This window comes from Hypanus sabinus, unplaced genomic scaffold (genome assembly GCF_030144855.1).
Source record: "Hypanus sabinus isolate sHypSab1 unplaced genomic scaffold, sHypSab1.hap1 scaffold_1164, whole genome shotgun sequence".
Classification (NCBI taxonomy): Eukaryota; Metazoa; Chordata; class Chondrichthyes; order Myliobatiformes; family Dasyatidae; genus Hypanus; species Hypanus sabinus.
This window is the reverse complement of record NW_026779223.1, coordinates 7,540-79,480: the sequence shown is the minus strand read 5'-3', so window position 1 is coordinate 79,480 and position 71,941 is coordinate 7,540. Positions and strand designations below refer to the sequence as shown.

At 47.3% G+C, this 71,941-nt stretch overlaps 2 protein-coding genes across 2 annotated transcripts; one reads left to right on the top strand and one right to left on the bottom strand.

Moving 5' to 3' along the window:
• The first annotated feature begins 12,569 nt into the window (after positions 1-12,569).
• LOC132386446 (C-type lectin domain family 4 member M-like) lies at positions 12,570-56,456 on the top strand. The gene is made up of 9 exons (XM_059958719.1): positions 12,570-12,620; positions 23,574-23,752; positions 27,805-27,924; positions 31,583-31,699; positions 35,376-35,705; positions 41,542-41,871; positions 43,698-43,843; positions 45,231-45,295; positions 55,178-56,456. The coding sequence occupies exons 2-9, from the start codon at positions 23,686-23,688 to the stop codon at positions 55,410-55,412; spliced, it is 1,410 nt and encodes a 469-aa protein (XP_059814702.1). The 5' UTR covers positions 12,570-12,620; positions 23,574-23,685; the 3' UTR covers positions 55,413-56,456.
• Positions 56,457-56,488: 32 nt separating this feature from the next.
• Positions 56,489-70,638, bottom strand: LOC132386447 (uncharacterized). The gene is made up of 6 exons (XM_059958720.1): positions 70,533-70,638; positions 68,176-68,295; positions 61,720-61,836; positions 60,286-60,501; positions 57,664-57,765; positions 56,489-56,511 (listed from the first exon to the last, which is right to left on the bottom strand). The coding sequence occupies exons 1-6, from the start codon at positions 70,636-70,638 to the stop codon at positions 56,489-56,491; spliced, it is 684 nt and encodes a 227-aa protein (XP_059814703.1).
• Between the last annotated feature and the right edge of the window lie 1,303 nt (positions 70,639-71,941).

Below are 71,941 nucleotides of genomic sequence, written 5' to 3'. Positions count from 1 at the left end.
ACACACTCACGGGGTCTGACACAGATTGAATCTCCCTCGACATCATCCCTTCACACACTCCCGGGTTCAGACACAGAGGGGTTATCCCTCCATGCCGTGTGGTCACGCATTCCCGGGGTCTGACACAAAGTGAAGCTCCTTTCACACCGTCCCATCACACACTCCCGGGGTCAGACAGAGAGTGAATCTCCATCCACACTGACCCACCACACACTCCCGGGGTCAGACACAAAGTGAATCTCCCTCCACACCGTCCCATCACAGATTCCTTTTGTAGTCATCCGAGAGAAGTTCCGTAAATAGGTTTCGATTCTTGACATTGATCAAATAAATTTAATTTCTCAGAGCTTTGTATCCAACTATCTTGCGGACAAGAACCTTTACTACTGGATTGGAAAATGCGAAGACGGGTAAGATTTGGACTGATATGTGGGGTGAGAGTTGAGTATTCAGATAGTTCTGATGGGATTATATGGGATTCGTTTACGGACTGAAGTAGTTTTGTAGGAAAAGGGAGGGGCATTGGGATTTGCCTGTAGACTGTACGCGGGTAGAGTGTAGAGTGATAAAGGGGGAACATTTTGGGGCCGACACTTGTCTGCCGGGGAAGAACAGGGTAGTGGGACTATTTCGGAAACTGGCAAGGGCCAGCGGGGACTGTTCAGTCCAAAGGGATTATTTTGGTATGACCCATGTCGGTGGGAGAGCGCTGTTCAGTGGGATCATTTCAGAGGTTGTCGCCGGGCTGTGTGGCGAGGGAGCAACAGCCGGATTAGTTTGGTGAATGACATAGATCTCAGGGGCGACAATACGAGATCTGCATTAGTTTGGAGACCAGTACAGGGCGATGGGCACTCAATGGGTTAATGTGATTAGTTCGGAGGTAGTCGCCGGGCTGTGAGGGGAGGGAGAAACAGTGTGATTCGTTTGCTAAATGACATAGATCTGAGGGAACAGAGCCGGGCAGGTGGATTAGACGGTGGAAGAGTGGGTGTTGTTAGCGGACTGAAACGGGATTAGTTTGGGGGATACGGGGTTGTGGGGAGACATTGGGTCAGAGCCTTAGTTGGGGACTGACACATGATTGTGCGTAGACATTGGGACCGTGGTATCTGTCTTGGTACCGGCACCGGGCCGTGGGGGAGAGCGGTTGCGTGGGATGAGTTTGTGGACTGATAGAGTCTGTTAGGAGTGAGCAAAATCATGGGATTAGCTTGGGGACGGTCTCGGCTCGAGTTCTCTGCTGGAGCTGTTTTGTCTCTGTTGAAATTGTTTATCTCTCTTGAATAGGAATGTGGGCTTCGGTCTCCTGGACAAGAGGAACGCCTCTGGAGCGCCCCCTTGCAGTCAGTGTGATCTGACTTCAGACAAAAGGATTTACCCTTGCGATATTGATCGGCCTTTCATCTGCGAGAAGTCGGCACATTTTTTCGCGCATATTCCGGAAAGCATCCAGGGAGTCTGTCAACAGCCAGTGGAGGCGACGTGAATCAAATGACTGTCCCCCGTCTCCCCTTCACTCTCACTCCCCGATCCTTCCAGATTCCCTGCCCACCCTCTCTACCCTTCCGTGCTACAGCAATACCTCCTCTTATCGCAACCTTATTATCTCCATCCAGACACCGACAAGCCTCTCTTGCTGTCCATCCCCTTCCTTCCCTCCATTTCCCCGTCCCGCTCTTTCTGCTTCATCTACCTGTCTTCTTATTACCTCGTCCTTCCCCTTCTTTCCCTCCATTCCTCCGACCCGCTCTTTTTGCTCCCTCTACCTACATTATCATTACCTCATGCTTGCTCCCCTCTATTTCCACATTCTCTCTTCGTCAACTATCACTGTTCCATCCTCACGAACTCCCTCCTCACCCTTTCTGTCCCTTCCTACTATCCCATTCTCCATCAGTGCTCGCATCCGCATTCTCCCCACGACACACCGACAAACCTCTGTCCCCATTGATCTCCGGATTTGTGGCATTTTCCAGCCCGTGCAGTTCTTCTCCACCCCCTACCGCCTCGCCCTTTCTCCGCCGGCTCTTTGTCCTCTCCCGGTGCCAACTCTTTCCCACGTTTTGCTCCCTCTCTACCCTCTTTCTACCCCTCTCTCTGCCTTCCCTCTCCGTCTCTCTGTCCTCTCAGTGTTCATAATGTCCACTTTTTCCTTTCCACTCACTCTCACGTCAATCCTGTGCGGTCTGGTGCTCCATAACCCAACCCCCGGTGAACGTTTGTGCCTATTTCCTCTGTCTGTGCCTCTCTTGGGTGTATGAAACTTTGTAAGTTTACAAATCTGATACAGTGAATAAAGTCCCAAACTCCCTCCCTCTCTGCATAACCCTCAATTTCCTGCAATATCCCGGAGAACTCCGTGTACTATTTTTTCCAGTTCAGTGGCATTTTTCCTAAAGCATAAAGCCTCACCGACGCTTTGTACCTCTGCAGCGAGATCTCCCGACTCCCGTGTTCAGTGTCCTGACCGGTGAAGGCCAGCGTGCCCAGTGTCCTGTCCTATCGAATATTTTTCACCAGAATCGCTATTTGATTTTTGACCTGAAATGTATACGGCAAGCAATTTGTTCTTAAGCTTCATCAGTACGGCAAAAATATGTAGAGCTAATGTAAATTACAAACATTAATAAACACCGCAAAAATGTCGAGTGTGTGCTTGTGCGTTCAAAGATGTGATGGCGCAGGGTGAGAAGATGTTCTTGAATCGTTGTGTGTGGGTGTTCAGGCTCCTGCGACTCCTCCCTGATGGTAGGAACGAGCAGAGAGCTTCTCCCGAGTGGGCAGAGTACTCAGCGATGGATGCCGCCTTCTCGAGGCATCGCCTATTGACAATGCCCTCGATGGTGGGGAGGGGTGTGACCGTCAGAGTGGCGGCTGAGGCTGGAACCCTCTGTAGTCCGTCACTATTCTGTGCGTTGCAGCATCCGCACCCGGCGGCGATGCGGCTAGTCAGAAAGTTCCCCACCGAACATCCGTAGAATTTTCCTCATCTTCACTGAGAGAGCACATCCCCTGAAACTCCTGAAGCTGTGATCCCTTCTGTAACGAGACAGCTCTGGATGTTGTTCAACCCAAATACAGAGTCAGGTCTGGAATTAATTCAGACTCAGACTCGAAATGAACAAGCCGGCACCAACCCAAACCAAAGACGACATCTCCAGCAGTCGTACTGGAGACGGAACTCTTACGGTTTAGCACTGGTTTTACATTCTAGTCTTCTCAAAATGACTGGGCAGAGGGAAGCTACACATAATATCTAAATCGCGAGTGTGTGATGGGACGAGGAAGAAGAAGTTTCTCGATATGCCTTTAACAAGGAGAGAGTGACGGGACACTGTTGGAAGAGGTTTAATCATGGCGATGGGACAGTGTGAAGAAAGCTACACTCCGTGTCTGAACCCGGGAGTGTGTGATGTGATGTTGTGGATGGAGCTTATCTCAGTGTAAAACTGTCGGAGTCATCGACTCACAAAATTCTGGCATTAGGACTGGTTTCAATGAGAAACAATTAGAAAGCAGTACCACGAGGTTCTTTTATTTATTTATTTGTTTGTTTGTTTGTTTGTTTGTTTGTTTGTTTGTTCGAACAGCGAGCAAGCGATGAAGCCGATTCATTTAACAAATGCAAGAAATTATGAAATTGATTGTTTTTTTTCAGTTACTCTATAGTTTGCTTCTTTATAATTGCACAGTTAGAGCAGTAGGAATGTCTGGCAAGAGAGTTGAATGTTTTCATTGCAGGGCAAGGGACGGAAGAGAGACATCCAGTCACACCGACGACGTCACCTGTGAGAAGTGCATCCAGTTGGAGTTTCTCGCACTCGGCGAACACTAGGGGGCTCCACCTTGCACAGCCATCTCATTTTCTCTACCAGCGAGTAACTTCTCAGTTTACAACTGAACTGCAGTGGACATAACACCTCAGTGGTTGGTTTGCATTAAAAAGGGGGAATGGTGCGGATTAAACTGCAGTTGCAGGGGATTGAAAACCAGACTGGCATAACAGTTAGTGGAGTGGTTGTTGGGGCAGATGTTGGTAATTCCTCTGACAAAGTCAGGAAACAAAATGTTGAGCCAGCTGGGACTCATGTTCTAGGCTGCGTACATTTCAATGCAGAAGTATTGTATGAAAGGCAGATGAGATCAGGGTTGGGGCCAGCGACTGGAATTATGATATTGCAGTCATTAGTGTGAGGTGGTTGCAGGGCGGGTAGGACAGTTAGCTCAACATTCCGGATTTTGGTTGAGGAGGAAAGAATACAAGGGAGATGGGCGGCTTTAACTGTCACATCAGATGCATTGACAAACACAGGGGAAGAGGGGTTCAAGTGGCTGTTTCGCTCTGAGTCTGACAGACGGAGTCGTTGTGACAGCGCCTCGCGTTTGTTTGAACCACAACCAGTCAGGTAAGCGGATATATCAGCAAAGACTAAAACACACGAGACAGGAGCCACTGTTGATGTATTTGTTTGCAGTTTATTTATTGTTTCCTTCAATTAGAGCAGTATGCCATGCCTGGCAGCAGAGTTGAGTGTTCCTATTGCAGGACGTGGGACTGCAGGGAGACGTTCAACCTGATGCAGCTTCTCAGAATCGGGGGTTGGAACTGGAACTGGATGAATTCGGGATCATTCGGGAAGCTGAGAGGTGATAAGGAGGTCATGTTGGGAGGAGGTTAGACCTAATGTACAGTTCTCAGGAAACTGGGTGACAGTAAGGTTGATGAAAGGGTTTAAACAGTTAGACCTAGGTTAGAGTGCCCCCTGTGGTCAACCCCTCAATAACAGGTCGACCTGTTTTACTTTGTATACTTTTGTATACAAAAGTATATTTTTGTTTTGTTTTGTTTTGTTTCTATGCAGGAAAATACTTGTATACTTTTGGATGGGGGAGGGGTCAAATGACCAAGTAGAGGGAAGTATATCTGGTCTGGTCTCTGACACTGGTTTTAGACTGTGGTTCAGAATGGAGGGGGCGGGCGAAATGAGGAGAGGTGTGATGAGAGGGGATCATTTGTTTTGGGACTGAGAAAAGACGTTCTGTGTGTGATAGAGGGATTACTGGATGGTATTTGCCTGCCGAGGTGTCGGGGACACTACCACTCTGAGCGGGTCCTCAGCAATATTAAGTGGGAGGGTGAGCAGGCGAAGTTCGGTACGTGCTGATGTGGCCAGAAATAGGAAGGCAACACCTACTAACACGGGGCTAAGGTGTCGAGGTGTGAATGAGGGCTTCTAATAGTTGGAACATTGGGTTCTCTTCTAAGGAAAGTGTGACCAGTGCATGAGGCATGTTTCAAAATAATCCTAGTTGAATTTTCATCCAATCTTACGTGAACAGGCATTAATGCAGCCAGATGAAACAGCGTTACTCCAGGACCAAGGTGCAAAAAAAAACTTTAATATATGAGGCTTAAAATAGGCCACATGGCAGCTTGATGCTCGGGGTCCACTGAATGCGACCGAAGTCTGGATTCGACACCAACAAAGGTAGTCTTCTGCCGGGTAAGCATTAGAGGGCGGCACATACACCTGCCCGGAGGCTTCGCCACAGAGCCCCCACGTGGCGCAGCACCTTCATTTTCTCCGCCACCGAGCAAATCCCACCGTTTCCACCTGGACGGGATGGAACTCATGTTCCAGCGGTAAATTCTGTCATTAAAGAGGTGGAGTGGTGGGGGTTGAATCAGAGATGTAGGGGGATGAAAAATAGAATGACAAAACAAATAGCGGAGTGTTTGTTGAGGCAGATGGGGTTAAGACCAGAGACAAAGTGAGTAAGGCGAAGATTGAGCCTGCAGTTAGTCATGTTCTGAGCTGCCCTCGTTTCTATGCAGGAAGTATTGTAGGAAAGACCAATGAGCTCAGGGCTGGGGTCAATGGCTGGAATTATGATTGTGTAGACATTAGTGAGACGACGTTTCAGGGCTGGCAGGAGCGTCCGTTCAACATTCCCGGTATCGGGTGTATTAGTCGTGATGAAGCAGGAAATATTCAAAGCCGAGGGGCGGCTTTACTGGTCGCATGAGATTCATTGACAAACTCAGGGAGAAAGGGGTTCGTGTGCCTCTTTGACAGGGACGTTAATGTGCAGGGAATGCAGGCAGATGGCTGTTGTGCAGTCAGAAGTGATTTACTCAATTGGTATATCACAGCATTGTGGGCCGAACAGTCTGATCTGTTAGGTGACTTTCGTTCACTGTTCTGCAAGGGGGCAAAAGACAGATTTCAACTCATCGATTGGGCAGACAATGGGCTGGGTTATATCACCGACTTTGACGATAGATTTTTGAACACGGAGTACTAGAACGTCACAAACAGCATAGTCAGTGAGCGAACCACTCAGCTGTCACTGTGACACCTACACACCCCTCACCATGACATGGACACAGCCCCGACCGGACGCTAAGCGACTCCAAACCGTGACACACACACACGCATCTCGCCGTGATGATCTGCGTAACAGGGTTGGAACTGGAACTGGATGAACTCGGAATTCATTCGGGAGGCTGAGAGGGTGAGAGGGAGGACATATAGAGAGGTAATTTCACCCAGGGTGTCGGATACAGGAAACTGGGTGACAGGCTGGAAGGAGAAAGGGGTTAAACAGCCAGAAGCAGTGCAGAGACCCCTTGTGGCGAACCCGCTCAATAACAGGTAACCCCCTTGGATACCTCAGGACTGGAGGAGTGATGTGCAAATGACCAAGCAGGGGAAAGTCTCACCGGTCAGATCTCTGAAACTAACTATGGTTCTGTGGCTCAGCAGCGAACAAGTGGTGAAATCTGGCGAGCTGTATCGATAGGGTTCTCTTTTTTTATGGGAACGGAAAAATGGTACTATGGACGAGAACGAGATTCCTCGATGGTATGCGGTGGTTATCTTCACCAGTGTATAGGAGGCAAAAGGGACTCTGTTCTCCAAACTCATGTGTGTGCAGTTGTGTCCAAAATTAGAAAATCAGAAACACACAGACATACAGACACACACACACACACACACACACACACACACACACACACACACACACACACACACACACACACACACACACACACACACATTGACACAGCTTGAGACACCCTGGGCATTTTTAATGACACTGCATTCGACAATTGTTCACAAAACAGATTGAACTCTGCCGAGCGAACACAGGGGGGCAGCACAGACTCCTGCCTGGAGGCCGCGACACACCGCCCTCACCTTGCTCAGCTCCTTCATTTCCTCTCTCATGAACAATTTTCTCAGTTTGCACCTGAACTGGAATCGAACTAATATCCCAGCGGCAAGTTTTGCCATTAAAATGGGAGACTGGTGGTATATATTAGAGTTGCAGGGACATGTAAACAAGAACGCCATTACAGATAGTTGAGTGGTTGTTGGGACAGATGTTGTTAAGACTTCTGAAAAAGACAAGAAGGAAAAAGTTGAGCCTGCTGGGACTCATGTTCTGAGCTGCGTACGTTTCAATGCAGGAAGAATTGTTTGAAGGGCAGATGCGCTCAGGTCAGGGGTCAACGCCTCTAAACCTAACACGACAGATATTAGTGAAACTTAATTGCCGGCGGGACAGTACCATTTGCACAAGCTATAAACGAAACACCCAACTCTCACTGTGACACGGAGATGTTTTTCATTGTGACACTGAAAGTGTTTCTGTGTCACTGCCACAACCCACATCTGGCATTAAAACGCACCTCATCGTGACACTGACCCACTGACAGGCTCTGCAGCACAGCAGGATCTCTCTACTCAACGATACCAACACAGAGTGAGGCCCTGCACTGTAACTCGAATGCTGTCCTCCCCTTATGCATAACACCCTCCCTCTCCAAAACCACTCCCCCACCCGTTATCCTACTCCTACAATATTCGCAGTCACCGTCACACAGACTGCAGTACACCACTCCCGTCTCCGTCACCCATCCCTCACCTGCAAGCAACCCCGTATTCGTGAACCACATCCTCTCCTGCACACTTCGCCATCTCCATCATCCCGTACGTACACATACGCCCCGCCCCTCCCTGATACACTCCAGCCGCTAAAAGCTCCCTATCTACGTCTCACCCCCCCCCCCCACTCTCTTCCCACTCTGTGACACAGGCAATTGTGCGGAGTATGAGGGAGAGATGATGGCTGGTGTTTCACCTCCCCCCGAACCATGGCTATCGATCGCCAGGATCTGAATCTCTCCACAACTCTGCATGCACAGGCCGGTAGCGTGTTCCACACCACTTGCATCAGTGTTTGCATTCTCACCACCCTTTCCCTGGCCTCCTCTCTCCTCCCCTTCCTTCCTCTAACGGCAGCAAACAATCCGCTCACACACACATCATCATCTCCGAAAGACACAATTCAAGACTGCTGGAAAGCCAAAAGTCTGGATATTGGTGAGCTGTGAGAACGGAGGAGGGAGAGTGTTTCGTGTTTGCTGACTCCGTTAGGGTGTGCCGCGATGGTGCGTGAGGTACTTCACATGTCTGACTCGGGGAGAGTCATGGGATAATATATAGGGAGCTTCGCGAGTTATCCGACCCAGGAACTGTGCGGTTGGACGGTATGGACTGAGCTTCACTCTTTGTGTGACCACGGAGTGTGGACTGAAACAATTTGCAGGAAGTTGCACTCTGTGTACGATCTCGGGGGGGGGGTGTGATGAATCTTTGCGGAGGGAGCGTTACACAGTGTATGTTTCCAGGAGTGTCTGCTGGGATTGTATGGAGCGATTTTCGCTCTGACTGTGATTTCAAGCCATTGGTCAGTCGATTTCGGCGTTTAACCAGACTCCAATCAGAAACAGGGAGGAAGGAAATGGTGCCTCACATGTTCTACTCCAACGGACAACTCTGAAAACCCTTTCTGTGGCCTCCACTCTCCTCCTCTTCCTTCCTCTTTTCACTGCACACAATTTCTTCTCTATGATTCTTTTTTTTATAATATATTTTACTGAAGCAACCAGCACAATATAGAAAACATAATGGATTACGTTTTCCTCCATCTTGCTTTTGTATCTTAACCCTAAACAAACCTCCCCTCACACGCCCTCCCCGAACATACAATGACAGCTAATGTATTTACAATGCAACACTTCACAAATACAAGTACGGACATTTCAGAACCATACCCCCACACTACTTCAAGACGAAGTCCCACACACATCGACAACATCTCAGACGATCCAGAATACACTCATATTACAATTCATCAACCACCCTGTGAGGTAAACCATATGCGTGTTAAAACGGAAGCAACTTCCCAGGTACAATCAAATGCCCTCAACTGTTAGGTAATTCCTTAAGACTCCCAAAATATGACAAGAAAGGAATCCATTTCGAATAGAACTTTCTCCTCAGACACCCTCAGAGTTAATTTAATCTTTTCTAATTTCAGAATAAACATTACGTCCTCTAAACAAGCAGCAGCAGATGGGGGTGTGGCAGATTTCCAGACCAGCAAGATTCTCCTACGGGCCAAAAGCAATGTAAGTGAAATGAATTCCGTCTGGTTTGCACTTAAACCAAAAACATAATCTGCCACATCAAATACAGCTATAAGCGGGCAAAGTCTGAGTGTCACCCCCAAAACCTCACTGATATTTTTAAAAAAACAGTGCCCAGTAGCTATCAAGCCGAAGAAAAGACCATAATGCATGCACTAAATCAGCTGGAGAGAAGGAACACCTGTCACGGCCAGCGTCTGCCCCAGGATATATGTCAGCACGCCTGGCTTTACTTAAATGTACTGTGTAAAACTTTAAATTGAATGAGCCCGAGTCGAGCACATAATGACGGGAAATGAATCCTATTCAGTGTTTTTGCCAAATATTCCTCAGCCAAAGGTCATCCTCCCAGCTAGTAGTAGTTTTGATTAGATCTTGAACTCCCAAAGACATCAGCTGAGAGTATAGTACAGTGATCATCCCTTTAGTATTAAAGCTAAGAGTGAGTTTGTCACATAGCAGGTGATAGATCAGGAAAAGAGGGAAATTATTCATTGACAAAGTGGAGAATCTGCAGGTATTGAAAATAAAATGTTTATACGGAAGGCCATATTTACTGCACAGGTTACCAAAGCTATTAAATATATTATCAGTGCACAAATCCTTAATGCGCATAAGAAGCTTCAAACCTCATTGTCTAAAAACTGAATCGGCTGTGGAGGGAAGAAATAGATGGTTTCTATGAATGGGACCCAAAACTGAACTGATGCGAAATTGATTAAACATTTTCAGGAGCACGACATGGTTAGGTGTAAATTGAGAGGATTTCAATGGCAATGTTCTATGACCGCTCTCCTAAAGCTTTGAAACAATGTAGTTAACTTAAGTGCAATAGAAAAAGGCTCAACTGCAATTGCAAACAGATTCCATGATTCTTAAGTGGGTGAGTGAGCAGCTCGACGTCCTGGTCCATATATGTTCCAATGAAATCGATATGTATGGGAAGGTGTTTCTGCACAGTGAGGTCAGGGTTAGCTATTAGGTTAGCTATTACATTAAAGACAGGACCACCACCTGTCCCAGTGTGCCCAGACACAGGAAGACCATGCAGTTTAGCAAGTGGCTTAAGCTACGGTGCAGGTTGAATGACAACAAAATTCATTGAATTCTTCCCAGGGAAGGTGGGATCTGTACAGAAGTGATGGAAGACGGTTTACACATAAACTGGAGAGGAACTGATATCCTAGCGGATGTTTGTCAGTACTGTGCATGAGAGATTTGGGAGTGTAGTTGAAATGGAGATGCAGGGGGTTGGGATTCAGAGTTCGTCAGCAGATAACAGAGTCGATATGGAGACAGATGTTGTTAAGACCAGAAAAAGGCAGGAATCAAAAGGTTGTGCATCATATGACTGGTGCCCTGATCTCCGTATATTTCAATGCAGGAAGCTTCTAAGATGCGCAGTTGAGCTCAGGGGATGAATCAACACAGTGAATATGATATTGTGAACATTACTGAGAATTGGGTGTAGGAGGAGCAAGCAGGACAGCACGATATTTCGGGGTTCCATCTTTTAGACGTGAGAAAGCGGAAGAATTAAGGGAGGAGGTGTGACATTACAGGGCTGAGCAAATAACACCGCAGAAGACACAAGACAACTTGTCTGAGTGTATCTTTTAGGGTGGAAATGGAGCACAATACAGGCCCTTCCAAAGTTGCGCCCAACATGTCCCTTCGTTAGAAATTACTAGGCTTTTCCATTGTCCTCTATTTTTCTAAGGTCCTTGTACCTATCCATAAGTCTCTTAAAAGAGCCTATTGTATCCGTCTCCACCAACGTTACCGGCAGCCCATTCCACACACTCACCGCTCTATGCGTAAAACACCTACCCCCGACATCTTCTGTGTACCTCGTCCCCAGCACCTTAAATCTGTGTCCTCCTATGGTAACTATTTCAGCCCTGGAAAAAAAAACTCTGACTCTTCACAAGATCAATGCTTCTCATCATCTCCTACACCTCTATCAGGTCACCTCTCACCCTCCTTCGCTCCAGGAAGAAAAGACAGAGATAACTCAACATGTTTTCATCAGAGATGCTTCCCATCCAGTCAATTTGCCTTTCTTTTCTTTTTTTTTACTTAATTTATCTTTTTATTGAAGTTCATCATCAAACAAACATTTCCATTAGATGTATTTCAGATATTTTGCATATATACATATAGTCATATATGCCAGAAATCACATAAAATTTATCTGAGGAAAACACTTATAGAAAAGAGAGGAAATAAAGAACAAGGAAAAGGAGAAAACGATGTACAAGTAGGGAGTGATCTTTTTTTACAACATATTCATTGTTTTGTGAGAATAAAATCAGGCCTATGAGGTGTTATGTAGTTAAACCATTTCCCACAGTATGAATTAAATTGTTCCAACTCATGATTAACAGATGCTGTTATCCTCACCATTTTGTAAAGGTCCATTGTAATTTCCATCCATGCATTTAAGGTTGGGCTCTCCTGTGATATGAGTATCCGAATATGAGTATCTTTACCAGCCACCAGCTGTATATTCATTAACTATTTATCTCTTTTCAACAATCCTTGAGGTACACAATGCTGAGGCGACCAGAACTGAGCACAGTACTCCAGGTGGGGTATAACCAGTGTCCGAAGTAGCTGCAACGTCAGCTCTCGGCTTCTAAATTAAATTCCACAGTTTCTGAAGGCCAATGCACCGTATGCCCTCTTAACCACGGAGGCAACCAGCGCAGCTGCTTTGAGCGTCCCGTTGACTCGAACCCCAAGATCCCTCTGATCTTCCACACTACCAAGAGTCTTGTCACTAGTAATATATTCTGCCATAATATTTGACCCAACAAAATTAACCACTCCACACTTATCTGGATAGAACTCCATCTGCTATTTCTCAGTCCAGTTTTGCATCCTATCAATGTCCCGCTGTAACTTCCGAGAACACTACACACTGTCCACAACACCTCCAAACGTTGTGTCATCAGGAAACTTACGAACCCATCGCTCCGCTTCCTCCTGCAACTCACGAAGAGTAAGGGTCCCAGAACAGATTCTTGAGGCACTTCACTGGTGACCGACCACCATGCAGAACCCGTCTACAGCCACGCTTTACGTTCTGTGGGAAAGCAAGTTCTGTATCCACAAAGTAAGTCCCCTTGGATCACATGCCTCCTTACTTTCTCAATAAGCCTTGAATGGGGTATCTTAACACATGCCTTGCTGAAATCCATATACACTACACCGATTGTTCTTTCTTCAGCTGTGGGAATGAGGAAATGCAGAATAAAAATGCATGGGAATGACATTGGAGCTGCATTATAGACCAGCGAACAGTCTGCTGGATTATGAGGAACAGATCTGCAGAGAGATCGCAGACTGTCAGAACCATAGAGCATAAGGGGTAATCATTAGGTGTAAACATTGGGAGAATTCAGGTTTAAGTTTTTTTTTACTCAGAGGGTTGTGAGTGCCTGGAATGACTTGCCAGGGATCGTGCCAGAGGCTAAAACATTAGGGGTGTTTAAGAGCCTCTTGGAAAGGCACAGGGATGAAAGAAAAATGGAGGGTGCTGGGCTAGTGTGGGTTTAGTACATTTTTAACGATTAAATCGGTCGGCACACCATGGATGGCTGAAGGGACTGTACTGTGCTTTAGTGTTCGATGGTTCTATTGTTCTATTACATTACAGAAACAGGCCTTAGGCCCTTTCTGTCTGTGCCGAAACATTTTTATGCCAAGTCTCACTGACCTGCAACTGGATAATATCCCTCCATACACCTCTCATTCACCTCTTTGTCCAAGTTTTTCTTAACTGTTAAAAGTGAGCACGAATTTACCACTTCATCTGGCAGCTCATTCTACAGTCCCACCACGCTCTGTGTGCAGAAACCTCCCCTAATGTTCCGGTTAAACGTTCCCCCCTTCACCCTTAAAGCATGTCCTCTGACTTTCTCCTCCCCTTGCCTTAGTTTAAAAAGCCTGCTTGCATTCACCCTATCTATACCCATCATAATTTTATCTACTTCTGTCAAATTTCCTCTCATTCTTTTACACTGCAGGGAATAAAGTCATAACCTATTCAACCTTTCTCTGTAACTCAGTTTTTCAAGACCCGGCAACGTCCTTGTAAAACTTATCTGCACGCTTTCAAACTTATTCAAAACTTCCTGTAAGTTGGTGACCAAAACTGCACACAATACACCAAATTCGGCCTCACCAATGCCTTGTACAACCTCCCCCTAAAGTTCTAACTCTTAAACACAATAATTTGATTTATAAAGGCCAATGTACCAAAACTCTCTTTACGGCCCTGTCTACCTGTGAAGCCACTTTTACGGTATTTTTAACATAGAACATAGAAGAGTACAGCACATTAAAAGCCCTTCGGCCAACAATGTTGTGCTCACCCACAAACCCTGCCTCCCATATAACCACCCACCTTAAATTCCTCCCTAAAACCGTCTAAACTGTCTAGAAATATCTTAAACTTCACCAGTGTAGCTGCCTCCACCATTGACTCTGGAAGTGCATTCCACGCATCAACCACTCTCTGAGTTCGAAACCTTCCTCTAATATCCCCCTTGAAATTCCCTCCCGTTACCTTAAATCCATGTCCTCTTGCACTGAGCAGTGGTGCCCTGGGGAAGAGGCGCTGGCTGTCCACTCTGTCTTTTCCTCTTAAAATTCCTCTTAATTCCTTTTATCTGTATTCCCAGATCCCTCCGTTCTTCTGCACTCCTCCGTGCCTGCGATTTACCTTGTACGTTATACCTTGGTTTGTCCTTCCAATGCGCAATACCTCATACCTGTCTTTATTGAACTCCATCTGCCATTTTCGGTCCATTTTTTTCCAGCTGGTCGAAAACCCTCTGCAACCTTTGGAAACCTTCCCCACTGTCCACTGCATCTTCAGTCTTTGTATTGTCAGCAAATTTGCTGATCCAATTTACCACATTATCATCCAGTTCATAGATATAGATGACAAGCAGCAATGGACCGAGCTCTGGTCCCTGTGCACACTACTAGTCACAGGCCTCCACTCAGAGACACAATCCTCCATTACCACTCTCTGGCTTCTCCCATTGAGCCAATGTCTAATCCAATTTAACACCTCATAAGGTAGAAGTAGTGACTGAATCTTCCAACTAATCTCCCATGTGGGACATTGTCAAAGGGCTAACTGACGTTCATATAGACAACATCCACTGCCTTCGCTTCATCCACTTTCCTGGTAACCTCCTCGAAAAATTACAATAGGTTTGAAAAACATGACCTACCACAACCAAAGCCATGTCGACTCTCCCTAATAAGCACCTGTCTATGCAAATACACCTGCAGAAGCTCTTACGATTATCCTTCACCTTGACTGCCAAAACTGCCTTTTTTTAGCCCTCCTGATTTATTTCTTAAAGTGTTTTTTTGCACTTTCTGTACGCGTCAAGCAACTTCTTTGCTTCCTGTTTCCTATATATGACATATATCTCTCTTCTTCTTTTTCAGAGTTCCAATATCCCTAGAGAAACAAGGTACCTTATTCTTATTCACTTTTCTTTTATTCCTGACAGGAACATACAAACTGAGAAATCCTCCTTTGATGGCCTCACCTCACCAATCACATCCTTTCCAGAGAACAACCTGGCCCAATCCAAATGTTTAGATCATTTCTCATTACTGCAAATATGGTCTTTTTGCAGTTTAGAACCTAAACCCGAGGACCAGATCTACCTTGTACATGATGAAGTTCAAACTAATGACGTTATGTTCACTGGAAACAAACTGGTCCCCGACACACACTTCCGTCACCTGTCCCAACTTGTTTCCTCACAGGGTGATCTAATATTGCATCCTCTCTAGTTTGGTTATATTAATTTAGAAAAGTTTCCCGAGCACATTTTACAAACTTTTGACCTGTAACAGTATGGGAGCCGCAATCAATATGTGGAAAATTAAAATCCCCTACTATCACAGCCTTATGTTTCCTGCAGCTGTCTGCGATCTCTCTGCAGATTTGCTAATCTAATTCCCGCTGACTATTGGGTGGTCTGTAATACATCCTAATTAATGTGGTCATATCCTTATTGTTCCTCAGCTCCGCCCTAATGGTACACAAACCCACTAATCCACATGCCCTTTCCTCTTCGCTCGCCTGACGGTAACCCAATTATCTGTGCCCTGCTCCTTTGGCCTAACAACCTCCATGAAAATATTATCTATAAACTCCTCATTCTCCCGAATTATCCGGAGATAGTCTAGATCCTGCTCCAGATCCGTAAAGCGGTTTGTTAGGAGCTATGCTGCAGCTGGATGCACTTCCCGCAGGTGTCGCTGTCAGGAACACCAGAGGTCTCCCTGACTTTTCACACCCTGCAACATGTTGAGCATTCCAACATCCTGCCCGGCATTCTGTCTATTCTAAGCGAACAAAACAAAACATAACGGAACCTCCCCTCGCCTCTGGCTGCTCACGCCGAAGCCTGTTGAGCCAAAGCCGTGCCACTCTGCTCATTCTCATTCCACTACCCGCTCTCAACGCTGCAAGCTAAAAAAAAACAACGTTGGCGCATTCGTCACGCGCCTGCGCAGTCTAGTCTCATTTCCCCGAGCAGTCAAACACAAGATTTCTCTCCGAGATGCCTTTACTCCTTCCCTCTCAGCCTCTTGTTTCGTTGTATAAAAGATTTTAGGCTTAATTTCTAAAGGGATTGAATTTAAGTCCTGGGAAGTTATGCTGCATCTGCACAGGGTAGTGATGAGGCCACACCTGGGGTATGCATGCAGTTCCTGTCTCCTGACTTGAGAATGCATGTACTGATTTTGAAGGCCGTGTAGCGGAGTTTCACCAGGTTAAATGCAGTGATGAGGGGATATAGACTATGAGGAGATATTGGATCTCCTGCGACTCAATTCACTTAAAGTCAGAATACGAGGGGAGATAGTATAGAAACAGATAAAATATGAAAGGTGATAGATAAGATAGAGGCAGAGAAAGTTTTCTCTGATAGTAAAACTGACCTGGATGAGGAAGTGGAGGGATGTGTTAGTAAGTTTGCTTATGACACAAAGGTTTGAGGTGTTGAGGATTGTGTGGAGGGCAGTCAGAGATTGCAGCGGGACATTGATTGAATGCAAAACTGGTCTGAGAAGCAGCAGACGGAGTTCAACACAGAAAATCGTGAAGTGGTTCATTTTGGTAATTCAAGAATGATGGCAGAATATAGTATTAATGGTAAGACTCTTGGCAGTGTGGATGATCAGAGGGATTTTGGGTTCCTTGTCTACAAGCCGCTCAAAACAGCTATGCGGGTTGACATTGTTGTTAAGGAGGAGCACAATCTATTCGCATTCATCAATCATGGTATTGAATTTAGGAGCCGAGAGGTAATATTGCAGCTATAGACCCCACTTTAAGTCAGACCACACTTTAAGTACTGTGCTCAATTTTGGTTGTCTCACGACAGGAAGGATGTGGAGACCATAGAAATCGTACAGAGGATATTTACAAGGATGTTGCATGGGTTGGGGAGAATTTATAATAAAGTGGACTGGTCAAAGAACACTGAGGCTGTCTACAAGAGGGGTAAGAGCCATCTCTATTTCCTGAGGAGACTGAGGTCATTAAATATCTGCCGGACGATGCTCAGGATGTTCTCCGAGTCTGTGGTGGCCAGTGCTGTCATGCAGAGAGACATTTATAGGATGCAGAAGTGAGCTGAGAGGTGGGAGATGGAGTGCAACCCTGAGGAGTGCGAGAAGGTAAAGTTTGGAAGGACAAATTCCAAGGCAGAATACAAAGTAAATTGCAGGATTTTTGGCATTGTAGAGGAGCAGAGGGATCAGGGGATACATGTCCACAGATCTCTGATAGTTGCCTCACAGGTCGATAGGGTAGTTAAGAAAGCTTGTGGGGTGTTACCTTTCATAAGTCGAGGGATAGAGTTTACGCTAAGTGATGTAATGATGCAGCTTTATAAAACTCTGGTTTGGCCACATTTGGAGGACTGTGTCCAGTTCTGGTCGCCTCACTCGAGGAGGGATGTGGAAGCATTGTAAAGGGTACAGGAGATTTACCAGGATGCTGCCTGGTTTAGAGAGTATGGATTATAATCAGAGATTAAGGGAGCTAGGGCTTTACTCTTTGGAGAGAAGGAGGATGAGAGGAGACATGATAGAGGTGTAAAAGATATTTATCGGAATAGACAGAGAGGTCAGCCTGCACATCTTCCCCAGGGCACCACTGTTCAGTACAAGAAGACATGGTTTTAAGGTAAGGGGAGGGAAGTTCAAGGGGGATATTAGAGGGAGGCTTTTGACACAGAGAGTGGTTGGTGCGTGGAATGCACTGCCTGAGTCAGTGGTGAAGGCAAATACACTAGTGAAGTTTAAGAGACAACTGGACAGGTACATGGCGGAATTTAAGGGGGGGGGTTATGTGAGGCAGGATTTGAGGGTCGGCACCACCTTGTGGGCCGAAGGGCCTGTAATGTGCTGTTCAATGTTCTATGTTATATGTTTGCTGTTGTGTGCTGGGGCAGCAGGCTGAGGGTAGCAGACACAAACAGAATCAACAAACACATTCGTAATGTCCGTCATGCTGTGAGTTTGGAACTGGACTCTCTGACTATGGTGTCTGAAAAGAGGATGCTGTTCAAGTTGCATGCCATCGTGGAAATTGACTCCGATCCACTCCATAATTTACTGGTTAGGCACAGAAGTACGTTCAGCCAGAGACTCATTCCACCGATACGTAACACTGAGCGTTATAGGAAGTCATTCCTGCCTGTGGCCATCAAAATTTACAACTCCTCCATCGGAGTGTCAGACACCCTGAGCCGATAGGCTGGTCCTGGCCTTATTTGCACTTGGCACAATGAACTTATTATTATTTAATTATTAATGATTTTGTGTTGCTAAATTTCTAAACTGGTTTTGGTTGGTGCGTCTGTAACGAAACCCAATTTCACTCGGGATCAATAAAGTATGTCTGTCTGCCTATCTGTACTATGAGGATAGTTTGAGTAAATTCGGCCTTTTATCCTTGGAGAGACAGAGGATGAGAGCTGACCTGAAAGCGGTGTAAAAGATGTTGAGAGGCGTTTCTCGTGTGGAAAGTCAGAGTCTTTTTCCCAGGGCTGGAATGGTTGCCGCAAGAGGAAACCGGTTTAAGGTGTTGGGGAGCAGGTACAGAGGAGATGTCAGGGGTGGGTTTTTCACTCTGAGAGTGGTGAGTGATTGGAATGGTCTGTCGGCAAAGGTTGTGGAGGCAGATACGATAAGGTCTTTTTAGATACCTTTGGATAGGTATATGGAGCTTAGAAATAGAGGGCTATGGGTAAGCCTAGTAATTTCTCGGGTAGCGACATGATTGACACAACCCTATGGTCCGAAGCGTTTATATTGTGTTCTAGGGTTATTTTCTATGTTTTATGTGTTTTTCTATTAGATAAAACCTGAGCTAGGGGACACTGTTAATAGTCTTACCATTAATGCTGTATACTTAAGGCTCCTGTATCTTCTTCCTGTTGGTTGATGGGTAATATCTGTCCCAGATCCTCGTGCTGTGAGTCCTGAGGCTCCTGATCTTCCTACCTGGAGGTTGAGGAATAATAACTGTTGTTCAACCTGGTGTGTGTCCTGAGGCACCTATACATCCCTACTTCCCTCCTGATGGTTGAAGGTTTGTAACATTTCCTGAACCTCGTGGTTTGTCTCTTGAGGCTGCTGCACCTCTTTCAGATGCTTGAGGAATAATAATTGCTCCTGAACCTTGCGGTGTGTGTCCAGAGGCTCCTGTATCTCCCTCCTGATGGCTGAGCGGCAGTAAGTGTTCCTGAACCTGGTGGTGTGGGTCCTGAAGCACCTGTACCTCCTTCCCGATTGTTAAGGGGTAATAACCGTTCGTAATCCTGGTGGTGAGGGTTCTGAGGCTCCTGTACCCTCTAACTGCTGGTTGAGGGGAAATAACTGTTCCACAGACTGGTGGTGCAGAATAGCCTGAAACTCCTGTATCTCCTTCCTGATGACTGAGAGGTAATCACTGTTTGCGAACCTGATGGTCTAGTTCCTGAGGCTTCTGTACCTCCGTCCTGATGGCTTATGATTAATAAATGTCCCTGAACCAGGTGGAGAGCGAGCTGAGGATCCTGTAACTTCTGCTAATTGTTGAGGGGTATAGCTATTCCTGAACCTGTTGGTGTTGGTCCGGATGCTCCTGCACCTTCCTCCCGATTGCTGAGGGGTAGTGACCATTTCTGAAACTGGTGTGAGTCCTGAGGCACCTGCAATTCCTTTCTGATGGCTGAGGGTTAATATCTGTCCCGAACCTGATGGTTTAGGAGCTGAGGCTCCTGTAGCTCCTTCCTGATGGTTGTGGGTTAATATTGAGGGGTAATAACTGTTCCTGAACTTGAGGTTGAGTCTTGAGGCAAAATATCTACAGAGACCGATTTTGCGAAATCTGGATGGTTGCAGGGTAATCTCCCTTTCAGTGAGGGTACTCATAACTATTTACATCAGCAACGACATGATGTCTCCCTGTAGGTTCAGAATTTCTTTGTCAGCAAAACTCAAACGGTCACTCACTGTTCTCTGTTCCCCACTTACCGTACAAACTTGTTGACAGGGATGGATCAAAAGGAAAGTCGCTTGTTATTTTAGATCAACGGTGGCCAATCCTCAGTGAGGAGAAGAAAGAAAGATCAAACAATGGTTTAAAGCAGCTGGAAATTAGCTCAGTCGAGGAAGAGGTTTCTGCCAGACCATGTGAGGATGACTCCACACTCTCCGGGGTCTGACAAAGTGAAACTCCCTCCACACCGTCCCATCACACTCCCGGGATGAGACACAGAGTGGATCTCCCTCCACACCGTCCCATCACACACTCCCGGGGTCAGACAGAAAGTGAATCTCCCTCTGCACCGACCCATCACACACTCCCGGTGTCAGACAACGAGGGAATCTCCCTCCACGCCGTCCCATCACACACTCCCGGGGTCAGACAACGAGGGAATCTCCCTGCACACGGATCCTCCACAGTCACCCAGGGTCAGATACAGAGCGAAGCTCACCCCACACTGTCCATTCACACACAACCGGGGTTATACAATATGAATCTCCCTACACACCGTCCCATCACAAACCGCGGGACGTGACAGAGAGTCCTTCAGACCGACTCTGGATACACACCCGGGGTCAAACACAGAACGAACCTCCCTACATTCCATCCCATGATACACAGCCGGGTTCAGACAAAAAGTATATCTCCGTCCACAGCGTCTAATCACACAATCACGGGATCAGACACAGAGAGAGGTTCCCTCCACACTGTCCAACCAGACGCTCCCAGTGTCAGACATGTGGTGAATCTCCTACCACTGTCATATCACCTTCTCCTGATGTCCGACATAATCTCCCATCACTAATCTAGAATTGTTGGGGGTTAGAAACGAACTGAAGTGACTATGGAAGAGGAGGTTGGCTTACGGATAGACAGGGCTTACTAAGAAAGTAAGGAGGCCTAGGATCCAAGAGGACATTGCTTTGTGGATCCAGAACTGGCTTGACCACAGAACGCAAAGAGTAGTTGTAGACCGGTCATATTCTTCATGGATGTCTATCGCCAGTGGAGTGTCTCAGGGATCTGTTCAGGGACCCTTACCCCTCCTGATTTTTTAGCACAGCCTGGTGAGAAAGTGGAGGGATGGTTGACTGAAATTTATGACAACACTATGACACAAATGAACAACTTCACACTTAACTGGGTTGAACTCCATCTACCACTTTTCAGCCCAGTTTTGCAACCTATTAATATCTCGCTGGAACCTCTGACAGCCCTCCACATTATCTACAATACCTCCAACCTGAGAGTCATCAGCAAACTTACCATCCCATCCCTCTACTTCCTCATCCAGGTCATTTTTAATAGTGCAACCAACTTTCCTGCCTCTGTCTTATCTATCACCTTTTATTTTTTTATCTGTTTCTGTTCATCTGGATCTTAGTAAAATAGAAGGCCATATGTAAGACTAGTAGTTTCAGAAGTAGGGACCTGTTCGGTACGTCATTCTGAGCCGAAGGGCCTCTATTTAACTGTAGGCTTTCAATGTGGTCATGTTTCTACAGGAAAGTGTAAGCCAGTTCCCCTACCCACAGTAGTTTGGAGAGTGTTGGAGTCTATTCATATAATTGAGGCACTTGCTGACACATGATAAAATATGTCAACGTCAGCTTGGTTTCTGTCATGGGACATCTTGCTGACAAATCTGATAGAGATCTTTGAGGAAGTATCCAGCAGGGTCACTAAAGAACAGGCAGTGGATGTCATTTACTGGACTTTCAGAAAGTATTTGGTAAAGCGGCATGAATGAGGCTGTTTAACAAGATAACATCCTGTGGAGTTACCGGAAATACACCGGCATGGAGAGAGGAATGGCTGACAGGCAGGAGGCAGCGAGTGGGTATAAAAGAGGCCTTCTCCGGTTGACTGACAGTGACTAGCGGTGTTACTCAGGGGGTCAGTGCTGGGACCGCGACTTTTCTCATCATTTGTCAATGATTGAGTGGAATAGATGGCTTTGTGGCAATGTTTGCGGATGAAACGACAATAGACGTAGGGGTCAATTCCATCGTCAAAATCCTAGAACAATGTTGATAACTAAAAGTCTCTTAGAAGTCCCCATTAGATCCACCTCGACCACCATTGCTGGAAGTACAATATCGCTCTGTCGCAATCCATAAACTCTGTGTGAAAAACATGTCTCCGACAATCCCTTGTGCATCATCCAAGCGCCTTCAAACTATGACCAAGCCCCTCGAGGATGGTGGGTGAGAGAGAGAGAGCGATGGAGGAGAGCTGAAAGGGAAAGAGCGGGAGAGGGAGTGAGATACTGTGTGAGTGAGTGTCTGTGTGAGAGAGAAGAGGGGAGCGAGAGAGAGAGAGGGAGGGAGAGAGAGGGGGAGAGAGAGGCAGAGGGAGTGAGAGGGAGAGAGAGGAGGGAGGAAGAGAGAGGGAGAAACAGAGCGAGTGCGAGAGAGAGAGAGAGAGAGAGGCAGAGAGAGAGAAATGGAATAGGGAACGAAAGAGATAGAGAGAGCGAGAGCGAAAGGGAGAGAGAGACAGAGAGAGAGAGGACGAGAGAGGGGGAGAAACAGAGCGAGTGCGAGAGAGAGTGAGAGAGAGAGAGAGAGAGAGAGAGAGAGAGAGAGAGAGAGAGAGAGAGAGAGAGAGAGAGAGAGAGAGAGAGAGAGAGAGAGAGAAAGAGAGTGCGAGAGAGAGAGTGAGTGAGATGGAATACGGAACGAAAGAGATAGTGCGCCACTGGATTCTGTTCACCTCTCTGCGAGGAAAGTGGCTCTTTCACCTCGGTGGAAGTGCTTGGTCTTTGTGACCCAGCACTCTGTGTTTTCTCGAAGACAGATGGGCTGAAGTCCTGGCGGTGGTCAGGAGCTGTGTGCGCGTCCGTGGGGCAAATCAGGAATCAACCGCGGAGTGCAAATCTCCAGGACAATAGAGGCTCTGTCTGAGTGATACAAATCCCTCCGACATTCGCTCCATCCTCATTCCTGCCCTCGGTCTCTTCTTCCCTTTCCTTTCCTGCATCCCACTCCGTTTCCTCTCTCCCTCCATCGAACTCCTTCCTTCTCCCTCATCACACCAACTCCGATTCATTTCTCCCTCCACCGTCCACATTCCTTCGCCCTCATCCCTTCCCTTCCTGCACTTTGTTACTTTCTATATCGCTCTCTCTCCTCCCAATCCTCGTCTCCGCTCCCTCATTCAATCCCTCCCTCTCTTCACCTCGTGCGCGCGCACTCTCTCTCTCTGTTATCCCTCCTCCTCCCAATCTCTCTCCAAATCTCCCGTCTCTATTTCTCCCTTTTCTCCCTCTTTCCTTTCCCCGTCTTTATCGCTCGTTCCCTTTCTCTGCACACACCCGACTATCTCCCAGTTTCTTTTCCTCCACGATCCTTCCCATCTCTCTCACTCTCCCCATTTCTCCACACTTTCACTGTTCTACCCCACCACTCTAATCACATTCTGCAACGCCCCATCCCCTCTCCTCCCCGACTTACTCCGCCTGCTCTCGGTTTCTCTCTTTAACAGCTGTTCATCTGCTGTTCGTTGGTGTCGGTCTAACTGTTCTATCAACACGGACTTCCTCTGACAACGGCTGCTTCCGCTTTCGAGCTCAGAGACGGAAAGAATCCTCGACAGGATGGACGGCAGCGAGACTTACCTGAATGTGAAGTTCACCAAAATGGACTCACGGTCAACTTCACAAGGTGAGTGGGGCAGAGAGACGGAGTTAGGGAGTTTCACTCGGTGTTGATCCCGGGAGTGAGTGATGGGACGGTGAGGAGGGAGCTTAACACAGTGTCTGACCCCGACAGTGTGCGATAGGAGGCTGTGGAGGAAGATGAATTTTGTGTCTGACCCCGGGAGTCTATGATGGGACGGTGTGGAGGGAGATTCACTCTGTGTCTGACCTCGGGAATGTGTCACGGGACGGTGTGAAGAGAGATTCACTCCGTGTCTGACCACGGAAGTGTGTGATGGGAAGGTGTTGAGTGAGATTCACTCTGTGTCTGACCCCGGAAGCGTGTGATGGGACGGCATGGAGGGAGATTCACTCTGTGCCGGACGCCGGAAGTGCGTGATTGGACCGTGTGGAGGGCGATTCATTTTATGTCTAACCCTTGGAGTGTGTGATGGGACTGTGTGGAGGGAGATTCACACAGAGTCTGACCCAGGGATTGTGTGATAGGACGGTGTGGAGGGAGATTCATTTCATGTCTAAACCCGGGAGTGTCTGATGGGTCGGTGTTGAGGGAGATTCACTCCGTGTCTGACCACGGAAGTGTGTGATGGGAAGGTGTTGAGGGAGATTCACTCTGTGTCTGACCCCGGAAGCGTGTGATGGGACGGCATGGAGGGGGATTCACTCTGTGTCGTACGCCGGGAGTGTGTGATGGGACGGCATGGAGGGAGATTCACTCTGTGTCGGACGCCGGGAGTGTGTGACTGGACCGTGTGGAGGGCGATTCATTTTATGTCTAACCCTGGGTGTGTGTGATGGGACTGCGTGGAGGGAGATTCACTCTGTGTCTGACCACGGAAGTGTGTGATGGGAAGTTGAGGGAGATCCACTCTGTGCCTGACCCCGGGAGTGTCTGATAGGGCGGTGTTGAGGGAGATTCACTCTGTGCCTGACCCTAGGAGTGTGTGATGGAACCGTGTGGAGGGAGCTTCACTCTGTGTCTGAAACCGGGAGTGTACAATGGGATGGTGTGGAGGGAGATTCATCTTATGTCCAACCCCGGGAGTGTATGATGTGACGGAGAGCAGGGAGATTCACTCCGTGTCTGATCATGGAAGTGTGTGATCGGAAGGTGTTGAGGGAGATTCACTCTGTGCCTGACCCCTGGAGTGTCTGATGGGACGGTGTTGAGGGAGATTCACTCTGTGCCTGACCCCGGGAGTGTGTGGTGGGACAGTGTGGAGGGAGATTCACCCAGTGCCTGACCCCGGGAGTGTATGATGGGACGGTGTGGAGAGAGATTCACTCCGTGTCTGACCACGGAAGTGTGTGATGGGAAGGTGTTGAGTGAGATTCACTCTGTGTCTGACCCCGGAAGCGTGTGATGGGACGGCATGGAGGGAGATTCACTCTGTGCCGGACGCCGGAAGTGCGTGATTGGACCGTGTGGAGGGCGATTCATTTTATGTCTAACCCTTGGAGTGTGTGATGGGACTGTGTGGAGGGAGATTCATTTTATGTCTGACCCCGGGAGTGTGTGATGGGACAGTGTGGAGGAAGATTCACTCTGTGTCTTACCCCGGGAGTCTGTCATGGGTCGGTGTGGAGGGAGATTCATTTTATCTCTGACCCCCGGAATGTATGATGGGACGGTGTGGAGGGAGATTCACTTTGTGTCTTACCCCGGGAGTCTGTGATGGATCGGTGTGGAGGGAGATTCATTTTATCTCTGACCCCCGGAGTGTATGATGGGACGGTGTGGAGGCGTCCTCACCCGACTTCTGACTCTCCCTTTTCTGTTCTGTTGTACATGCAAGCTAATGTCAAAAACATCTCGTCGCCCGGGTCCAAACAGATCGAGGTCAGTTTCAGTTGGTCAGTTAGATAGAGAATTGGTTGGCAAACAGGAAGCAAAGTGTGGAACTAAACGGGACCTTTACAGATTGGCCGGCGCTGTCTAGTGTGGTACCGCAAGGCTCAGTGCTGGGACCTCAGTTGTTTACAATATATATATATATATATTAATGATTTAGACGAGGGAATTAAATGCAGCATCTCCACGTTTGCGGATGACACAAAGCGGGACGGCGGTGTTAGCTGTGAGGAGGATGCTAAGCGGCTGCAGGGTGACTTGGATATGTTAGCTGAGTGGGCAAATTAATGGCAGATGCAATTTAATGTTATCCAATTTGGTTGCAAGAACAGGAAAACAGATCTGTTTGGTTGCACATTAGGAAAAACGGGAGGCGCAACGAGACCTGTGTGTCATTGTACACCAGGCATTGAAAGTGGGCATGCAGGTACAGCAGGCGGTGAAAAAGTCAAATGGTATGTTGGCATGCATAGCAAGAGGATTCGAGTACAGGAACAGGGAGGTTCCACTGCAGTTGTACAAGGCCTTGGTGAGACTACACTTGGACAATTGTGTGCAGTTTTGTTCCCCTACTCCGTGGAAAGAGTTTGTTGTCATAGATGGAGCACAAAGAAGGTTCAGCAGATTGATTCCTGGGATGGCAGGACTTTCATATGAAGAAAGATGAATCGTCTAGGCTTATTGTCACTGAAATTTAGAAAATTGCGGGAAGATCTTATCGAAACTCACAAAAATTCTAAAGGGATTTTTCAGTCTAGATGCAGGAAGATGGTTTCCAATGTTGGGGGGGGGGGAGTGGGTCCAGAATAAGGGATCACACTTTTCAGGATAAAGGGGAAGCCTTTTAGGACCGAGTTGTGGAAAACTTCTTCACACAGAGAGTGGTGGATCTGTGTAATTCTCTGCCAGAGGAGACAGTTGAGGCCGGTTCATGGGCTATATTTAAGAGGAGGTTAGATATGGACCTTTTGACTAAAGGGATCAGAGGGTATAGAAAGCAGGTGCAGGGTTCTGAGTTGGATGATCAGCCACGATCATGCCGAATGGCGGTGCGGGCTCGAAGAGTCGAATGGCCTACTCCCGCACCGATTTCTCTATGTTTCTATGTTTCATCTTTGTTGGATTGATTCTGTTTAGGTGAGGCGTCCAATCCCGCCGAGAGATCTGAGGGCAAACGTACAGTTACCCTATTGATTCCCTGTTTGAGTATCAGGCGGAGTGAACGCGTGGGAGAGACGATGGGAGGGGCTCCGAAATGTGGGGTGATGAGTTGGGAGGGTGCCGTGAAGAGTGAGCCCCTGGAACGGACGATATAGAGGGAGCGCCTTGGGGTGTTTTAAGAGAGAGTGCTGTAGAGGGTTCGGTGTGGAGAGTGCGCGGCATGAAGCCTTAACTACTGTCTCCCTTTTTAAACCCCACTCCCTTCCCCGCCTTCCCTTCTCTCCCCTCCCACCCTCTCCTCTCTCCCTTCTCTCTCCGTCTCTCCCCTCCTCCCTCTCCTCCTTTTCCCTTCTATTGCCCACTGTCCCCTTCTCTTCGCCCTCTCTCAATGTCCCCTCTCCCTCCTGTCTCTACTTTATCACAATCACCGGTTTACCACTGTCGGTCTCTGTCTCGCGCTCTGTCCCTCTTTCCCCGCTCCCTCTCATCATTTTCCGTCCGCCCTTCCCAATCTTCCCACCTCGCTCTGTCCCTACATTTGCCTCTCATATCCCCTCTGCCTTCTCCTCCTCTCTATCCACGACACTTTTCCTTCTCCCGACTACTCTGCCCTCGCTCTTCTCTCTCTCTCAAATTTTCTTCTTCTTTGTCCCCATCCCTCTGCCATTTTTCTCCTCTCTCACTCTCCCTTCTCAATCCCCCTTTCTTTTGCCCTCTCTCACAGCTCTCCGTGACCTCTCACTGTTCCCGATTTTCTCCCCTGTCCCGCCCCCGTTTCCGCATATCTCACCCCGTTCTCCCTCCCCAATCTTTCTGCTCAACCTTCCCGCCCATCGCCCCTATCTCTTTCTCCCCCTATCTGTCCATTGCTCTTCTCTTCTGCCTCGCTGTGTCTCTCATCTCTCTCCCCCCTCTCCCTCAACCTCTCTCTGGCTATCTCACCCTATCTATCTATCTATCTCTCTCTCTCTCTGACACCCTCCCCCATTTTCTACCGCTCGCACTCACTTCCTTCTCTGACTGTCTGATTTGCTCTCTCCCAGACGGTCTGAACTCCAGCTACTCAGAGCTGAAATTTCAGAAAGAGGAACCCAGCATTGATGAGGACGAAGATCCTCCCATTTCCTCGGGACCCAGCGGTCCGTCAACCACTGCAGAAACAGGTCAGAGTTCGCAGAAATGACGTCATTCCGGAGGGGTCACGTGCCATACTCCCAAGTGTCCAAGCTTCTAATGCATCTGCTTCGACCACTTCCTCTGTCTCGTTCCGTCGACTGACCGCAGTCTGGTAACAACAGGCTGACACTCGGATCCCCAGTGAAATTCCTTTCTGTGAGGTGTTTACATGATCTAGATGAAAATGTAGATGGGTGGGCTAGAAACATAGAAACATAGAAAACATACATCACAATACAGGTCCTTCGGCTCACAAAGCTGTGCCGGGCATGTCCCTACCTTTAAACTACATTGGCTTTACCCATAGCCCTCTATTTTTCTAAGCTCCATGTACCCATCCAGGAGTCTCTTAAAAGACCCTATCGTTTCTACCTCCACCGCCGCCGCCGGCAGCACTTTCTACACGCTCACCACTCTCTGGGTAAAAAAAAACTTACGCTCAGTACGAACTTCCAAGCAGCTTAAAACCATGCCCTCTCGTGCTAGGCATTTCTGTCCTGGGAATAAGTCTCTGGCTATCCGCACGATCAAAGCCTCTCATCATCTTGTCCACATCTATCAGGTCACCTCTCATTCTCAGTGGCTCTAAAAATTAAAGGCCGAGTTCTCTCAACCTATTCTCATAAGGCACGCTCCACAATCCAGGCAACATTCTTGTATATATCCTCCGCACCCTTTCTGCGGTTTCCACGGCTTTACTGTAGTGAGGTGAGCAGAACTGAGCACAGTCCTCCAGCTGGGGTCTGGCCAGGGTCCTATATAGATGCAATATTACCTCTCGGCACTTAAATGTATATAAAATGATCTGGATGAAATTGTAGATGGGTGATTTAGTAGGTTTGCAGATGTTACGGCGAGAGATGATGTGGAGAGCGGAGAAGAATGACGAACAATTCAGCGGGACGTAGATCAGTAACAGATATGGTTTGGAGACCGGGCAGATGGAGTTTAACCCGGACAAGCCTAAAATGTTGCACCTTGATAGGTCAAATGATAGAAATGACACGCTATCAGTGTTGAAACACAGAAACATAGAAAACCTACAGCACAAAGCGGGCCCTTCAGAGCACAGTGCTGTGCCGAACATGTCCTTACTTTAGATGGGCAGAGGATCTTGCAGTCCATGTTCATAGCTCCCTGAACGGGGCTGCACAGTTTGATGGGATGATTCAGAAGTTCTATGGCATTCTTGTCTTTATTAGTCGGGGCATTGAGAACAAATGTCAGGGAGTTATGTTGCAACTTTATAAATATCGCTAGCAGGCCTGAATCAGGCGTATTGAATACAGTTCTGGTCACCCCATTATCGGAAGGATGTCAGGGCGTTGGGTGTCCTCCAGAGAGGTTTAGCAGGACTCTGCCGGGGTTCGGTGGCATGTGTTACAACGAGAGGTCGGACACCTGGGCCGCTTCCTCGGGAGGAAGCGGAGGAGGCTCAGGGGAGACTAGTTAGGCTGAATCAGGCGTATTGTATACAGTGTTGAAACGACCTGACTAATCTCTGGAATCCGTCAGACATCTATCAGCCTTTGCCAAGTCAAGGAATTTGGAGTTTGCTGAGGCACCAAAAGGCACTGGTGAGAACACACTTAGAGTATTGCGTGCAGTTTTGGGCTCCTTATACATACTGACATCAGAGAGGGTTCAGAGAAGATTCATGAGAATGATTCCAGGAATAACAGTGTCGCTGTATGAGGAACATCTGGCAGCCCCTGGTCTGTATTCCCTGAGGTTCAGTAGAATGAGGGGGGATATCGTAGAAACTTTCCGAATGCTGGAAGGCCTGAACAGATCAGATATGGAAATATTATTTTCCATGGTAAGGAATTTTGGGACAAGAGGGCACAGCTTCAGGACTGAAGGAAGACCTTTTCGAACTGAAGTGCGGAGAATGTACTTTAGTCAGAGGCTGGTAAAGCTGTGGGATTTATTGCCACGAGCAGCCGCGGAAGGCAGGTCACTGGGTGCGTATAAGGCAGAGAGACATAGGTTCCTAATTATCCAGCGTTTCAAAGGGGACGGGGAAAAGGCAGGGGAGTGAGGATGACTGAAATAATTTGATCAGCCCATGACTGAATGGCGGACAGTCTCGGTGGCCCGAATGGCCTACTACTGCTACTACATCTTATGAAACATAAAAACAGAGAAGAATTACTGCTCAATACAATCCTCTCAAAAGACCCTGTGTTCCCCGGCTCCACCGCCGTTTCCGGCCCCCATTCCACACACTCTCCACTCTCTGAGTAGAAAACCTACCCCTGAAATCTCCTCTGTACCTACTCCCCAGCACCGTAAACCTATTCTTCCTGAGGCAACCATTCCAGCCCTTGGAAAAAAGCCTCCGTCTATCCACAAGATCAATTCCTCTCATCATCTTGTACACCTCTATCAAGGGACGTCTCATCCCCTTTCGCCCCAAGGAGGAAAGGCCGAATTTAGTGAACCTATTCTCATCAGGCATGCTTCCCAATCCAGGCAACGTGCTTGTAAATCTCCTCCTCACCTTACCTCTCGACTCCTAAATTCAATCCCATGACTGATGAAGTCTAATACACCGTCAGCCTTCTTCACCGCAGAGTCAACCTGCGCAGCTCCTTTGAGCGTCCTGTGGACTCGGACCTCCAGATCCCTCTGATCCTCCACACTGACAAGAGACTTACCATTAATACTATAATCTGCCATCATATTTGACCTACCAAAATGAACCACTTCACACTTATCTGGGTTGAATTCCATCTGTCACTTCTCAGCCCTGTTTTACATCCTAGCAATATCCTGCTGTGACCTCTGACAGCCCTCCACATTTTCCCCAACACCTCCAACTTTTGTGTCATCAGTAAACATACTAACCCTTCCCTCCACTTCCTCGTCCAGCTTATTCATAAACATCACGACGAATAAGGGATCCAGAACAGATCCCTAAGGCACTCCGACCTCCATGCAGAATATGGCACGTCTACAACCACTCTTTGCCTTCTATGGGCAAACCAGTTCTGGGATCCACAAAGCAATATTCCTTTGGATCCCATACCTCCTTACCTCCTCAATAAGCCTTGAATGGGGTACCTTACCAAATGCCTTGCTGAAATCCATGTACGCTACATCTACTGCTCTTCCGTCATCAATGTGTTTGGTCACATCCTCAGGCTCGTAAGGTACCACCTTCCCTTTACTGCAGACTACTCCTAATCATTTTACACCTCTTCAAATTTTCACATTTCTTGCCTCTCAGCATCTTCTCCATAAACTTACCGACCACTGAGGTAAGACGCAATGGTATATAATTTCCTGGGCTATCCGTACTCCCTTTCTGGAGTAAGGGGACAAAATCCGCAACCCTCCAATCGTTCGGAACTTCTACCGTCGCTATTGATGATGCATAGATCGAAGCCATAGGTCTAGCTGTCTCCTCCCTTTCTTCTCACTGCAGCCTGCTGTACATTTCGTCCATTTCAGGCGACGTATCCAACTAGATGCTCTCCACAAGAGCCAGCACATTCTCTTTCTGAATACCTGCATGCTCAAGCTTTTCAGACTGCAGAAAATCATCACCACAATCAATAATATACTGAAGTATTCATTAGTAGCTCTTGTCGACTCATTAACTATGTATTATAATCTTATGGTCGTACGATCTCTCCACAGCTGCGCAAGAGCAGGAGTCCAAAGTGAGAATCGGAAATAGACCGTACCGTCTTATCTGCCTACTCTGTCTAGTTACATCCGCCCTCATCGCGACAGTGGCCGGTCTCTCGATCCATGGTGAGTGGAACGGCTCCGGGTGGAGTCAGACTATAAATAGAGTAGAAGAAAATGTTATTGCAAAGCACCAAAGTGACACCAACGCCTTAATGTAACACCGATTAAAAAAAACCTGTCACAGGGAAGAGGAATGATCATAGAACATTGAACATACAATAGTACATCACGTTACAGGTATATCGGCCCACAATGTTGTGTTCACCCTCAGAACATGGCCCCATAAAACCCACCACCTTAAATTCCTCCATATACCTGTCTAATAGTCTCTTAGACTTCACTGGTGTATCTCCCTCCACCACTGACTCAGGCAGTGCATTCCACGCACCAACCACTGTCTGAGTGAAAAACATTCCTCTTATATCCCCCTTGAACTTCCTTCCCCTTACCTTAAAGCCATGTCCTCCTGTACTGAGCAGTGGTGCCCTGGGGAAGAGGAGCTAGCTGTCCACTCTCACTATATCTCTTAATATCTTGTACACCTCTATCTTGTCTCCTCTCATCCTTCTCTACAGAGAGTAAAGCCCTAGCTCTCTTAATCTCTGATCATAATCCATACTCTCTAAACCAGGCAGCTTCCTGGTAAATCTCCTCTGTACCCTTTCCAACGATTCCACATCCTGCCTATAGTGGGGCGACCAGAACTGGACACGGTACTCCAAGTGTGGCTTAACCAGAGTTTTATACAGCTGCATCATTACATCGCATATCTTAAAGTCTATTCCACGAATTATGAAAGTTACCACCCCATAGGTTTTCTTAACTACACTATCTACCTGTGGGGCAACTTTCAGGAATCTGTGAACATGTTCCCACAGAGCCCTCTGCTTCTCCAACTTTCATGTATCCTGCCATTTACTTTATTCTCCTCCTTGGAGTTTGTGCTTACAAAATATCCCTCCTCTCACTTCTCTGGGATGAACTCTATCTGCCACTTCTCAACCCACTTCTGCGTCCTATCAATGTCTCTCCGCAATCTTGGACAGTTCTCTACACGATCTACAACACCACCAACCTTTGTGTCGTCTGCAAACTTCCCAACCCACACTTTTACCTCCACATCCAGGTCGGTATTAAAAATTACAAAAAAGTAGAGGTCCCAGAACAGAACCTCATGGGACAAACCTCGTCACAACCCACCACTCCGAATGTACTCCCATCCACCACGACACTCTGCCTTCTGCAGGCAAGCCAGCTCTGAATCCACCCGGCCAAACCTCGCAGGATCCTATGCCTTCTGATTTTCTGAATAAGCCTACCGTGTGGAACCTTGTCAAATGTCTTACTAAAACCCACGCAGATCACACCCACTGCACTACCATCGTCGTTATGCCTGGTCACCTCCTCAAAGGGCTCTATCAGGCTTTTTAGGCACGATCTGCCCTTCACAACGCCATGCTGACTGCCCATGATCAGACCATCCTGATGAGGTCCTGAATTGTGAGTTTCGACAACTAGGCAGATGTCTGAAGAACAGGAACTCAAGGGTGACGGTCTCAGGATTGCTGACAGTGTTACGTGACAGTGACGTTAAGAATTGGAGGAGATGGCAGTTGAATGTGTGGCTGACGAGCTGGTGCAGGGGGCAAGGATTTAGATTTTTGCATCATTGGAATCCCTTCTGGGGAAGGTGGGACCTGTACAGATTGGATTGGTTGCACCTGAACTCAAGGGGGAAGTATATCCCTTCAGGTAGGTGGTTCGGGAGGGTTTACAATAGTCTGCAAGGAAGATGGGACCCAGAGTGATAGAACAGTGGAAGAAGTACATGGAGTAAAGCCAGATCTAACATATGGAGAGGTTTTCAGGAAAGAGTAGCAGAATAAAGAGTGTAAAGGATGGTGGTGTTGTGGGTAGTACAGAGGATTGTCAAAAAATACAGAGATAAACTGATTGAATGCAGAAGTGTCCTGATAAGTGGCAGACGGAATTCAACCCGGAGAAATGTGAGGCGGTAAACTTTGGAAGGACAATATCCAAGGCAGAGTACAAAGTGAATGGCAGGAGAATTGGTAGTGCGGAGGAGCAGAGGGATCGGGGGTAAATGTTCACGGATCCCTAAAAGTTGCCTGATAGATCGATAGGATACTTCAGAAAGCTTAGAGGGTGTTAGCTTTCAGAAGTCGAGGGATAGATTTTAAGAGTCGCGAGGTAATGGTGCAGCTCTATAAAACTCTGCTTAGGCCACACTTGGAGTACAGTGTCCAATTCTATTCCCCTCACCTTAGGAAGGATGCGGAAGAATTGGAAAGGGTGCTGAGGAGATTTACTAGGACTTATCTTGGTTTAGAGTGTCTGAATTATAATCAGAGATTATGGGAGCTAGGGCTTTATTCTTTGGAGAGAAGGAGGATGAGAGGAGACATGATAGAGTTATACAAGATGTTAAGAGGAATAGATAGAGTGGACAGTCAGCACCTCTTCCCCAGGCCCGCACTGCTCAATGCAAGAGGACGGCTTTAGGGTAAGGGGTTGGAAGTTGAAAGAGGATATTAGAGGAAGGTTTTTTATTTATTCAGAGTGTGGGTCGGGCTTGGAATGCACTGCCTGAGTCAATAGCGGAGTCAGATTCACTGGTGAAATTTAAGAGACTGCTAGACAGGAATGAGGAGGAATTTCTGGTGGGGAGTTATATGGAAGGCAGGGTTTAAGGGTCGGCATAACATTGTGGGCAGAAGGGCCTGATAAAACACGGCCTTTCCCGTAACACAATCGACACGCCAATGCTGTTATAGCAGCAGGCCCTTCAACGAGACACAGATACACTCCTGACCGCGACACTGACACGACCATCGCCGTGACACACACATGGATGTCACACTGACCGTAACGTACCCCCCACGAACAACGACATGCCCCTGATCCTTACTGTTAAACTCCTCAAGCGGACACACCTTACAGTGACACCGATACGCTCCTAACAGTGACACTGATGTACCGTGACACCTTCACGTGATTCGCAATGCACCGTATTGTGAAGAGTCACAAGTCACTGTAAGACCCCTTTTCGAGACAGTATCACCCCTGAACATAAGCCGATGCACCGCTCAATGAGGCAAGTACCCACTCCTCACCCTGACACAGGCAAACGCCTTAATGTGATACAGACACCTAAATTCATAATAACACTGATATATTACTCTCCGTGATACCGACAGACACCTCAGCCTGTCACTCTCACAGACACGGTGGCCATGACATGTCTCTCCCCGTGTCACAGACACACCCCTCTTTGTGAGAACAGCAAACTCCACACCATGGCACAGATACTCCAACCACGGTGACACAACCAGGCCCTCACGCTGACATTTTCCTCACCTTGACAATGAGATACACTTCATTGTGACCCGGTACACCTCTCGCCGGGGAACAGAAACTCCTATCACACTGACACCGACACGTACCTCATAACACCTCGGACATGCCCTGCAACTTACTGACGCAGACCCCCATTGTAATAACAACGAAATCTTCACCGGGACATTGATATACCCCTCAGCGTAACACAGAAAAGCCCCTCAAGGTGGTGCCGACGCCTCTCAATGTGCCACCAGCAAATGCTTCACAGTGTCACCCTTCGCCGAGACACAGACCCAAAACGTTCTGTGACCAGTTTGGTAGCGAGACGCTGACTCACGTGTCACTGCAAACGCTAAACATCCTTCCCCTTCTCTCTCAGTGTCACAGATCCGTCAGTCTCAGATCACATCCGGCCGTAACTTCCAGCTCTTTTGGGAAGAGTATCACGAGATGAACAGGACCCACCGCCAATGTCTACTACAATTCCATGAGTTAAACTCCACCCTAGAATCCAAAATATTGGAGAATTCGCACCTGGATCTCTCCCAGAGAACCTGTCTCAAGAATCTCTCTGCGCTCAACTCTAATCTGACCGATCTTAAACGAATGCACAGCGATCTCCGTCACCAGTTCTCTGAGATGGAAACGAAGTACAGATCTGTCAACGGAACCAAGGCTCAAATCTGTGAATTTTTGACCAGCAGAAGAGGTGAGGCAGCATTCTCCTCTTTCACCCGCTCCTCATCACCGGGCAGGCATGGAGAGAGGAATCGTCACTCTGTGCTTGATATCGGGAGTGTGTGAAGAGATGGTGTAGAGGGTGATTCACTCTGTGTTTGTCCCGGTGTGTGTGTGATGGGACTGCGTGCAGGAAGTTTCACTCTATCACTGAATACAGGAGTGTGTGATGGGACGTTGTGGAGTTGGATTCACTCTGTGTTTGAATCTGGGTGTGTGTGACGGTATCGTGGTGAAACAACTTCAGACTTTGTTTGAAACCCGGACTCAATGATGGGACGGTGCATAGGGAATTTCACTATGTGTCTGACTCCCGGAGTTTCTAATGGGATCGTCGAGAGAAAGCGTCTGGGTCTGACTACGGGAGTGTGTCTTCTAGCATTGCAGAGGCGCCTTCATTCTGTGTGACACCATATGTGTGATTGGATATTGTGGAGGGAGTGTGAACCCGTGCGTGTGCCATGGGAGGGGCTGGGTCTAAGTACGCTTTTTCTGAGAACGCAGGGGGGGTGATAGGACCGTTCAGAGAGAGCTTCACTCGCCAGGAAGTGTGTGATGGGGCGAAGGGAGGGAGATTCACACTGTTTTGAACTCGGGAGTGTGTGATGCAATCGTGTGGAGGCAGCTTCACTCTGTGTCTGATAGTTTGCTCTGTGGTGCGTTGAGTAGCTGTAAAGGAAAACAAAAACACTCTCCCTCTGAGACAGCGGGAGAGTTTAAAAAGCAAACAGATTAACGGAGCGGGTGATGGAGTAGTGGGAGACAGAGTAGGAAGGCTTTGGCTCGACAGGCTTCGGCGAGCAGAGACCGAGGACGAGCTTGCTCCCAGTGAGGTAAGGCCGGGTAAACTCTTTCAATTACTTAGAAGTATGTAATGGAGGCAGCAGTTAGGACAATCGAATGCTCCGTTTGCGGGATGTGGGAGGTCAGGTCGAGCACAATTGTCCCTGATGACTACACCTGTATAAGGTGCATCCAGCTGCAGCTCCTGACAAACCGAGTTAGGGAACTGGAGTTGGATGAACATCTGATCATTCATGAGGGAGAGGCAAAAATTGATAGGACTTTCATGGAGATAGTCACCCCTAAGAGTCACGAGACAGGTAGCTGTGTGACTGTCCGGTGAGGACAAGAGAATAGGCAGGAAAAGCAGAGCACACCGGTGACCGTTCCAAACAACAACAAGTATACCGTTTAGGATGCTGCTCGTGGGGAGGACCTACCAGAAGTTCTGAGTTGTCACGTCGAATGCATCAACACTGGATCCCAGAAGTGAAAGAGGGAAAAGTGGAGAGGAGAAGTGATGGGGGTACAATAGTTAGGGGGACAGATAAGAGGCTCTGTGGGAGAGATCGAGAATCTCGGATGGTCTGTAGCCTCCCTGGTGCCACAGCCCGCGATATCTCGGATCGAGTTCTCAGTATTCTCAAGAGGGAGGGTGAGCAGCCGGATGTCGTGGTCCATGTACGGACCAATAGCGTGGATGTGAAGAAGGAGGAGGGCCTGCAAAGAGAGCTTAGGGAGTTAGGTGCAAAGTTGAAGGGTCTGACCGCCAGGTTTGCAATCTCAAGCTTTCTACCAATTCTACATTCTAGTGAGGCTACAAATAGGAGGATACTGCAGCTAAGTACGTGGCTAAAGAGTTGGTGTAGGTGGGAGGGCTTCATGTTTCTGGGCAATTGGGTCTTGTTTCAGGGACGGGTTGTACCTGAACTGCAAGTGGAATAAATTCCTTGCGGGAAGGCTTGTTCGAGCTGCTCCAAGGGTTTCAAACTAGATTTGCAGGGAGAGTGGAACCAGAGTGTTGGAACAGATAGTGAGGTGGTGGTGGAAAAAAGGCATGCGAGAACTGCAAGGACATTGCATGAAATAAACCAAGATATAACATATAAAGAGGTTTTTAGGAAAAAGAAGCAGAATAAAGTGTGTGAAGGTAGTAAGGTGGAACGGCTGAAGTGTGTGCACTTGAATGCAAGAAACATCAGGAACAAAGGTGATGAACTGAGATCTGGGATACATACTTGGAATTGTGATTTCGTGGCCATGACAGAGATTTGGCTGACACTAGGGCAGGAATGGATTCTAAAGGGGAGGAGGTGTGACCTGACTGATCAGGGATACTATTACAGCTACAGAAAGGGAGGGTAATGCAGCAGGATCCTCTTTTGGGTCAGTATGGGTGGAAGTCAGGAACAGGAAGGGAGTAGTTATTTGGATTATTCTGTATGTCTCCTGGGAGCTGCAGAGATACCGGGGAGCAGATTGGGAGGCAGATTTAGGAAAGATGCAAAAATAACAGTGTTGTTATCATGTGTGACTTTAAATTCCCTAATAATTATTGGCACCTGCTTAATTCCAACGGTTTAGACGGGCAGAGTCCGTTAAGTCCGTTATGATTCCTGTCACAGTATTTTGACAGGCCGACCAGGTAAAATGCCATACTGGATCTAATATTAGGTAACGAACCTGGTCAGGTCACATATTTCTCAGTGGGTGACCATCTGGGGGAGAGTGACAACCTCTCCCTGACCTTTAGCATTATCATGAAGAAGGATAGATTCAGGGAGGGTAGGATTGTTTTTAATTGAGAAGGGCAAATTACGAGACTATAAGACTAGAACAGATAGCGGGTGTGAATTGGGATGATCTTTGTGCAGGGAAATGGACTATGGACATGCGGTCGATGTTTAAGTGTCACTTGCAGGTTGTTAGGGGTAATGTTTTCAAGTTGAGGAAGATAAAGAATGATAAGCAAAAGGAACCATGGGTGACAAGTGAGGTGGAAAATCTAGTCGGGTGGAAGAAGGCAGCATACATGAGGTTTAGGAAGGATCAGATGGGTCTATTGAGGAATGTAGGGGGACAAGAAAGGATCTTAAGAAAGAGCTGAGAATAGCAAGAAGGGGGCATGAGAAGACCTTGGCGCGGAGGTAAAGGAAAACTCCGAGGAATTCTTCAATCATGTGAAGAACACAGGAACGACAAGATAGGACCGATTAGAGATAAAAATAGGATGATGTGCCTGGAGGCTGTGGAATTGAGCGAGGTCCTCAAAGAACACGTCCCTTCGGTATTCACCAAACAGTGGGAAATTGATGACGGTGTGGACAATATGAGTGAGGTTCATGTTTTGGAGCATGTTCATATTATAGGAGAGGATGTTTTGGAACTGTTAACATATATTAGGACGGTTAAATCCCCGGGGCCTGAAGCAAAATTCCCGAGGCATCTCCACAAGGAGACGGAAGAGATTACTGAGCCTCTGGCTAGGATCTTTATGTCCTCGTTGTCCACGTGAATGCCTCCGTTGGATTGGGGGGTGGCGAATGCTGTCCCCTTGTGAAAAAAAGTTAGGTGGGATAGTCAGTGTAATTATCGACCAGTGAGCCTTATATCTGTGGTTGGAAATCTGTTGGAAATTATTCTCAGAGAACGGATCGATGGGCGTTTGCAGAATCATGGTCTGATCAGCGACAGTAAACATGGCTTTGTGAAGTGCAAATAGTGTCTAACAAGCCTGTTAGATTTCGGCGAGGAGGTCACTAGTCATAGAGGTGATGGTAATACGGTTGAAGTGAACTACATGGATTTTAGTGAGGCATTTGATAAGGATCCACACGGTAGGCGTATTGAGAAATTCAGAAGGCATAGGATCCAGGGAAGGTTCGCCTGGTGGATTCAGAATTAGCTTGCCTGCAGGAAGCAGAGTGTCGTGGTGGAGGGAGTAAATTCGGATTGGAGAGTTGTTACTAGTGGTTTCCCATTAGGTTCGGTTCTAGCACCACAACGTTTCCTGGACTTTATTAACCACCTGGGGGTAGAAGGGTGAGTTGGCAAGATTACAGACGACACAAAGGCAGGTGGTGTTGTGGATAGTGTAGAGGATTGTCAAAGATTGCAGAAATATTGATAAGGTGCAGAGATGGGCTGGGAATTAGCAGATGGAGTTCAACCCGGAGAAGTGTGAGGCGGTGCACTTTGGATGGACAAACACCAAGGTAGAGTCAAAAGAAAGTGGCAGGATACTTAGTAGTGTGGAGGAGCACAGGGATCAGGAGGTACATGTCCACAAATCCCTGAAAGTTGCCTCACAGGTAGATAGGGTTGTTAGGAAAGCTTATTCTGTGTTAGCTTTTCTAAGTCATGGGACAGAGTTTAAGCGTTGCGAGGTAATGATGCAGCTCTGCGAAACTCTGGTTAGGTCACACTTGGAGTACAGTGTCCAGTTCTGTCGCCTCACGATAGGAAGGATGTGGACGCGTTGGAAATTGTACAGAGGAGATTTACCGGGATGCTGACTGGTTTAGACTGTATGCTTTATGTTCAGATATTAAAGGAGCTAAGGCTTTACTCTTTGAAGAGAAGGAGGATGAGAGGAGACATGATAGAGGTAGACAAGATTTTAAGAGGAATAGACAGAGCGGACAGCCAGCGCCTCTTCCCCAGGGCATCACTGCTCAATACAAGAGGATATGGCTTTAAGGTAAGGGGTGGGATGTTCAAGGAGACTATTAAAGGAAGGGTTTTTTTTACTCAGAGAGTGGTTGGTGCGTGGAATGTGCTGCCTGAGTCAATGGTGGAGGCAGATAGACTAGTGAAATTTAAGAGCCTACTAGACAAGTATATGTAGGAATTTAAAGTAGGTGTATTTATAGGAGGCAGGGTTTAGGTGTAGGCACAAGATTTTGGGCAGAAAGGCCTGTACTGTACTGAGTTATTCTATGTTCTATAACACGGACAAATCCCTAACCGTTATAAAAAAAAAACACGGCATTTACCGTAACACATTCAGGATTCATGCTGCCACTGACGGTGTAGCACGGTCACGACCTTCAACGAAACACAGATACCCTCCTGACCGCGACACTGACACGACCCTCGCCGTGACACACACCTGCCAGGCACATTGATCGCAACGTTCCCCTCACTGTAATATCGAAATACCCCTGCCGATGTTACTGATAAACTCCTCAATGGGACACCGAAACACACCTCACAGTGACACCGACACGCTCTTCACCGTGACACTGAGGTACCGTACACCGCGACACCTTCACGCTGCACAGTGATCCGCTCCGCCCCGCATCGTGGCAAAGACTCAGAAGTTAGCGTAAGACCCCTCACCGAGACAGTATCACACCGGAACAAAACACCGATGACCCGCTCACTGAGGCAATTACCCACACCTCACCCTGACACAGGGAAACCCCTACCGTGATACCGGCACCTAAATTCACAATGACACCGACGTAGCATTTTCCGTGACAGCGACACACACCTCAGCGTGATCCTCTCTCAAACACCTTGGCCATGACATGTCTCTCGCCATGACACAGACATGTCCCTCTCTGTGAGACCAGCACACCGCACACAAATGCACAGATATTCCACGCACAGTGACTCCACCAGGCCCCTCAGTCTGACATTTCCCTATTTCCTTCACTTTCAGATCGAGATACACTTCATTGTGAACCGGTACAACTCTCGCCGTAGCAAACAAACTCCTATCACAGTGACGTCGACACTTCCGTCACAGCAACGTGAACATACCCTGCACGATACTGACGCAGACCCCCCCCCCATGGTAATAACAACGAAACCGTTCCGGAGACATTGATATACCCCTCAGCTCGACAAAGACACTCATCAATGTGGCCCCGACTCCTCTCACTGTGCCCACAGCATAACCTTCACTGTGACACCCTTCACTGTGACACTGACACCACACTCTCTGTGACCTGTTCGGTAGCGTGACGCTGACACACGTGTCACTGTAAACGCTAAACATCCTTCACCATCTCTCTCAGTAACACAGATTCCTGAGTCTCAGATCCCATGCGACCGAAACTTCCAGCTCTTTTGGGAAGAGTATCACGAGATGAACAGGACCCAGCGCCAATGTCGACTACAAGTTCATGAGTTAAACTCAACCCTTGATTCCACAATATCCGAGAATTCCCTCCTGGACCTCTCCCGGAGAACCTGTCTCAGGAATCTTTCTGAGCTCAACTCTAATCTGTCCGATCTTAAACGAATCAACAGCGATCACCGTCACCAGTTCACTGAGATGGAAAAGAAGTACAGATCTGTCAACGAAACCAAGACTCAAATCTGTGAATTGTTGACCAGCAGAAAAGGTGAGGCATCATCCCCCTCTTTCTCCCGCTCCTCGTCACAGGATAGGCATGGAGAGAGGAGGCGTCACTCTGTGCTTGATATCGGGAGTGTGTGAAGAGCTGTAATGGGGGATAATTCACCTTGTGTTTGACCCGGTGAGTGTGTGATGGGATTGTGTAGAGGAAGGTTCACTCTGTCACTGAATACAGGAGAATCTGATGGGAGGTTGTGTAGTTGGATTCACTCTGTGCATGACCACGGGATTCTCTGATGGGACAGTACCCAGAGAAATTAATTTCAAGTCTGACCCCTGAAGTGTGATATTCAGCGTGGAGAGACAGTTTCACTCTGAATCCGTGAGATTGTGATGGATGGTACAGCGGTGGCTTCACTCTGTGTCCGGCATCTGGAGTGTGTAATGGGATCCTTGAGAGAGACCGTCGGTGTCTGAATCCGGGAGTGTGTGATCGGAAGGTGCAGAGGGATGTTCATTCTATGTAACACTGGAATGTGTGATTGGATATTCTGGAGGGAGTCTGACCCCGTGACTGTGCCATGGGAGGAGGTGGGCGAAACTACGCTTTGTGTGAGAACACAGGGGAATGTGATGGGACGGATCAGAGAGAGCTTCACACTGTGACTCACCAGGAAGTGTGTGATTGGACGTAAGGAGGGAGATTCACACTGTGTTAGACACGGAATTGTGTGATTGGACCGTGTGGAGGTAGCTTCCCTCTGTGTCTGACAATTTGCTCTGTGGTGTGTTGAGAAGCAGTAGAGTGACAATCACTCTCCCTCTGAGACAGCGGGGGAGTTTAAAAAGCGAGCAGATTGAAAGCGGGGAGGTATTTTCTTCGGCAGTTTGAACGGGGCACGACTGGGCATGCGCGTGGAAGTCGGACTCTGAGACAACGGGGGAGGTTTATCAGCGAACAGATTAACGGCGAGGGAAAGAGAACAGGCAGGAAGAGCAGAGTACAGCTGTGGCCGATCCAATCAATAACAAGTATACCGTTTTGCACACTGTTGGTGAGGACGTAGTGGTCAGGTCTCTGGAACCGAGACTGGACCCTCAGCTCAGAACGGGAAGTAGGGAAAGGAGGAGAGGAGTAGTGATAGGGGATTCAACACTTATTGGGGGTAGATAAGGGTTTCCGTAGGAGAGTTCGAGAATCTCGAATGGTCTGTTGCCTCGCTGGTGTCAGACTGCGCGATATCTCGGGTCAAGTTCTCAGTATTCTCACGAGGGAGGGTGAGCAGCCAAATGTCGTGCAGGGACCAATGACGTGGATGTGAAGAAGGAGACTTTTGGGAGTCAGGTGTAAAAGTGAAGAACAGGTTGGATGGCGCGGAAAGAGCTTCTCCTTTGCTGTCCCCTGTGGTGTGTGATCTCACCGGGTAGAAGGAAAACCATGCTTTGCCTGACCACGGGAGGGTATAATGGGACCGTGAGACAACAGCTTGTTTCTTTGTCAACCCCCAAGTGTGTCTAACGTGACGTTGTGAATGGAAAGCAACATTTTGTCGGCCCAATCAGGAAGTTTATGATTGAATGGTCTGCAGGGACCTTCACTCCATAACTGACTTCTGGATCTTGTAACGGGACGGTGCCGAGGTATTTGCATTGCGTATCTGATGTCGGGATATGTGATGGGACGGTGCGGAGGGAGGTTCACTCTGTCCCTGGCTGCAGCTGTGTGTCACAGAACAGTGCGACAGCAGCGACACCTGCTGTCTGAATCCAGGAAGAGACTTTGTGGTGGGAGTTTGACTTTTTCCTGATACAAATTGTTGCAGTGGCTGATATGGCGGGATATTCACTGTATTCTTTTTTTTTCCTGATTAGGAGAGCTCACGTGTCCTCAGAACTGGATCGGAAACGGAGATCGGTGTTATTTCATATCATCCTTGGAGAAACCTTATGATGGAGCGAGGGAACATTGTTCAAACTTTGATGCAAGGCTCCTGGAAATAAATTCAAACGAGGAAGAGGTATGTGACTCCCGGGGACTAACATAGATTGAATCGGTCCACACCGGGGTCAGACACAGAGTGAATCTCCCTCCACACTGTCCCATCACACACTCCCGGGGACAGACACAGAGTGAATCTCCCCCCACACCGTCCCATCACACCCTCCCGTGGTCAGACGCAGAGTGAATCTCCCCCCACACCGTCCCATCCCACCCTCCCGTGGTCAGACGCAGAGTGAATCTCCCTCCACACCGTCCCATCTCACACTCCCGGGGTCAGACACAGAGTGAATCTCCCCCCACACCGTCCCATCACACACTCCCGGGGTCAGACACACAGTGAAACTCCCACCAGAAGCAGAATCAGAATCACGTTTATTATCACCTGCATGTGATGTGAAATGTGTTACTTCAGCAGCAGCAGTTCAATGCAATACATGATATAACAGAAGAAGACAAAATAACAATTAAAATTTAAAAAAAACATAATAAAAAATAAAGAAGTAAATCATCCACTGATATTGAATAGATTATTTAAAATGTAAAAATAAAACAAAAACGGTGTACTTTATAAAAAGTGAAGTAGTGTTCAAAGCTTCAAAGTCCATTAAGGAATCGGCTGGCTGAGGGGAAGAAGCTGTTCCTAAAACTTTGAGTGTAGCCTCTCCATACCTGAGAGTGATGCAGCCTGTAAGAATGTAAACTTAGTCTGCAACGTCCCATCGCACGTTCCTGGAAGCATCACCGGGTGACCCCATCTCTTCACATTTTCCCGTGATGAGGTATGGAGAGAGCCTGAATGTTACCCTCTGGTTCGACCAGCGTGCGTTTCTCTGGGGGTTGGGCAGGGGTGTGCGTCGATAATGCCTCCGGCCCGGTCAAACTGAGAAATCTCGTTTGTGTGATGTGTTGCCCGGTTACAAATCAATCCCACGAAATAACGAACAGATCACCAGTTGCAATTAAACGATTGGGCTTTATGATTCTTCATTTGACTCCAGGGTCAGTACAGAAAACAATTTTGAAAAAGGGCCCATTTTAACGGAACAGTCTATTCCGCTCCTTGGAGCTGACTGTTTTCCCGTCCGTCCGTTCTCCATCGATTTCCCGCTGGCGTGGTCAGCTCCCGACCCCATTTCAAGTCCGCTCAGGACTGCAGTCTACGGTTACCCCGTTCTGGCATCTTCTCTCTCCATCTTCTGCCGAGCAAAAGCCCGCGAGTCCCTTGCTCTCGGGTTCACAGGATAGAAAACCCCTCCCATCAGGGGACGGCATGCATACCAAAGCCCCCGTTATCTCTCGTCATAACACAAACACACTGCAGCTACAGAGAAACCATTGCATTAGCAGTGAAACATTTCCCAGGGCGTTGAATGCAAATTAATCGAATGAATTTAATTTCATAGGAATTTGTTTCCATCTCTGTCGGAGAAGAATCCGGAACTTACTGGATTGGAAAATGTGGTGACGGGTGAGTTTTGGACTGTTACAGGTCGGTGGTGTGGGAGGGACACGAGGCCGTGGGGAGAGAGTCGGTTAGTGGGATTAGTTTTCAGACCAATACGAAGCTGTGACCCAGTAAGATAAGTTTGGAGTCTGACAGAGGGCCATGGGGAGAGAGTGGGGCAGTGCGATTGTTTTGGAGTCTGATACAGGGCGGTCAGAAGAGTGGGACAGTGGGATTAGCTTGTGGACTGATACATGGCTGCTGGAAGAGAGTGGGGGAACTGACTCGGGATTGCAGTGGAGAGCGCAGTAGTGGGATTCGTACTGCCATGGATGCGGGGCTGTGAAGAGAGCGCGGTATCATGGGATTTTTTTCAGCGGCTGACAGGGGTCTGTGGTGACAGCGTAGATTACTGGGATTAGTTTGGCGACGATCTCCAGTTGCCTGCTGGATCTATTTTGTCTCTTTTGAAATTGTCTCAACCCATTTCATAGGAATGTGGCCTCTTATGTTCTGTACGCGATGTTCTATGGATCGCCCAACTGCAGTAAGTGTGACTCATACAGTTACATTTACAATTGCAAAAGGAAACACAGATTCATCTGCGAGAAATCGGCATATTTATACCCGGATATTCCTGAAGAGATCCAAGCTCTCTGTCAACAGCCTGTCGGGCCGACTTCAGTCAAGTGACTTCATCCCACTTCTCCCCATTCAATCTACCTCACCCTCAGTCCCCTATCCTTTCAAGCCCACCCACCCTCTCATCCCTTCCTTCCTACCCTAGTCTCCTCCTCTACTCATATCCCCATTCTCCCTCACTGCTCTACCTCTCCCCATCTGGTGCACACCACCTCTCTCTGCCCTGCTCCCCCCATTTGCTCCCCCTTGCTACTCCTTTTCCTTTTTCCACTCCTCTCCAGTTCATTCCCTTTCCACCCCTCCTCTCCCCCTAGGGCCCTATTCTCTGCCTCCCCTTTCTCCGTTTTCTCCACACACATTTACCTCAATTATGTGCACTCTGGCTCTCCATTTCCTGATCCAGGGGAAAAGACTGTGCACATTCACCCTATCTGTCCCTCTCCTGGATTCCTACCCACGCTCCTTTACGCTCTTTCCAGCTCAGCGGCATCTTTCCTGCAGGAGTGCGACAAGAACTGAACATTGCCTTATAAAGCGCGGCCTCACGAACGTCGTATACAAGTTCAGCGTGACCTCAGCACGCTGCAAATTATAAAATTAACGTAAATTGGGATAATTAATAAATAATGCAAAAAATGTGAATACCAAGGGAGTTTTTAAGTTTTCAGGGAGCGTTCGCTATCTGATGGCGCATGGGAAGCAACTGCCTGTAAATTGTTGAGTTTACTGGCTCCTGTACCCCATCCCCGATGGTACCGATGAGCACAGGGCATTTCACGGCGGGAGGGGTTCCTCGCTGATGGATGTGGTCTTCCCGGGTATCCCTTCTTGAACATGTCCTCGATGGAGGGGAGGTTTGTGTCCGTGATGGGGTTGGCTGAGTCTAGAACCCTCTGCAGACTCTGGCGACCCTCTGCGCTGCAGCCTCCACTCCAGGCGGCGATGCGACAAGCCAGAGCGCTCCTTGTCGTACTTCCTGCGAAATCTGCGTCTCTTTAATGAGAGACCAAATCTCTCGAACTCCAAACGCTGCAATCCCTTCTGCACCGAGAGAGATATGGAGGGTAGTGAAGGCAAGTGCAGACTATGGTCTGAAATACAGTTCGACTCAGATTCGAAATAAACAAGATGACAGTGAAGAAATCGAAAGACAAAATCACAAACAACAGTAAAGGATTTGGATCTCCTACGGTTTTGCACTGAGTGCTCGGCTCAAGGCCTTCACCGACAGACATTCCATGAAGCAATGCTGGCAGGTAATAATTGTCAGTCTGAGCCTTAAATAGAACGTGACAGCTAATCACTCTCCGGGGTATGGGAATGCCGAAGCAGGGATGCCTGCCTCTATTCAGTCGGAAGCATGACATCCTCTTCGTGTTTGAATGAATGTGTTATCTCCACCGAGATGGATTCAACATTCTGCTCCTTAGATCTTACAGTATATTGTCTCTCACTATCGCTCTATCGCATCCTTAATTAAGAGCGCTAACCCAACTCCTTGAACTTTCTGCTTAACTTTTACATGTTACTTGATATCCTTGGATATTTACTTCCCAATGCTCTCCACCCTGGAACAAAGTCTCTATAATGGCTACTAAAACATTCCGTTTTAAACTGACTTCTGCCACAAGTTCATTGCCTTTATCTGGAAAACTAGGGTCATTCAGATAAACTGCCTTGACATTGTTTTTAAAATCATGTCATCTTTCTCTCTTTACACTTGACGTTTCTTCGCTTCACTTCACTCCACTCTTACTTTCCTCTTTTTTATTTCTTGATTTTACTTCATCTTTATCCACACTTCTTACTTTTACTGTATCCATACTCCGCCAATCTATTGAACACATCCCCTCTTAATGTGACTCTCAAGGATCCATCCCGGATCAGGTGTAGCCCGTCCCTTTGGAACAGCTCCCTCTTTCCCCAATACTGGTGCCAATTTCCCATTAGATCAAAGCAACTTCTCTGACACCAAACCTTGAGCCACGCGTTGAACTCTCTAATCTTCTGTACCATAAGCCAATATCACGTGGCTGAGGCTGTAAGCAGGAAAATACCACCTTTTTTTTGGTTTAGCTTAAAAAAAAACAAACAAAAAAAAATCCGTAGCTGCTTAATTTCCTCAGCAGAAACATTTATCTGGATCTACCGATGTGCTGCACATACACAATCATTTTGTTTCCACCGCCGCAAGCTGCAAGGAATTCCTCAAATCTCCGCCTTTCTGCAGGAAATTCCTCCGAACATACGCTCTAAATTCTCATCGCTGCATGCTGCGGCTTTCCCCGCAGGCCTTAGTCTCTCTTTCAAATCACTCTATCGAGGACTTTCAACATTTGATAGGCTTCAATGACGTCATCACTCATTCATCAGAATCCCAGAGAGGACAGGCCCAGATTCATTCAACGCTCCTCGATCCAGGAATCATTTTCGAGAAACTCCATTTCACCCTTCACAACGTCCACACATCCTTCCCTACATAAGGGAACGAAATCTGCTCATAATACCCCAGATTAGGCTACCGAATAACGACTTAAAATTAAATGATTCTCTTTATATTTCAGTCCTCTGGAAAGCAATGCGACCGTTGTATTTGCCTTCCTCACCAACGACTCCACCAATAAATTATCCTTGAGGAAATCCTACACAAGCACTCCCAAATCCTTTTTCACTTGTCTGCTTTGTTCAGATTGTTCGCTTTTCTCTCCATTTCGAAAATAGTCCGCACGTTTATTTATTCACCTGAATTGCAAGACCATACAATTCCCGGCACTGTATTTCATCAGCCATTTATTTGCCCATTTCCACAATCTGTCTCAGCCCTTTTGTAGCCCCTCTACTACTTGAACCCTACCTGTGGATGGCAAATGTTACGGCCGATCTGCCCTGACTGTGGTTTCCCGATGAAGAAGTCAAACATTCGGTTGCACAGGGAGATACACTGACCCAGGATTTGGAGCTTGTTGATTATAACTGAGGAAATGATTGTGCTGAACGCTGAGCTGTTGCCGATCAACCGCAGCCTGATGGAGATATTCCAATTCTCCAGACGGACCGAGGCCACTGGGTAGCAGGACAGTCAAGCCACTACAGACCTCTTGTGGACAGAGACAAGGTCAGCGGGGTCAACGTGTTGACTGTGCACAGATGCTAACATCCAGGGAATTTTCAAATAATTCGAGAGGCTTTCCGGGTGATAGATTGAACGTACAGAGAGGTAGTTACACGCAGGGTGCAGGGCACAAGAAACTATAGCTCGCACGAGAGGGCACTGTTTTAATGTGCCTGGAAGCAGTTACAGTTGTCACTGTTTTTTTTTCTTTGTTTACGCAGAGTGCGTGGATTTGGCTGCCGGCGCTAGTGGCTGTGCCGGATACGACAGGGTTTCTTAAGAGACTCCTGGAAAGGGGATGGAGCCTCGAAAATATAGTGTTATGGGTTATCATTGGTGAATTCCACGATAAGAGCATTTTCGACAATGCTTTGTGGGCCGATGTGCCTCTATTGCGCTGTTTGTTGATCGGAAATGTTGTGACCGAGCTACACTGTGGTTTCCCAATGGGAAGTCAAACATTCTGTTGCAGAGGGAGGTACACTGCCCCGGATGTGGAGCTTGTTGATAAGAACTGAGGAAATGATTGTGCTGAACTCTGAGCTGTTGTCAATAAACAGCAGCCCGATGTGGGTATGGCAGTTGTTCAGATTGTCCAAGGTCCAATGGAAAGCAAGTCAGATCGTGTTCCACTTGGCTAACAATGGCATGGCTAGGATGATTGACTAGAGGGATAAGGGTTAAAGGGCAGGATCTCCAGGGTAGTGAACTCAGTATTGAGACCCGAGCACCGTGCTCTCCGGGCCAGAGCCCGTGCGATTATACAGTTTACACTCATGGGTGTCAAATAGTTCCAGAGGGATGGGACCAGAGTGCCAAAACAGTTATTGGAGAGGTTGGAGAGGCTGTGGAGACGGATGGTGATAGGAACTCACACACAGGTGGTAATCAGATGGTGGATATCAGTGCAAATATTATACTGGGCTGCACACATTTCAATGCAGAAGGATCGGCATTGGCTGAAAATAGTGCTGAGGATGAGGTAAGTGGTTTTACAAACCGAGGCAATTTGTACTAAGGAGAGGCTGTTGAGGGGGAGACATCGCAGTCAATCTTCTGAGATGCATGGTAAATTGTGGACACCATCGAAAAGGATGAATGCAGGACTGAAGGCATTAATGTGCGGAGTATAATGGATGAAGTGGTGTTTCCGTGGGAAGAGGCAAAGAGTGGGAATGAACGGAGACTTATTTAGTTTTACTGCCGGTGACTCTGCAGGGGCTCTGACAGGAATATTTCAAATATCATTAGAAATGGGGATGGTGTCGGATTAGCGAATTGCTCATCTGGTTCCATTGTTTAATAAGGGTTCCAAGAGTAAACCTAGCAATTATCGGCCTGTAGGTTTGTCGTCAGTGGTGGGTAAATCAGTGGAAAGTATCCTTTTTGATGGCATATATAATGATCTGAATGGACAGCGTCTGATTAGGAACAGTCAAAATGGATCTGTGCGCGAAACGTCATGTTTGACAAAAACTATTGAATTGTTTTGAAGAGCTTGCAAGGAACGTTGACGTGGGTTAAGCAGTGGATGTTGTCTATATTGACTTCATTAAGGCCTCTGACAAGGTTCCACACGGAAGCTAATTTAGGAAGGTTCAATCGTTAGGTATTAATGTAGAAGTAGTAAATGGATTCAATAATGGCTGGATGGGAGATGCCAGAGTGTAATTTTGGATAACTGTTTGTCAGGTTGGAGGCCGGCGTCTAGTGGTATACCTCAGGGATCTGTACTTGGTCCAATGTTGTTTGTCATATACATTAATGATCTGGATGATGGGATGGTAAATTGGATTAGTAAATATGCAAAAGATATTAAGATAGGAGGCGCAGTGTATAATGAAATCGGTTTTCCAATCTTGCAGAAAGACTTAGGCAAGTTAGAAGAGTGATCTGCAAGATGGCAAATGGAGTTTAATGTTCATAAGGGTGAGGTGCTACTTTTTAGTAGGACTAATCAAAATAAGTCATACATGGTGAATGGTGGGGCATTGGGGAATGCAGTAGAACAGAGCTATCTAGGAATAATTGTGTACAGTTCCCTGAAGGTGGAATCGCAAGTGGAGAGGGTGGTGAAGAAATCTTTTGGTATGTTGGCCTTTATATATCAGAGTATTGAGTATAGGAGTTTGGATGTAATGTTAAAATTGTACAAGGCTTTGATGAGGCCAAATTTGTAGTATTGTGTACAGTTCTGGTCACTAGAATGTTACCTGGGTTTCAGCATGTATGTTACAGAGAAATGTTGAGCAAGTTATGTTTTTATTCTCTGGAGCGTAGAAGGTTGAAGGGGTGGGGGAGGACATGATAGAGGTATTTAGCGTTATGAGGGGTATAGATAGAGGACGTGGATAGGCTTTTTCCATTGAGAGTAGGAGATATTCAAACAAGAGGACATGAGATGAGAGGAAGGGGGCAAACGTTTACGGTAAAGAGGGGGGAACTTCTTTACTCAGAGTGTGGTAGCTGTATGGAACGAGCTTCCAGTAGAAAGGGTAGAGGCAGATTAGATTTAGTCATTAAACAAATGGATGGGTATATGGTCTGGAATGGAATGGAGGGTTATGGGCTGAGTGCAGGTAGGTGCAACTAGGTGAGAGTCAGCGTTCGGTTCGGACTAGAATGGCCGCGATGGCTTATTTCCGTGCTGTAATTGTTGCATGTTATTTGGTTAGTAAATCTCCTCCACTGTATGTGTTTGGTTATAAAATCCCCTATGCAGCTTCACTGTGACTTCAACACTGTTTGTTGATCGAAAATATTGTGACCGATCTACAATGACTGTGGTTCCCCATGAGGAAGTCAAACATCCTGTTGCAGAGGGAGATGCTCTGTCCCGGATCTGGAGCTCGTTGATAAGAACTGAGGAAATGTTTGCGCTGAACTCTGAGCTGTTGTCATTAAACCACATCCTGACGAAGGTATTGCAATTGTTCAGATGGTCCAACGCCCAGTGGGGAGCATGTCAGATCGTGATCCATTTGACTACACATGGCATGGGTGGGACAAGAAACGAGGGGGTACAGGGAGTTAGATTAAAGGGCAGGACCTTCAAGGTAGTGATGAAACCCAAGTCACGTGCTAGTCAGTTAATAACCAGAAAGTTTATACATTTCACACTCATGGGTGCCAACCAGTTCCAGAGGGATTGGAGCCAGAGTGGCAGAACAGTGACTGGAGAGATCGTGGTCGGGACGGCCAGAGAGAGCGATGTCCCAGTGGTTTGCTGTTCGGCAGTAAGTCTGCCTCTTGACTCAGAAGGGGTGGGAAAAAAGAGACAAGCTGTAGTGATCGGGGATTCGTTCGTTAGTGGAACAGACAGGAGGTTCGCTGTGCCAGAATGCGACTCTTGGATGGTGAGTTGCTTCCAACATGTCAAGGTCCGGTTTTTCTCACAACGAAAACTCAGCATTCGTAAGTGATATGGACAAAAGCCAGAAGTCTGTTCACTGAAGAGGTGTGATTAAAATCGTTCTGAATTTTCTGAGCGAGAAGCATAAGTCACATATATCAGTATCACAAAGGGATGGGGATAACGGCTGTGATGCAGGCAGTGCACAGAAGGCAGAATTTCCTTGTAATTGTAAATAATGTGCTGGATAGAGATGTCCCACAGAAGAGGAAGCTTTTAAGTGGCTGATGTGGGCAACCGTGGCTGACAAAGAAAGTTAAGGACTGTAGTTAAGCCATGGGAAGGTAATCTCAGGTGGCAAAGTGAGTGGGAAGATGGATGATTTGAAATCTTTTAAAATCCAACAAAAGGCAAGTAAAATTCTATAAAATTGAAATAAAAACGTAATATAATGGCAAAGTACCCAATCATATAAACCAGGATACTATTTGTTTTTCAGTTCTACTATGGCTAATAGTAAGCTCAGAGTTAATCTTGAGTCACAGCAAAGTAATGGTGAGGTATTAATGGGTGAGAAAAATGGTAGATGAACTTAATTTATACTTTGCATATGTCTTCACAGTGGAGGAAACTAGTAGTGTGCCAGAGACCAATACGTTTCAGGGAGTAGGAGTGAGTGTCTTTGCGATTACAGAGGGCAATGTGCAAGAAATTTCAAAGATACTGCGTGGATAAGTCTCCTGGAACAGACAACCCACATCTCTGTGTCCAGAGAGAAGTTACCAAAGGAAAACGGATGCATTGGTTACAATCTTCAAAGTTACCTAATTCCCGGAGGGCTGGAAGATTTCAAATGTCACTCCACTCTTTGAGAAGGAAGGCAGGCTAAAGTACTGAAATGATTGGCCAGTCAGCCCATCCTCAGTTGTTGAGAAAGTGTCGGAGTCTATTTTTAAGGGAGAACTTTCGGGGTCCCTGGAGAGGAATGATAAAATAAGTCAAAGTCAGCATGGTTTTTGCTGAGGGAAATCTTGCCGGACAAATCTACTGGAATAACTAGAGGAAGGAACAAACCGAGTGGATACTGGAGAGTCAATGGATGTCACTGTGAGTATCTGTGACTGCGAATCTTCCCGGACAAGCCTGTTAGAGTTCTCAGAGGAAGTAACAAACCAAGTGGACACAGGAGAGACAGTGGATGTCATTGTGAGTGTCTGTGAGTGTGAATCCTGCCCTACAAGACTGTTAGAGTTCTCAGAGGGAGTAACAAACCGAGTGGACACTGAAGAGGCGGTTGATGTCACTTTCTTGTATTTTCAGATGGCATTTAACAAGGCGCCACACATGAGGTTACTGAACAAGAGAAAATTCGATGGCGTTGCTGGAGAGATTCTGGCATTGCTCGCGGAATGGCTGACCGATAGGAGGCAGAGAGTGGGAACAAAATGGTTTCTTTTCTGGTTGGCTGCCAGTGTCTAGTGGGGTTCCACAGTGGTCAGAATAGGGATTGTCACTTTCATCTTGTTTGTCAATGATATGGAATATGGAACTAATGACTCCGTGGCAAAGTGTGTAGATGCTGCTAAGGTAGGTGGATGGGTATCTCGAGTTAAGGAACTAATGCGATTACAGCAGGATGCAGGTAAATTGGACGATTGGACAAAAAGGGCAGATGAAATGTAACGTTGCGAAACGTATGGTAATGCATTTTGGTTAAAAGAGCAACAGCGCGGACAGTTATCAGAAGGGATTATATTTCAAATCTCTTGGGTGCAGAGGGAGTTAGGAGTCGTCGTGTCAGGCTCCCAGAATGTTTATTTCCAGTTTTGATTTGTGGTAAAGAAGGCAAATGCAATGTTACCATTTATGTGAAGGAGAATGGAAAATTAAAACAAGGCGATAACGGTATAAATGCCACTCACCACTCCCTGCCTAAAAAAAAACTTACACATGACATCTCTTCTGTACCTACTTTCAAACATCTTAAAACTGTGCCCCCTAATGTTAGCCATTTCATCCCTGAGAAAAGGCCTCAGGCCATATACATGACCAATGCTCTTCATCATCTTGTCCGTGTATGAGTCCCGGCCCTACGTCCTGTTCCCAAGTAGGGGTCCTATCCCTGCGTTCCTTGTATGTCCCGGTCCTGTGTCGTGTCCCAAAGAAGGGGTCCTGATTCCGTGTATGAGTCCCGGCCCTATGTCCTGTTCCCAAGGAGGCGTCCCGGCTCTGTGTTCAGTGCTCCTGTGCTCAAGTTCAAGGATCCAAGTAGGTTCCAGTGCTTGTCTTGCTACACCTCTCCCCGCTTCTGCTTTGCTCTCTCTCGACCTAGTCTCTGCTTTCCTTTTCTCCCTTCAAGTCTGAAAAAGTTCCTCATCCGGTCCTGGAGCCCCGTGTCCTGTCCCCACGTCCAGTCCTTTTGCCTTGCCACGTCCAGTCCTGACCTGGATCCGGAGTCCGAGCCCTAGACAAGACACAGTTTACGGGTTCCTGTCAAGTGTTTGGCTCCGGTGCTTGTCCGAGTTCCCAGTTACTAGTTACTCTTCCAGGTCCCACATTACTACTCTAGACCCAGCCCATGTCCTGTCTCCTAGTCTTGTCCATGTCCTTTGTCTTGTCCAGCGTCGTTTCTTCCCCACTTCCCTTGCTTTCTTGATACACCTGCCCCTGTCCCGGGAACTTCAGTGTCTGTGTCTTGTATTTGGGTCCGCTCTCAACCCCCACCTTATGACAGTCTGAGTGTATTCTAGACCTGACTCTGCACGTACCTTCACCACCGTCCATATTTCTCTCTTTACAGAAGGAATTACAACGGCAGGAGTTTGAGGAAATGTGGCCTGTCATTTAAAACTCGCGGGTTCTCCGGATTTACAGCGGAGAGCATTCTGGTTTGTCGCATCGCCGCCTGGTGTGGAGGCTGCAACGCACAGGGTCGCCAGAGGCTGCAGAGGTTTCTAGACTCAGCGAAATCCATCACAGGCAAAATCCTCCCCACTAACGAGGACATGTTCAAAAGGGACCGCATCCATTACTAAGGACACTCACCACCCGGGAAATGCCCTGCTATCATTTGTACCATCGTGGAGGATGTACAGGAGTCTGACGACCCGTACTCAACAATGTGAAACAAGTTACTTTCCATCCACCATCAGATTAGTAAACGCTTCCTGAATCCATCAGCACCCTAGATATCCCTTATTTGTTGTATTTACTAATTGTTGGAACTTACATTAAATTTACATCTTTACGCAGTACTGATCATGGAAATGATCAACTCTCGGGTGGTATAAGTCACAGACAATAAATCAGATGGTGATTCCAGTTGCAAACACGCGATACAGATGGACAGGACACGTGGCACGCTGGTCTTCACTGAGCACAGGAGTCGGGGGGTCAGATTGCAGTTGTACAAGACATCGGTGAACCCACACTTAGTACTGTGTTCGTTCTGGTCGCCCTGCTGTAGGAAAGATGAGCTGGAAAGAGTGCAGAGGGAGATTTACGAGGATGTTGCTGGGATTCGAGTGGCTGACTTGTGGAGACCGGTCTGGCGTGAGGAGTTTATTCTTTGGGGAGCACGTGCACCATTATAGAGGTGTATAACACCCCGAAGGGCATAAATAGAGTGAATGCGCACAATCGTGTATCCCAGGATGGGTAATCAGTGGACCAGAGTGCAGAGGAGTGAGGTAAGATTGGCTGGAGAGGAGGGACAGAGATAAAAGAGAAGGAGGTGTGGAGAACAGTGCGGGGGAGGGAAGAGTGGGAGAGGTGGCGCGAAGGAAGGAGATTGATAGTGAAAGGGGAATGTAGGTGAATGTGGGGGGAAGAGAATGAATACAGTGGAGGAGAATGGTTGGGTAAGGGACAGAGTGTCTGAAGCGGGAATATGAGGATGAAGTGGATAAGAGTGAGGAAGATAGACGAGTGAGCAAAACGGATTGTAATGTGATTCAAGTTGGCCCTAGGGACTGTTGACAGAGATCCTGGATCTTTTCAGGAATATCCGTGCACAAATGTGCAGACTTTTCGCAGACGAAAAGGTGTTGACCGTTGCAAGGGAATCTCCATTCGTACGAGTCGCAGTTACCGCAGACAGACGTTCCAGTGATCATAAGACTAACAGCTTCTTCCCTGTCAAGGAAGGTTAAGCAATTTCAACAGGGTCAAAACATCACCAGGAGGACCCCGGAGACCGTCATCAAACGAATTCCACTGCATCGCCCTTTCCACACAGCCCCGTGTCAATCTCCAAACTAATCCTCCCATATCTCTCCTAAAACAGATGCCACTTCTCCACGCTCTCCCCAACAACAATGTGTCAGAATCTAGTCTACAGTCGTGACCCCCTCACTTTCCACGGCCCAGTGGTTCTCCAATCTAATGCCCCTGACCCAGTCCTAAGCCAGAATTCCGTAAGAATCCAAATCTTACCCGTCTTCGCATCTTCCAATCCAGTATGATCCATTGAGAAGTACGGCAGCGTTGAAAACAACATTCTGCGAACGTAAACTTCTACAATTAATGTTAAGAAGGACCCTGTGTCAATGCCTGAACCAGGGATTGTGGGATGAGATGGTCGAGAGAGAGGGAGGGAACTTCATTCTGTGTCTGACCCCCGGATTGTGTGATGGGACAGTGCGAAGCGAGCTTCACTCTATGTCTGACCCCGGGAGTGAGTGATGGGACGGTATGGAGAGAGATTCACTCTGTGTCTGACCCCGGGAGTGTGTGATGGGAGGGTGTGGAGGGAGCTTCACTCTGTGTCTGACCCCCGGAGTGCGTGATAGGACGGTGAGGTGGGAGATTCACTTTGTGCCTGACACCGGGAGTGTGTGATGGGACGGTGTGGAGGGAGATGCCCTCTGTCTGACCCCGGGAGTGTGTGATGGACGGTGTGGAGGCAGATTTATTCTGTGTCTGACCACGGGAGTGTGTGATGGGAGTGTGTGGAGGGAGTTTCACTCTGTGTCTGACCCCGGGAGTGCGTGATAGGACGGTGAGGAGGGAGATTCACTTTGTGTCTTACACCGGGAGTGTGTGATGGGACGGTGTGGAGGGAGATTCACTCTGCGTCTGACCCCGGGAGTGTGTGATGGGACGGCGTGGAGGGAGATGCCCTCTGTGTCTGACCCCGGGAGTGTGTGATGGGACAGAAGGGAGGGACATTCACTCTGTATCTGACCACGGGAGTGTGTGATGATTCCTGTGTTACTGTGGGATATTCCCGTGCTGTGACACATACCGCTTCAGCCCTTGAATTGATTTCCAGCAGCCTTGAATCACGGCTTGAACATTCATGCATCGCTTTGTGGGAAGACGTTTCAAACGTGGATACGTAATAACACCGGTCTCTATTTTTCATCCAGTTCTTGGAACACGTTTGCTCTGGAAATCAGGAAAAATGAACAGTGAGACACAGAGTGAAACTCCCCTCTCATTTTCCCATCACACACATCCATAGTGACGCACAGAGTGAATGTCTCGGCACACCTGAGGTCTGGAACAGAGTGAATCTCCCCACACACCGTTCGATCACACAACAACAACGATCGGGCACAATGAATCTCCCTCCAAACCACCCATCATACACTCCCGGATTCAAGAGACAGAGTGTATCTCGTACAACACTGTCCCATAGCACACGTCTGGGGAGAGACATAGAATGAATTTCCCTCCACAGCGTCCCATCATAGACTCGACAGGCAGGCATAGATTGAGGCTACCTCCAGCCCCTCCCCTGATAAACGCAGACACAAAGTGATGCTTGCTGCACAGCATCCCATCACGCAAACGGTGTGTCAGAAACAGTGCGATGATCCATTCACACCGTCCCATCACAGACCCTGTGATCAAACAGCGGTTGAAGTTTATTCCACTCTGCCTTATCACACAGCCTCTGGATAGGATCCAGAGTGAAGTTCCCTCCACACTCTCCCATCGCATAGTCCCGGGGTCATACTCTCTCTCTCTCTCTCTCTCTCTCTCTCTCCACTGCGCCAGAACACGCACACAAGGTTTCAGACTGCACGCTGCTCACTGTCAAATCACACGTTCTCGCGGACAGAGAGAGTGAATCTCCCTCCACACCGTCCCATCACACACTCCCGGGGTCATACACAGAGTTAATCTTCCTCCACCGCGCCCCATCGCATTCTCCCGGGATCAGACACAGAGTGAATCTCCCTCCACACCGTCCCATCACACACTCCCGGGGTCATACACAGAGTTAATCTTCCTCCACCGCGCCCCATCGCATTCTCCCGGGATCAGACACAGAGTGAATCTCCCTCCACACCGTCCCATCACACGCTCACTGGTTCAGACAGAGAGTGAATTTTCCTCCACGCCGTCCCGTCACGCAGTCCCGGGTCAGACACAGACTGAATCTCCCTCCAGACCCTCCAATCACATACTCCCGTTGTCAGACGTGTACCTCCCTCCACACCGTCCCGGTACACATTCCCGGTGTCAGACACAATCTCCCTCCACACCGTCCCATCACACTTTCCCGATATCAGACACAGAGTGAATCTCCCTCCAGACCGTCCCATCACACACTCGCTGGGTCAGACACAGAGTGAATCTCCCTCAATACCGTCCCATCACACACTCCCGGGTTCAGACACAGAGTGAATCTCCCTCAATACCGTCCCATCACACACTCCCAAGATCAGACACGTAATGAAACTACCTCTGCACCGTCTCATCACAGGCACCCAGAGTCAGTTGCAGAGTGAAGGTCCCCGCAGTCCATTCAATCACGCACTTCCTGACGGGTGATACCCAAATACTGGTTCCATCCGCAATGTCCCGTCACACATTCTCGAGGACATTCAAAGCATTAAGCTCTTGCCTGACAGTTTCATTATACTCTCCTGGGGTCAGACACAGAAGAGTGCTCCTTCCACACTGTCCCATCACACAAGAATGGGTCAATCTCAGACTGAAACTTTCTCTCCACCACACCATTACATACTCTTTGGGTCAGACATGGGAGTGAAGCTCACTGCACACTAACCCATTACACCCGCCCATGATAACCAACAACGCACGGGTCAGAAAACGTGTGAAGCTCCATCCCCACCGTCCTATCACACACCCCAGGTTTCAGATACTCCATCCAGACACGCGTCTCTGTTTCTGGTATCAGACAAACACATGACCTCCCACCCGCCACCAAACGCACTCACCCACCCCTTTCCCGCCATAGCTTCTCATTTCACGCACACTATGTCAAACACGGCGTTCCACACACGGGATGAGACAACGACAGTAACGTTGCCAGACTCAGGTTGAATCTCTCTCTCCACGGACCCATCACACACTTCAGGCATCAGAAATGGAGAGAAGTTCTCTTCACACCGCCCCTCACACACCCCCGTGGTAAGTCACAACGTGAATCACTTTCTCCATGGGGACCATCGCGCACTCAGACATAGAGTGAACCCCCCGCTGTACCGGCCCGTCAGAAGCTCCCAGAATCAAGGTCAAATTCTCTCTCTCCACGGTGCCATAACACAGTTCAGAGGTCAAACATGGGATAAATCTATCTGTGCCCTGTCCCAACACACAATCCCGCTGTCAGACACTGAGTGAAGCTCGATCCAAATTGTTCCATCGGACATTCCCGGAGTGAGAAATAGGGTGAAATTTTAATGTTACTTCTCTCAATAGTGTGGTCAGACAAGTGGCGAATCCACCTCCACAGCTTCCCATCACACTCTCCTGGATTCAGCGATAGAGTGAATCTCCCTCCACGCAGCCCCATCACACACTCACCGGGTCAAACACAAAGTGAATCATCGTCTCTTCACACATTCCCGATGTCAAGTACAGAGTGACGTTTCCTCTCTTCATGCCTGCCCAAAGCTGAGGAGCGCGTGAAAGAAGGGGATGATGCCTCACCTCTTCTGCTGGTCAACAATTCACAGATTTGAGCCTTGTTTTCATTGACAGATCTGTACTTCCTTTCGATGTCAGTGAACTGGTGACGGAGATCTCTGTGCATTCGTTTAAGTTCGGACAGATTGGAGTTGAGCTCAGAAAGCTGGGATTGAAGGGTTGAGTTTAACTCATGGTATTTTCGATCAGAAGTGACCTTAGACTGACGAATCTGTGACACTGAGAGAGATGGTGAAGGATGTTTAGCGTTTACAGTGACACGTGAGTCAGCGTCACGCTACTCACTACGCGTCACAGAGAGTGTTGTGTCAGTGTCACGGTGAAGAGTGTCAGAGTGAAGTATGAGCTGATGGCACAGTGAGAGGCGTCGGCGCCACCTTGAGGCTGCCTTTGGTGTCACGCTGAGGAGTATATCAAAGACGTAGTGAAGGTTTTGTTGTTACAATACGGTTTGTTTCAGTAGTGTGGTGATGGTCGATTCCCTGTCTCAGCGCGGAACAATTTCGAGTTGCTGTGAGGGACGTGTCGGTGTCAGTGTGATAGGAGATTCTGTGCCCCGGCGAGAGGTGGTCCAGGTCACAATGAAGAGTATCTCGACGTCACGGCGAGGGAAATATCAGCGTGAGGGGTCTAGCAGTGTCACGGTGGGTGGAGTACCTGTGTAATGTGTGGGTGCTGGTCTCATTGAGAGGTCTGTGTCTGTCTCACCGTGACGTGGGCAGTGTGGGTGAGTATCGCACGTTGAGGTATATGTCGATGTCAAGGAGAGTAATATGTTGGTGTTATTGTGAATTAAGGTGTCGGTATCACGATGACAGCTTCGCCTGTGTGGGCGTGAGGTGTGAGGAATCGCCTCAGTGAGAGGTGCATCGGCGTTATGGTGAGGGACAATAATCTCTCGGTAAGGGGTGCTATAGTAATTTCTGAGTCTTTATCACGATACGGGGCAGGGCGGAGCGCTTTGAGGAGCGTGAAGTTGTCACGGAGTACGGTTCCTCAGTGTCACGGTGCAGGGCCTGTCACTGTGTTTTAGTGTTACTTTGAGGAGTTTTTCAATAACGCGGTCAGGGGCATGTCGATGTTATAGTGAGGGGTATGTTGCCGTCAGTGTGAGCGCCGTGTCGGTGTCACGGCGATGTTCGTGTCCATGTTGTGTCAGGTGTGTATCTGTGTCTCGTTGAAGGCCGTCACCCTGCTACGGTAACAGCATTATTGATGTCAGGGTGAATGGCGTGTTGGTGTCGGAATAAGTCTAAATTCTGTTGCGGTAAATATCGTGTCGTCATCACGGTTAGGGCTGTGGCCGTGTAATGGTAATGGGCTTCAATTGGTGTTCTGGTAAGGGGCGTGTCGGTGTCGCTGTGGTGTTTTACAAGAACAATTAATTCCACTCTCTTTATATATGGTCTGACTCCACCCGGAGACCGTTCCACTCACCATGGATCGAGAGTCCGGCCACTATCACGATGAGGGCGGACGTAACTAAGCAGAGCAAGCAGATCAGACGGTACGGTCTACTTCCGATCCTCTCTTTCGGCTCCAGTTCATGCGCAGCTGTGGAGAAAGCATATGACTATAAGGCCATAAGACATGTGAGCTTTCGGCCAAGTTTTGGCCATTAGGCCCATCAAGTCTGCTCCGTCTTTCAATCATGGGCTGATCCAATTCTTCCAGTCATCCCCACTCTCCTGCCTTCTCCGTATACCCTTTCATACCCTGGCTAATCGAGAACCTATCTCTCTCTGCCCGAAATGTCCTGCACAGTCGCTTGTGGCAAGAAATTCCTCAGGTTATAAATGGACATCCTTCAATCCTGAATGTGTGTCCTCTTGCCTAGAGTCCCCTACCATGCGCAATAACTTTGCAATTTCTAATCTGTTCAGGCTTTTTTGCCATTCGGAATGTTTCCATGATATCTGCCCTCATTCTACTGAACTTCAAGGAATACAGCCCAGGAGCAGCCAGACGTTCCTCATAGGGTAATAGAAAATAGAGTAACCCTTTCAATCGTGGAATCATTGTCATGAATCTCTGTGAACCATCTGAAATGTCAGAATAAATCAAAGTATCGAATATAAGAGATGGAATGTAATGGGGAGTTTGTATAAGATATTGCTGAAGCCGAATTTGGAGTACTGTGTGCAGTTCTGGTCACCGAAGTACAGGAAGGATATTAATAAGGTTGAAAGAGTGCAGAGAAGATTTAGAAGGATGTTGCCTGGACTGGAGAAACTGAGTTACACAGAAAAGTTGAATAGGTTAGGTCTTTGTTTCCTGGAGTGTAGAATAATGATGGGTGATTTGATAGATGTGTATAAAATTATGATGGGTATAGATAGAGTGAATGCAAGCAGGCTTTTCCCAATGAGGCTATGGAAGAAAAAGAAAACAGAGGGCGTGGGTTAAGTCTGAAGGGGGAAAAGTTTAAAGGGAACATTCGAGTGGGGGGTGGTGCTTCTTCGCGCAGGGTGTGGAATAAGCTGCCAGATGAAGTGGAGAATGCGGGCTCACTTTTGACATTTAAGCCAAAAAACAACTTTCTTAAATGGCAGTCTACGACCTTGTCATTTAAAAAAAAAAATGGACAGGTATATGGACAAGAAAGGAATGGAGTGTTATGGGCTGAGTGCATTTAGGTGCGACTCGGGAGAGAGTAAGCGTTCGGCACGGACTAGAAGGGCAGAGATGGCCTGTTTCGGTGCTGTCATTGTTATATGGTTATATGGTTAAAGCCTTCAGCTTTCCCCTCTTACGGTAGAACATTGCTGATTTTGAGTTGTGTTTAGGATCACTATCCTGTTGTAGAAGCCATCCACTTTTCAACTTCAGCTTTTTTACAGACGGTGTGATGTTTGGTTCCAGAATTTGCTGGTATTTAATTGTGTTCATTCTTCGCTCTGCCTGTGAAATGTTCCCCTTGCCAATTGCTGCAACACAAGCCCAAAGATGCACCTCAAGTTTAACAATTGGAGACTTGTCTTTTCATGGAATTTTTCACCTTTTTTTTCTGCAAACATTCCTTTACTCATCGCGGCCAAAACGTTCTATTGCAACTTCATCCGTCCACAGGTCTTGTTTCCAAAAAGCATCAGGCTTGTTTAAAAGTTCCTTTACAAACTTCTGACGTTGAATATTGTGTTGCGGATGGATGAAATGTTTTCTTCTAATGACTCTTCCATGAAGGTTATACCTGTGTTGGTGCCGCCGCACAGTAGAACAGTTCACCGCCACTCCAGAGTTTGCTAAATCTTCCTGAAGGTCTTATACAGTCCAATGCGTGTTATGGATCACATTCTAGCAATCCTACGATCAGTTCTCTCGGAAAAAAATATCTTGACCCTTACGTTTACCGTTCCGGTTAACTGCCATTTCTTACATACATTACGAACTGAGAAAAAGGCTACATGAGTGCGCTTTGCTGTCATCTTATAGCCTTTTCCTGCTTGGTGCGCTTGGTGGGCATCATGTATTTTTGCCTTCGGCTGCTTAGAGGAGCCCATGGCTGCAGACTGCAGGGACAAGTTTTGAGGAGTCAGGCTATTTATAAAGTTTTGAAATTTGCCTCACCAGTTCTTTGTTAACGATGACTGTGAACAAGCCATAGCCCTAACAAGCGAATTAACTTCTGACGCTTTGGTAAATATTATTAGAGAGCTCACACATCTTGGAGTTCACAGTTTCAGGAAAGTATAATTGTCTTGGCTATCCCGTGACGTAGATGTGCTCACAGAGCGTTGACGGCTGTGCGTGTATTGCTTAACGTGTACTGGATGTTGCACTGTAGGAAGCTCACGATATTTCACAAATCATCCAACTGATTCCAGAAGCATGGGAACCACGACAATTGGAGCTTATGGATTTCTTGCAAACTTCATCCACTTTCACAGCCGTGGAGATCTAGGTAACGTTGTCCGCCTGTTCCACCGTTGAGGTCTTGGTTGGATTGTTCTTTGTCAGTGACCTCACCCTCGACCTTACCGTCATGGGTGACCCTACTTGGAGCATGGTTCCAGACTGCATCGCTTTCGCGGCCTTGGGAGAGCTCAAGCTTGTCCACCACGGCAAGGTGACAATTCAATGAGAATAGAAAGTGCAATGAAGTCAGTCGATAAGGTGCAAGGGCCGCGACGAGGCAGATTCTGAGGTCAAGAGTCCCCTTTATCGTATTGCGCCCAGTTCAATAATATGAATACAGTGGTGCAGAAGCTATCCATGATCCTATTGAGACATGTGTTCGCATCTTCACTCCGATGATGGGGTGCAGAAGATAGAATGTCCGGGATGGTCCATTGATGATGCTTTATCGAGGCAGCAGGAAGTGTAGACCAAGTTCACGCAGGGAGGCTGGTTTCGGAGATGTGCTCAGCTGTGTTAACAAAGCTCTGCAGTTACTTACTGCCACCGGCGGATCAGTTTCTACGTTTTGAGTGAGGAACCAGAGCGGTTCGTGAGACCAGGGTAGTAGAGGTGTTGTGCAGGGAACTCAATAAGGCATTTAGATATTCCACTTGGTCGGCTACTCTGTGTTATGGTGTGGGACGCAGGGGCATTTGACTGCCTGATTTGTTCATATTGGTAGATATAATGCACGCAGAATTTTATCAAATCCATTAACAAGATTCCAGCTGGGTCGATTGCTTTGAAAAATGGAAGAGAGGGAGGTAGGGAGAGACAGAGAAGGAAGTGAGCGGTGAGACTGGCGAGGAGAAGGGAAGATTTTGAGTGTAGAAGACAGAATGGGGAAGGAGATGCCGGATGGCGTGTGACCCAGGAAAGGTTTACGGGTTAATTTGACGGTGGAGGATAGATTCGGCACTCGTAGTAGATACAGACACTTGAAAAAAGCTATTGACAGGGGTTCAGATGATATTCTGTTCTGGAGAATGAAGTGTAAACAAACATTCTCTCTGAAAACAGAGGACTGATCAGCTCTGGGTGGTTGATGTAACATACACAAACTATAGTTTGGTCCCGGTTGGAATAGTGCTCAGGGAGATCTAGCTTGGCGGTAGGGGGCAAAGGTTTAACGTTAAAGTTCGTTTCACAGACAGAAAGCCCGACACCAGTGGTGTTCACTAGGAACCAGTCGTGGAACCAGACAACATAGTCAAATATATCGATCAGATTAAAAAGACACGGTTGGTAAGTTTGCAGACGACACTGGCGTTTCTGACGTGTTAAACATTGGAGGCAGTTATTTCTTATCGTGAGATATCGATTAGCAAAGGAAGTGGGACAAGCAATAGAAAATATAATCTATTTCGTATAAGTGGGTCCTATAATATTCCAGGAAGGGAAACCACGGTGTAACTTTCACAGTGAACCCCGGGGTGTGCTGTACAACAGTGTGTTGTGCCGCAGGTACATGGTTCCGGAAAGTGAGGTCAGAGGTAGGCGAGACGGTGAAGGAGGCTCCTGATGTGCTGTTCTTCATCAGTCAGGACACCGATTACAGAATGAAGGGGGTGTCACGTACACCGTGGGTATCTTGTGACTGTCTTATGACCATGATGTGTTTTTGTGAGCATGATGTAATGGCTTCGTGATGGTGCGGTGATGTAATTTCCCGCCAGTTTGTGGTCACGTGCTGACCTGTTTCAACAGGTATAAAAGGGGAAAGCCTTGTTGTGACGCAGGTCAGTTCGTCGTTTCCTTCGTCAGTGACTGGGTTAAGCTATGTATTCGGCTCCTGACACAGTTTTGCTTCAAGGTGGAGCTTTAGTTTCTGTCTTAAGTCTCAAAAGGTAGATTCGCTAAAACGCTGACAGTTTTAGTCCAGTCGGAGAGTGAAGAATTATCGAAGTTCGGGAAGCAGAAGGATCGAGTAAATCCGGTGTCGCCGGCGGTAATACAGGATCGATCTTATGGCATCTTCTTAAAAGAATTAGTAACCTGCTCCTCTTATCGTCCCTGCTGGAAAAGCATAAGGAGCTGGTGTGGCGTTATTTGACAAGGAGGAATTCAGTACCTTTAAGCCATTTTTATCTGCTGCATCGTAAATCCTTCGGGCAGAGCATATTTTGGCTGGGATCAACAGTAACGTCACGTCGTCGAGGAATTCGTTACTTCAGAAAAGTCTCTGCTACTTGACTGTAAAATCACTTTGCCTTCTGCAGTTATTGCTTTAAGAACTGTGTTCGCATTCATCACTTTCAGAACTGTGTTTCGTATTTATCACTTCAAGAACTGTTCGAGATTTCGTATAGCAGGTCATTTACAGTTAAGTTAGTCGCTTGTTTACTTTTCATTTCTTGTTGAGCTGAGTGTAACTAAATGTTTTATTTGTTATTCATAAAACTCTCTCCATTCAGTATTCATTGTTGCCGTGCCGTATCTATTGGGGCTCGTCGGCTCTGTTCTGTTTCTGTGCTTAAATGTGTGTTTAATTATCGATTTGATTTCCCAAGGGAAATACCCGATTCTTGTGTTTGATTGGTTGTTAGTGGCTTTCTGCAGAATGAATATTGATGATTTTCTGGATTTGGCAGACCAGGGGTTATTAGCGAATGCGATAAAGAATGTTGTATCTGAGATTGCTAGCAGGTTGGAAGTTAAAAGGTATTTGGAAGGCCTTTAAATAATTAATTGTTAATCTTTTGCTCATGATCGACCATTTTTTGGAGGAAGGTGTTTACATGCCGTGGGTACCTTGTGACTTTCTTCTGACCATGATGAAACTGAGTATCTGGTAAGCATTACGTAATGGACGTGATGGTGGGGTGATCTAATTCCCACCAGGTGGGTTTATGTGATGACCTGTTTCAACAGGTATAAAAGTCGTAAAAACTTATTGTGACGCAGATCATTTCGTTGTTTCCTTCGTCAGTGACTCCGTTATGCTGCGTATTCGGCTCAATACGCAGTTTTGTTTCAAAGTGGAGTTTTAAATTTTGTATCTCAAATCTCAACAGGTTATTGCCGGCATTTTCGCTACAACGCTGCCAAATTTAGTCCAGTCGGAGATTGAGGAATTATCGAAGTTTGGGACACCGAAGGATCAAGAAAAGTTGGTGAAGTCGTCGGTAATACAGGATCGACCTTATGAGATCTTCGTTCAAGAAACAGTAATCTGCACGTGAGATAGCCCCTGCTGTATAAGTAGAAAGTGCTGGGACAATTTATTTGCCAAGGAAAAGGTCAGTCCATGTTAGCCGTTTTATTCCCTTCGTCGTAAATCCTTTGGGCAAAGCATATTTCGTCTGGGATCAGCAGTTACTTCACGTCGTCGAGTAATTCGTTACTTCAGGAATTCTCTGCTAATTGTCTGCATAAATATCTCGGACTTTTGCAGTTACCGCTTTAAGAACTGATCGCGTTGCCATATAGCAGTTAATTTCCGGTTAAGTTAGTCGTTTGTTTAGTTTTCATTTGTTTTTGAGCTGTTTAAACAAATGCTTTATTTATTACTAAAAACCTGTCTCAATTTTAAATTCTGTGTTGTCGTACCATGACTTGGGTCACGTTGCATTCATACAAGACGTCCCTCAGGCCGCACTCGGAGTATGGTGTTCAGTTTTGGTCGCCCTGATATAGGAAAAATGCCACTGAACTGAAAAGAGTGCAGAAGGATATTTACGAGAATGTTGACGGGACCTGAGGGTCTAAATTACGAAGATCAGACAGGCTTTGGAGCGCAGGGGCGACCTTATAGAGGTGTATAAAACCAAGTAGGCGCAGACAAGGTGAATGTGCGCTCTCATTTTTTTTTTCTGGGCTTGAAGAACTGAGGACCTTAACGCACATGTCAGAGTTTAGCAGAAAGAGATATAATCTAGGACAGGAGTGACAACGCGCTGCCAGAGGAAATGGTCAATTCAGAAGCATTATAGTTGGTAGACTTGTGGGTATCGTACGCGACAGCTTCAGAGTGACGTCAATAATGTGAACTCTGACCTGCTTGTGCTGTCATTGGCCGGTCGGCGGATCCTGAGGCGGTGGGAAGTTCTTCATAATCATCGATGAGAAGTTCATCTTTCCGAGGGCTCAGCACTGAGTAGATGGACACTATACCGTCTGGGAGAGAAAGAGAATGTGAGAGAGTAAAATAGAAGGAGGAGAGACTGGGAGAGAATGGAGGTTGAGGTCGGAGAAAAAGAGTTGTTGAGAGCGTAGGGAGAGAGAGGAATAAGAGAGGGAGAAAGGGCCCAGAGGCAAGGAAAGTTGAGGGAGAAAAGAGGGGAGACCGAACAGGAGAGAAAGGGTGCACGGGACGCATAGACGGGTGACAAGGCAATATATGGGGGATATACGCTGGAATATCTAAAAGAATAGAGGGGACAGAGAACAGTGTGAATAAATGGAAATAGATTTATTCACGGAGAATAGGGTGCGAGCTGATGTGTGCAGAGGCGTGACAGGGATGAGTGAGATAACGAAAGAGTGGGGCAGAGAGGGGGAGAGTGTAGGAAGGAAAAAGTGGAAGAGAGAGAGAGGGAAGAGACAAGTGGAGCGAGAGAGAATTAGGGACAGAGAGGAGAAAGGGAGAGGGTCGTTAATATATTATTTTTCGTAATGTTGTTATTTGCGTATAATAATAATAAATTATTATCAGATATTAATACTGAAGTAGTAAAATGGATTCAACAGTGGCTGGATAGGAGAAACCAGAGACTAGTGGTTGATAACTGTTTGCCAGGTTGGAGGCCGGTGACTAGTGGTGTGCCTCAGGGATCTGTACTGGGTCCAATGTCGTTTGTCATATACATTAATGATCTGAAAAATGAGGTGGTAAATTGGATTAGTAAGTAGGCAGATGATACTAAGACAGGTGGCGTTGTGTATAACGAAGTAGGTTTTCAAAGTTTGCAGAGAGATTTAGGCCAGTTAGAAGAGTGGGCTGAGCGACGGCACATGGAGTTAAATGCTGATAAGTGTGAAGTAATACATCTATGTAGTAATAATCCAAATGGGACTCACATGGGAAATGGTAGGGCATTGAAGAACGCAGTAGAACAGAGTGATCTAGGAATACCGGTGCATAGTTCCCTGAAGGTGGAATCTCATGTGGATTGGATGGTCAAGAAAGCTTTTGGTATGCTGGCCTTTATAAATCAGAGCATTGAGTACTGGAGTTGGAATGTAATGTTAAAAATGTACAAGGCATTGGTGAGGCCGGCTTTGGTGTATTGCGTACAGTTATGATCACCGAATTATAGGAAAGATGTCAGCAAAATTGAAGGACTACAGTTTAGCTTTACCAGAATGTTACCTGGGTTTCAGCACCTAAGTTATACGGAAAGGTTGAACAAGTTAGGTCTTTATTCTTTCGAGAGTCGAAGGTTGAGAGTGGACTTGGTAGAGTTAATTAAAATTATGAGGGGAAAACATAGATTTAACGCGGATAGGATTTTTCATTGAGAGGGAAGGGGAAGAGTGCGGAGAGAGATGGATGGTAAGCGTGAAGGAAAAGGGGAAACAGGAGTAGGGAGGAAGGATGTGGAGAATAGAGGATGAGGAGTTTCGGCGAGAGATTCGGAGCGGGACTTAGAAAAGAAGTAGTGAACGGGAGAAAGAGAGAGTTTGAGAGAGCCGGAATGACAGGAGGCAGAGTGAAGGAGAGGGATGCAGAGAGGGCGCGCTCCAGCTCAAATTAGAGAGAGTAAAGAGAAGATGTGCTGGAATGTCACCTGGGTTTCAGCTCCTAATTTACAAGGAAAGGTTGAGCAAGTTATGTCTTTATTCTTTGGAGCGTAGAAGGTTGAGGGGGAACTTGATAGAGGTATTTAATATTATGAGGGTGATAGATAGATTTGATGTGGATAGGGTTTTTCCATTGAGAGTCGGGAAGATTCAAACAGAGGACGTGAGTTGAGAGATAGGGGGAGTGAGGGGAATTCCTATACTCGGCGAGTGGTAGCTGTTTGGAACGAGCTTCCGGCAGAAGTGGTCGAGATAGGTTCAGTATTGTCATTTGAAGTAAAATTGTATAGATATATGGACCGGAAACGAATGGAGGGCGATGTGCTGAGTGCCGATCAGTGGGACTAGGTGAGAGTAAAAGTTCAGCACGGACTAGAAGGGCCGAGATGGTCTGTTTCCTTTCTGTATTTGTTATATGGTTATATGATTTATAAGGTAGTTGTATTATTGTTTGCAATGATTGCTCTTTTTTCACACATTGGACATATGGCTGTCTTGTTGGAATTAAAATGCTGAGGGATTTTCGGAGACTCGTCTGTGTTTCTTTGTTTCGTGGCTACTGGCAAGAGAAACAGCGGTAATGTATCTTCGAGCTGAACAAACCGCTCTACAGTACCAGCGCCTTCCAGCCGCTGGCTGGAGGGACTTTGCCCTTCTCCCCGTGACCGAGAGGGTATCGTCCACGTGCTCCAGCCTCCTGCCCCCGTCCGCAGACATACCAGTTGATAGGTTAGTTGGCCATTGCAAAACCGGCAGTTATAAGGCCAGGATTAAGTTGGGGAATTGCGACACCGTTTTTCAAAAGATAAGTAAATAATGTTTTTTTCTTCAAAAGGAAGATGAATCTCACGGTTGTCTGTAGTACAGATATACAACGAGCCTTCGATAGTTCGAAATCCGTAGGGCTGTGATGAATGACAGTGGATATGAATGGGTTGGTAATTTTTCATTCATCACAAAGATTGGTGGTGTTGTGGAGAGGGTTGCAGATGTGTAGAAAAAAGACAAACGGACGTTAACCCAGATTAATGTGAGGTTCGGTGCTCTGGGAAGTGACATGCGGAAGGACAGGATACAGGATACCACACTTAAGTGGCGTCGGAGAAGGTGAGTTTTGTGTTGTTCGCGTAGGTCGATGGGTAGTTAAAATATGAATGTAGTCGGGCCTTTGGCAACGTCCCTCCTTTGGAAGATTTATTCACAAGTTTGCGATGCAGTATATTCACAGTAACTGGGTCATTTGTTTTCCCATTGCCTTGGCCACAGAAAGAAGAGCACGAAAATCTCAGCTTGCTGTCCCCGACTATTGGTGTGACGCACGTAAAGGTGCAAAGATTTGGATAGAAACCTGGATTCTCAACAAGGCATCTGTGTTTCGGACACAGCTTTGGTTTATTATTGTCACATATAGATCAACTGGTACAGCACAGGAACAGGCCCTTCTGCGCAAGATATTGTCCACTGGAAATCAATTCCTGCCCTCGTAGCTTCTGCATACTCTGTGTCCATGCGCCTTCATGTGTGGACAGGGCCAACGGCTGTAACCTGTTCTTTAACAGATTTGTCCATTTGGTCCCTGCCTATCCACCACATGATTCATATGTTGCCCACCCCCAACCAACACATACTCCGCTCTCCCCTTCTACCCCTCCTCACCGCCCCCATCCTGCTGTCGTGACTAACCACCCCCCCCCGACCCCACACCTGAAACCACCACGGTGGGCTTCACAGGCGAGAAGACAGTTGAAACGTCACCACCCGATCAAGGCTGCAGGCCCGGATGCTGTCAGCCCCAGGGTGCTCAGAATCTGTGCCCCTCAGCTATGTGGAATTCGTCAGCATGTCTTCAACCTGAGCCTGAGTCTCCAGAGGGTTCCCGTGCTGCCTCACGTCCTGCCTCATTCCTGTACGGAGGACGCCGCGACCCAGTCGCTCCAATGACTACAGACCGGTGGCATTGACCTCTCACATCATGAAGACCATGGAGAGACTTGTTCTAGGGCAGCTCCGACCTATGGTT

Excerpts from the sequence above, each read along its gene's own strand:
- LOC132386447 (XM_059958720.1), bottom strand. The coding sequence starts at position 70,638 with ATGTCTGCGGACGGGGGCAGGAGGCTGGAGCACGTGGACGATACCCTC. Across the intron at positions 68,296-70,532 it reads GGCTGGAAGGCGCTGGTACT|ACGGTATAGTGTCCATCTAC; the intron begins GTAGAGCGGTTT and ends TTTCTCTCCCAG. Across the intron at positions 61,837-68,175 it reads GCCAATGACAGCACAAGCAG|CTGCGCATGAACTGGAGCCG; the intron begins GTCAGAGTTCAC and ends CTTTCTCCACAG.
- LOC132386446 (XM_059958719.1), top strand. The coding sequence starts at position 23,686 with ATGGACGGCAGCGAGACTTACCTGAATGTGAAGTTCACCAAAATGGAC. Across the intron at positions 35,706-41,541 it reads ATTTTTGACCAGCAGAAGAG|TAACACAGATTCCTGAGTCT; the intron begins GTGAGGCAGCAT and ends CATCTCTCTCAG. Across the intron at positions 45,296-55,177 it reads ATTGGAAAATGTGGTGACGG|AAGGAATTACAACGGCAGGA; the intron begins GTGAGTTTTGGA and ends CTCTCTTTACAG.